We start from the raw sequence: 72,089 nt of genomic DNA on the forward strand, positions 1-72,089 counted from the left end.
TTTCTGTTATGATAAGTTCTGTCTCCACTCGCCACTGTTTTTGTTGGTTAAGTACATGGAATTTTTCAAGTTTTGAAAAAATCCTAAATAATTATGTTGATTACTTACAGAACGTCACTATAATGACGATAATTAGGTACCTCGTTAAAAAGATTTTAACACTCTTTACTTGGCGAGTAAGAACAAAATAAAAATATAAAGGTTAAGCCAGGTTGTTGGCACTATTTGAATGAATAGCAAACACTTGACAGTCATCACTACCAGACAATATGATGTACTTTTTATATTTTACTTGTTTTGAGACTCCGAGAAAAGGCTTTGCCCATTAAGAAAGTGCATGCCGTTACCTTTTAAAGTACTCTCCCAAAGAAATCATGTGCAACACTAGTATCTCATAAAAAAAAAACTCCAAAACAGCTCATGAAGTTGTATTGTTATGATGTTTCACAGTATTTGTATAAATCTTTTAATTGCAATGGACAAGCCCTAAGTAAGTATACAGCTTACAATGCAGTAATAAGAGTACCGTAAACTGCCAAAGAAAGTTATATTACAGTACGTTTGCAAACAAACAGACTAAATTTATACTGCAAAAGATAAAGCAATATATATAGCAACACAATATATTTTATTTGCACATCCATTGTAGGTTTCTTTATCTGTATCCAAAATAATATTTTTTTGACTTTTGGGAGGAAAATAAAAAAACAAAAATTTGTTAGTCTTACTTGAGGTTTATTGGAAACGATTAAAAAAATGAACTTATATTTCCTACACCCTAGGTTTACATCCCATTTACAAAAAGGGAAATAATAACTTTTTTTAAAAAGGGTATCTTAAACAGGTACAAAGTTATAAAGCTATAAGGTATAAAGTTTGGTTACACTTCCCACGGACGAACAAAATCTGCAACAATTTTAATACATCCCAACATTTCTTTTTTGTCGTTTGTATATTTGACAGTGATTTTATATTCTCCGTAAAAAAATTGCTTAGGAAAAGCATTATCGTTCATGGCATCAACGTTAAATCCGGATGACACGTAAACGCCCTGAAAATAATATTTTAATTAATACAATACATTTTCAGTTGTAGTTCATAAGATAATATCAGCAATAAATAATATGGGTTTACCGGTGTTATAGGACATTTTGCTTTAGGATACTTAAAAGCTTCCGCATAAGCTTTCCAACCTTTTCCCATCAAAGATCTGTTATTATCACAAGCATTTTTTGTAGAGTAGACGTGAGCATTATCTATCCATCCGCCATTTATTCCTTTGACCGCAAAGTTAATATGCATCTATGACAAATAAGTAATTCAATTGTTGAGTTTTCAACGATGGGAGTTGACATAAGTCAACATATGTATTACCTACTTTTATCTGTACATACCTAATATGTACTAAAAACATACCGGGATGATGAGGAGGTGTTTTTAAGGGGGAACACTGGATATTGTGTAATTCAAAATAAACCCGTGCAAAACTTTTGTTGTTAACAATTTTTAGTGAAATTCAATATCAAAACAATTGTACTTTAGAAAAAAGTTATTCCTAAAATGTGCACAAAAAGGAATACAATAATTATGTTTCGTTGTAATTGATTGATTAGTTTAAGATACATTGGTTGTTAAGGAAGCACGCTGCTGGTAGACACTGAACGACTCTTGAGATTTTAGTAGACTGTAGATATATTATTATATTTATTACAATTATTAATATTATTTTAAGTATTAGTATTTTAAATGTTTGGCTTTACAATGATACTTTACGATTTAAAATTATGTGTTTTTATTTTTATCTTGTAATAATTATCTCATAAATTGTAAAGTGGAGGGAAGCTTCGTGTGTTTTGTGTGACAGGAGGATGCCTATAAGATTGAAAGGGAAATTTTATAGGCCGGTAGTGAGGCCAGAAATGTTATATGTGCCGGAATGTTGGGCAGTTGATAATAAAACAGAACAGAGAATGAGTGTAGTGGAGATGAGAATGTAGCCAGCTATTGATCAGAAATCGTTAAGATAAGGTACTCTATTAAGCCAAAAGTTAAAAGTTTACTGTTTCTCAAAATCATTTTAACATCTTGTAAGAACAGTACCTTCTCAGCTTTGCATTGTAGCTAAAATAAAAACACTTATAGTAAATTTCACTTAAAGTTTAAACTAATCAACCGATATCTATGAAATAAAATACATTATTTTTATGGAAACGGGAGGAATAACTTTTGTCTGAAATAGTTTATTACATATTTCCCTAAGAACAACTGTTAATAACAAAGGGTATTCATGTGTTTAGGTAGAAAATTAATTTCATTGTCGGATTATTGCTCGCCCTAGAAAACATTTTATGTAGATATCGCTCAAATTCCCGGTGAGGTTTTTTAGTGCATAAACAAAAATCATAGATATTGCATATTATGGACTAATGTTCTAAACGATATAATTTTATTCACTGTTAAAGAATTGTCGAACGGAATCAAAAAAGTCTGGTTGCCTTTTACTTCCAACACAGTCGGTGATTTTCTGCTTAAGTATATATTAAACTTCAACAAATGATTGTCAGTGGGTTCACACGACGAATAGTACTTATGCTTGATTCGATACTCTCCCTGAAAAATAAATATTATATAAAATAGATTTATGTTCTGTTTTGGTTTTTTATGCATAATGAATAACTTAAAATATTACTGCAGGTAAATTCGGTAGAAACTTTGGTTTTAAATCCATAGTGGTCGTTTCGCCATTACTGACACTAATAGCAGCTACTAATAATAATTTTAAGTTCATGATTTGTTTAGTTGAAAGATATAAAACTAATAGCAGTTAAAAAAAATCTAACACTTCCTTAAAGTTCCAAAATAACTAATAATGCAAAAAATTTTTTTATTCGCCTTTGGTTAATATTACAAATATTAATGACATTTTGATTATATTGTACGCTAAGGTCATCAATGTTACTAACAATAATTACTGTAACTACACTATTGTTATTGCATACGATAAATTCGAATTGATGCTGAACCCATTACTAGTCATGTATGTCGACCAAGTACTATTATTACATTCTATGCCAATAGAAATAATAAAACGCACAACTATATTTAATAATTTATAGTTTAAAATAAAATAATAATAGCAGCCTGCCGAACAAGTACACTGTACCATACCATGATATAGTTATACAGATTTTAGTCGTTGCATAATAATCAGTTAGATTGTAATGCTTAATTTTAACTTTTTTTTAAATTAAATTTTAACTCTGCCTTCAGTCTGTTGTGTGTTCTGTTGGTGGTAACATTCCTTTCAAAAAAAACGCCGAAGATTATTTTTTTTTTTTAGTTCTAAGGGTTTATTTTTATTTGGTTATGTTTTTAGATTGTGGGTCAATTAAAAAACGTAGTGAGATTTTTTGCTTCGAGCTTACCTATTTATTTATTTGTTTACTCGTTTTATTTACTAGCTTACTTCAATTATTTATGTATTTACTCGATTTGCTTGCATTTGTATTAAATTTATTTACTCGTTTACTCTATTTGTTTATTAATTTAGTCGTTTACTCAATATGTTTACTCGTTTATTTGATTTATTTATTAAGATTGTTAATTTGTTTTATTTACTCGTTACCTCGTTTTGCTCTCCAGATTTATTTACTTGATTTGTTTACTCGTTTTTTCTATTTATTTACTCGTTAACTCCATTTGTTGTGCGATTTTTGTACTTGTTTGCTCGATATTTTTGGTTGGTTTCCTCAATTAATTTAACAAAGCCTAAAAATGTTATCATATATTTTTTTGCTATAATATCTGATTTATTTATTCAGTGCAATTATTGATTATGCTGATTTTCCTACTCAATTTGTTAACACATTTTTTTACTTGTTTTCTCGTTTTATTTACTCGTCAATTTAATTTTTTTACTGTTTAATTCGTTTTACTAACTTATTTTATTCGGTCGTTAACCCTTTTTATACTATCCTGATTATTTTACTCGTTTAACGGTTAACTTGATTTACTATCTTAATTTATTTGCTCGTTATGTTTATTCAATTATTCTATTTATTTACTCGTCTACTTCGTTTGTTGTTCTGATTTACTTACTCGATTACTCGATTTTTTTTTTTACTCGTCACTAGGTGTACATAACAAAACCAATAAACGTTATATTTAATTACTGATTTACTCATTTATTTGTTTTTGTTTATTCGTCATTCTATTAGGTTACTCGTTTACTCGATGTATCATGCCGTTACATTTCTAGTTTAACAAAATTAAAAATTATAAGTCAGGTTAGGTTCTAAGATTTATAAAATATCGTAAGACATTGATGTGTTTTGCAAACGAACTGCATATAATATTATAATGTACCTAATATTATAATAACGTTCGAAATGCAATGACCGTACGTAACGACCGGCGGCGGTGCTATTGATTTGGCCTCGCAGTGCAACTCTTGCAAATTGGATAATGCGCGAAGCCATTCCGCTGTGTGTGTAATATTATTGTTGTTATTAATATTTTCCAATGGGGCTGTTTACCGAACACAATAATGATATTGTTCCGTTAAGGAGTCGGTACATCGCTGCGCAGATATTATCCGCATTTGCACGGCGAACGGGCTAGGGGCGAAATTATAATATTATTCCCAAGTACTTTGGCGAAAACGTTTTAAACGAAGAAACGATGATGTCACGACAATGGGAAACGGTGAAACTTTTTTTTAGTAACCGAACCCACTGGAAGTCACGTAGCAACGAGAGAGAGAGAGAGAGAGAGAGAGAGAAGGGCTTTTTCGTTAAATATTTCACAAAGGAACGAACAGTGTACGTTTACCGTTGTCAAATTATGTTCCGTCGGTTGACGACAAAACCATTAACATGACACAATACTTTATAACGACAACAATAAATGCGCAGTTGAAAACGTTCAGCTTGTTTTTTTATTCACCGCCGCCAAGTAAAAAAAAACTGTCATTAAATTTGAACATATTGCTATCCAGCGAAATAATAAAATATTTACACGGGCGTTCGTTGTAAAAGCGGTGTAACTCCAACATTTTTAAAATTTACATATTTTCCCATAACGGAGTCACACGTTTAGTCATATTTTTTTCATTGTAAATGAGAAGAAACTCCAATAAGTGCAAAAATATAAAACACCGAATAAATACTTGTATTTTTCTTCCTACACATTAGTTTACAAATATCTCGTTGTTTCAAAATTATATTTCAAGGAAATAATTCACTTTTACGATGAACGACACAATTTTCACGATCAGGGCTTATACGGGAAGGTATAAATACAGTTAAAACCCTTAAGTTACATAATATAGAATCTCGAACAAACTCGAGCAACACTTGTTGTTATATTAGCTATGGAGTATTATTGTTGTGGTTAAGAATTTACTCCATCTAGAAATTAAAAAAAAAAAATATCCATGCTTATCTATTTTCTGTTTTCATATTTTGAAAGCCTTGGTCTATTGAACTCTATTTTAACAGCATTTAAAATTCCCCAAAAAGATATTTACAAAAGTCAAATCTTCCTCGAACAAGTTGATTTCAAGGACACATAGAAACCCTTATGAAAATATATTATAACATTTTCAGCAAATTATTTTTTAATTTAAAAATAGTAAATTAAATTTATTTATTGCCGTTTAAGGTTTAAAAGATAAAAATTTGAACATTGTCTAATATTTTGAACATAAACAAAGTATTTACAAAAGGAAAACTGCAATTGTTTTAAAAGAAAATTAGCGAGTTATCCTTAATGAACCATCTTGCAACAAGGGCAGACACACGGTGCCAAAAATCGGTAGCGACCAGTAGTTTATTGGTCTGTACGGAATAATAAATAGTAATCATAAACCATAAATTATAATATGATTATTTCGTATGGGTTACAGACATAGTTAAGAAAATTCACAAAATAATATCAAATGTTTTAAGCTGAGTAAAACTTGTAATTATAGTTAAACCTAACTGTACTGCATTTTGCTTGAACTACATACTGGTTTTTATTTTGAAATAAAATACAAATTGTATTAGAAACTTTTTAAGCTAACATTATTATTTTAATTTTGAAAAAAAAAAATACTATTCCATGAAATTCAGACAGTCCAGCGTATAGAGTGATCATTTTATCGTAAACCACTCAATATCTCATAGGGTTTAATAAGAAATTAAATTGTTTTTTTTTAATAGTGTTTTTAATGTGGTATCAAATGTTCAGACATTTTTTTTTGTTTTCCCCAAATTGGTTTTTTTGATAGCAACTTTTCAAACTTAAATTATAACGCATACATACCTTTTTAAATTGTCGATGACCAGTTTTGAACAACTATTTTTGAAGTTATTATAAAGTTAATAAAACAATAATTAGTTTGGGAGGGCGTTAGGAACATAAAAAATTGTGAAAAATCGAGATCACGTTGTATGATTTAATTTCTTATTATACCCTATGCGATATTGAGTGGTTCACGATAAAATGATCGCCCTGTATATATACCATATCAATTACAATCTGTTATTTACTTGATGCCGGGTGTGGATCGGTGGTGATAAATTATGTACTTGGCAATACTGTATATGTTCAGCCACTTCCCTCGGCCGTCTCCCCCAAAGGGTGGAGGTAGATGTCATGTGTGTTAGTGTTTTAAAAGGGTTTCTCGTTCACCTGCCCTTAATACATCATAGCCATACTAGCCATCCAACGCAATACAATTAGTCGACCGGCGTCAGGCCGTTAAGGACGGGACCGGCATGCCAACACGTCTTTGCGGTAAGTTTTCCATGAACATTCAATACACACACCCGATAGGATGGTCCTTATTTTTATTTTTTAAAGTTTGACTTCAGATTTGTTGAGAAAATCGTACATATTATAGGCGCATTCGAGATCTACATTAGGTCTGAATTTTACACCTAAATAACTAGGAAAAAAAAGAGGACAGGAGAAAATCAAATGAGAAAAATCATTGATTGTCAGGGACTTGCAAAGGACAAGAGGTGTGTGCAGGAAGAAGATAGTGGCCAGTTCTTAGAAAGGATAAGGAGGAGATTTCTTCCATGTGAAAATAAAATGAAAAGGCAGACCATTTGGCTTGCCACGGTCAAAGAATGGAGACAAAAGATGATATTGTAGATTAAGTTAAAGATCAACAGTTCTGTAAAAGTAAGTAAGCCAATTACAAATGAACAGCGACACTTGAAAATGCCTATCTTAGTACTCGGAACAAAAAAAAATAAAAACTGTGATAAACCCATTCCTGTAGAAGAGGTTTTTTATTTAGCTTTCTTAGGTGTAGTTTTAAGGTTTAAGGTGCGAGAACTTGACTATAGGTGGATCTAGAATGGAGCTATAACACAGCTAATAGGCATTTTGAAGGTTTTGTGGCGTGTACTCTTAATGTTGAAATTTGAAATACTTACTTAAAAATATTAAATAAACCGAGAGGGTCGTGTACAAAGAAAATAAAACAAGGACTACCCTACTGACTATTGTAAACAAGGAATTTTTTTTTAAGTATGCATAACCGTAAATCTAAATGATAATTATACTTACAACGACTTAAACGGTGCGTATACTTTTTATGCGTGTACCACTTAGGCTACAGGGTTTATAAAATATTTTTTTTTTTATACAGCATTACACCAGCTGTTGTTCAAGTACGGTTTATGACTCTCTTGGCGTCGTAACTACAATGTTGTACCATACTTACTATACTTCCTGGAGTAATAATTATGACAAAGTATCGCGTCGGACTGGCAATGGAAGCGAAAACAATTTTTCATCTCGTTTCTGTTGTTGACATTGCATGCTAATTTATTAATAGCTTTCCCCTACATACACGTTTGCGCCAATTTTTGTTTTTATTAATACTTCGTCTTTAATTTTTGTTTTGTTTTTAAATGCCTACACGCAGATCGATCATTATATAATATTATTATCGTCGCTCGAGCGTTTCTCGAAGACAGTAGGAAAAATATAATACAGTATGGTCCATCTAATGTATGACACTAATTTCCTCAGTGTTTTACATCGGATGCATCACCCCGTATATAATATCAGATACGTGACCGAGTATTGATTGCACGGTATTAGGTAATAGTTATACGATTTCGGTAAGATGTACTACTATGTTTTAATTGAGAAACGTTGTACTCGTCTATTTGGGTCAGCGATATAAAAACCAATACAAAATATATGTAAACCACCGTTTTTGGTAAAAATTAAGGTAGAACAAATACAGAAATCATACAATAATAGGTTAGGTTAGGCTAGGTTAGACAACAGCCAAGTGGTTGGGAACCGAATCAAAAATGACATCAGCTAACAACCGATATCAATACACCGGTTAGTTATACCACGTGCGGTTATTTTTTAAGTTTAAAAAACTACCACTTTTTTGAAAACAAATTGTTTTAAATATATATTATTTCTTGCCAGCTTTGTCAGCTCTTGTATATTAATTATGAGGTCAGTTCAAAATTCAGCAGAAGAAAAATATTTCATAATACATATTTTGGAATTTGTACCTCTAATGTAATAACATTTTCAACTCATATTTTGATATATTTTTTTTTAAAGTGCACAACAAATTGAAAATCTATAAGAATATCATGTTTTGTTAAACATAAGGGAAATTTACACAAACTCTGGATTTTACAAGACATGAATATTTCGATTATTGGCACTATATTTTAAAAAACAATACTTTCTCAGCTACGCAGCTAAAAAATGGCGCAGTATGTTGGATTCCTTGTACCCTTTTTTTTAGAAATGCAAAACATACCTTCGTCGGGCACGTATATAATAATAATATGATGCCTACACGGCCGGCATACCAATAAACCCCGGCCAAAGCGATAGGAACTGCGTTTATGGTAATATTTCACGGTTGTTTCGAAAATAGACCCTCGGGACGTCTCCGGAAGTTACCATTCGGATGGTCCAACAACAGCTGTAATAATACAGGATGTTCCATCCGATGTAAGACACTCGTTTTCTCGGAAAATATAAATATTAAAAAAAAAATATATGTTTTCCATACTTGTATTGCAGTTTTCAATACTTAAAAAATGTCCGATTTCATCGGTTGGGCGTAAAAAAGTATATGTTTAGTTGTTATCATTCAATAGGAAACTGTTGTGAAAACCAAACGAATATTTATGTTAAATTAAAATCCGCACAAAATCATAGCAAACAAACTGATGAAAATTCAAAGTTCAATCGCCATAATTTTTCAAAATTATTCTCATTTTATATTTTAAAGAATTAAAAACATATGTTCCCATTTGAAGAAAAAAACCATATGTTATAAAGGTAAACATTTTCTAAGTATAGTGAAATATGTAGTAAACAAGTGTAGAAAAAAAAAATGATTTTCAAAAATATTTTCCGAAAAAAGAGTATCTTACTGGGATGTATAGTTATACAGGGATGGATCACCCTGTATAACATAAACGCGTCCAAGAGGAATGTAAAACATCACATAAGGAGCGTGGTTGATTTTTTTTTTCCCAACGACCCAACACGTATACAAATCATTATTATTTTTTTTTTTTTTGCCTCAACAAGCTAATCCCCATGGTGTAATCCCTCCTGTTAAACATATATCTCCTATCTCCTAATAGAACGTTCTCAAGACACTAGATTCGGCCCCTCCTTCCCAGTTGTTGTAAGTTTATAGTAAATTTTGTACTCTTATAGCTGTCCCAAATAAATAAGTCGGTTGGTTTCAATCTTTTACACTAGGTCAAAGACTACCTTTTAAAAGTCATTTCACCAAACTTACTCCCAATTTTAGATAAATGCACCTATTGAGCATTAAATTGACTCCCAAAAAATAAAATTGAATTGGCAACATACACGGACAATGTGTAGACAATATTGTTTAATTAAATTGAGAAGTAAGACACTGGGGAAATATCTAGATTGCACACATACAATTATTAGCCAACAAATAAAAGCCACAAAGAATTTTAATTAATTTTAATACCTAAAAAATAACTTGTAGAAAACTGTATAAAATTCTTTTTAGCGATTTTTTTGTTTAGAGATAATAATAATGTTGTAATGTTCATTTCCAAACAAACGTGTGTTGGGTTCGGCTGTATCTGATCCGATTTGTGATTATTAGTGGATGCTAAAGATTATTAAAAAGCAATAAGAGCAATAACCGGATGTATTATCAGCAATTTAAACATATATATATATATTATAGTACTAAAACACTCTAATATTCCTTTATGGTGGTGTTGATGTCAAAAGAGTTGTGGTAAATATCAACAGAATGAAATTGTATTCTCCCGCCAAAGGCAGAACTTACTTTATAATAGAGCAGTGTCATATTGTTCGGGTAACGTTTAGATAATAATATTTGTACCTACATATGTATATGTAGGAGAAAAATCCTTTATAATACCGTCTTTATAAAATACCTGCCAGAATAGTAGTACACGATATTGCACTTAGACACACAGCTGACGAACGACTAACACGAGATTGTCGTTGAAAGAGGAGCTAAATAAGCTCCTTATAACAAAGCTTGCACACTTTGTACACTTTCAGTTAATGCCGTGATTTGTTATTCCGTTTTCATTTAAGCGCATTTACTTTTAAATTACACCAGCGACGTTGCCGTGGATATGATCTCTTTCATTTTTCTCCCTTTTTCATTTAATACAGCATGCGAACTCGGAGGCTAGTATCTACTAAATTATTACATTTTTAATCTAAGTTTTATCAAAAAGTTTAAACTGTTTTCGGTCACAAACTAAACCCGAAATATGTCTTTGTTTGGTCGTCCCAAAACAGCTAACAATCTTACATAAAAAATCACATAAGCAAAAATACACATTTTTTGTTGCCCACACATAGAAATTTAATAAGGATGAAGGAGATTGATTTTTTTTAATTTTCTGTCTAATAAACTTGCATTTCACGTACGGATTATAGATTACATTTTGGTTTCTAGTTTAATTGCACTTAACTCAATTTCGTTTATTCTTTTTCTATCAAAGAGACGGGTCGATAACGCGGGTAAATATTATACTGTAACTAAGTTGTCCGAGAGCCCGGGACGTCTGCGAAGGCATCAATAATTGTATTAGGCATTTCGTAGTGAATTTTTTTTCCCCGGTTTATTCGAAGCGATACTAATTTTCATTTATCTCTCTCTCTCTCTCTCTCTCTCTCTATGTGTGTGTATTTCACAATCAGCGCGAGTTAACATTCACAACAGTACTTCCGGGGCGGAAAGGGAAACGGTAGGTAAATTGAAATGCAAAACGAAGGTATTTTTTTTTCCTTTCTTTCACTCGCCGCCACCGGCACGGATGAAATAAAAGTACACCACGTCTCTAACCCGGACGGTACACGTTAATTGGAACAAACACTTTGCTGGCAGATCACGTACCTTCGTACAGTATAGACAGACAGTAGAGTTGATTTTGCCTCGCGTCCAATCGTCGTATTTGATCTTCTTTGCGCCGAGCCAATGAACAATTTAACCGTCGGCAGCTGCTGTTGATGTACAGGTATACAGATGTATTATTATATAGAGTACCATCGATTTCCTGTACGACGTGAAGCCAACGCCGAATAGGAAATAGACACGAGGTTTACTAGAGTCCCGCGAAAATGAGTGCCCCTAAAAAGGTACTAAAAAAAGCCGATAAATCGGGTTCAGGGTATAGTGGGAACGGAGAATATTGAGACGAGAGAGATCACACAGGTCTACAGAAATTATTGTAACTGGAAGTGATGACATCTCTTTCAAACAAACGCTTCTATGTGAATCTATAGACGGTAGGAATAAAAAAAAATCCACAAAAGCATTGTAAAACACATAATTTCCCTAACATTATACTTCGATTATCAGGATTAACCCAAATCGTATCCTCCCTAATACTCATTTATCAACCCTACTAATAATCAGCCTAAATTCACTTAAATATAGCTACCTAGACATTTACAACGGGGTTTTCTTAATAAAATAAAAGATTGAACGTGTTAGAGGGCTACATTTTATATCTGCTTTCAATCTAATTTGCAGCTCTTAAGTCCTAAAACTTACCTCGAAAAAGAGAAATGGAGAAAAAGCTTTCATTCAATCTAGAGGAAAGGATCAACGTATATTGATAAAACTATTTCTGAAAAATATTTCACACAAATTTGGACCTAACTCTACTGTTTTTAAAAAAGTTATTGATCGTTGTAATTTTAAGTTAAAAATTATTAAACAATTTTTGATGTTTTTCTTAATTGTTGATCCTAAACATTAAACTTAAATAACTTTAAAAATAATTATCCAAAATTGCTTATCGACCAGTCAAAATTCTCATCAATTTATGCTTAATAAAAATATCTCAAATTAAAAATAAATAAATAATCAATTTAAAATACTAAAACAGTTAAGTCTGGGTCTTCAAGGAACCAATAGCTTCGTTCAATGACTGTGAGACACTAGGAAAATTCCGCCACGTCCCCTTGCCCGAGAAAACTTCCAATGTTCATCGTAGTCCGGTAGAACCTATCGACATTGGCATTGTCTCCGGTTACATTACAATGGATATGCCTAAACGCGCTCAGCACTTTAAACATGGTAAACGAACCTCCCTGGAGACCTTGTCCGACCGTCTTCCAACAGTCTTCGGTTTGGTCGTTTCCAGACAAATAATTGCACTGACCAACAACGTGAACGGCCGACGAGAGATACCAATAAAATCTTACCCCGTAATGGCATCCCATCATCTTGGGGATCATTTGCAACTTAATCGCCGTTCCAAGTCCAGACCGCGGATCGAGTAAACGCCTTACGGGCATCCAATGATTATTTTTATCAAACATACATGTAAACCACACCATCCGCCAATGTTGTTCTTTAATAACACCGTCGACCAGGTCGGCTTGAGCTTGTGTCGGATTGGCCCATACATATTTTGTCCCGTTGTGCAAGCATGTACTCGACATTCTTATCTCTTTCTTCTGCTCACGACCTGCTAAGGGTCGGTTTGACAAATTTTTATTTGCTAAGACTGTCCTGGGGAAGTAGACGGTGGAGCGGTGATTTCCCGTTTTCTTCGTCGGCCACGACCCAACCAAACCAAATGTCAAAACCAACAAAATTAAAATCATTATGAATGCATTTTTTTCCATCCTAAACGTTTTGGACTTGAACAAGATTTCACTTGACCGAACAGAATATAATATTTTGAATCGTGCAACGTATAGTTTAGATAACAGTGTTGCACGAAAAACCAACGTCACGCACACATTGTTTGCTTAAGTACTGATGCTTAAGCATCTGCAACGTTACCAAACATTTGTGCGCAGCTCTATGTAAACGGTTTTATCACACCGTTCAAACATTTGTCCAGACGTTTTATGAAATCATAGCTAAAGTACATATAAAGTACTTTAATCAATTACAAGACATAGTTGTTTTTATACAAGCAGTATATCGCTTGGTTTGATCTGTGCTAATTTAGACTATGACTAAAATAAACTGTGCCCGTCTCTTACTATTTAGCATCGAAACTTTTGAGTGTGATTAAACGATTTTCACATTTTATAATTACTTAAACCTAACTAGTAGTTCTATGACTCGAGTGGTAAAAATTAGACTGAAGGCAGATCTAGTTGGACTTTAACATATTATACGAGTTTCTTAAAAACCTGTAGTTAAACTTTTTTTGTGTTAAGGAAAACTATAGTACATTTCTAAGTCACTATGTAACAATGAATAAACAGTTTTAAATAAATTTCTACCACATATAGAGTATACATTCGCATCAAAGTGATTTCATTGCATTAAGTTATAATAATTCATGAAAACCTGTGACTACACCGACTGTGCTGGCTTGTTTTTAAATTAGACTAAGTTTACTTCTTAGAACAATAATTTTCATATAGGTATGAATTGTATGTGATGAATGACAGAGGGAGGGGGAATAGTTTTACCTTTCATCCGTAGATTTTAAAAACTGGACGTTTTTCTAAGGGATGAGAAGCATCCATGACTCATGGTAGTCAGAAATCATATTTTTGCAGTGCCGGAATGCTGACCCTGTTACACAGATACGGATTTTGTGAGAGAAATGCACGAATACACATGGCCGAATATCTGCTTGACACGTGTGTGGCAGGAATGGAACGATTTCTTTTGACGTGTAAACACGGTGTAAAATCGAAACGCCTACAGAATTAGACAGTGTTGCGTGGCGAACGTTGAAATGAGAAAATAAATAAATCAACGAATTAATTTATACCTCACACGTGTTGCGTCTGACGCACAAAAGGGCTCAATGCGAAAAGGGTTGCAAAAAAGGGTGGCGGCAACGGCTTAGCTGGCAAACATTTGCGGTGCGCCCAACTCAAATGAATTGTACAACTTTCCGTAAACTAAAAACACTGGTTTATATAATGTTAGACCACTTCTAAAATATATATATATATATATATATATATATATATATATATATATACAATCTGTTGCAATTTGAACAATGAGTATATTATGTGAAGATTGAAATGTACAATTTATTTTGAAACTCTTAAAAGAAGACAACTGTTACCCAGTTACAGTTAGTTGATTAACTTAAGAGATCTCTGCTCCAATTTCGCCCGACGGGGAGGGCTTGCGGGGATGTGGTTTTTGGGCAGTTTGGAAAGGAATCGTAGGTAGCAATCGTAGGCTTGGTTGGTTATCTTGGTGATATTGAGGTCAGAGTGGATAGTTTTGTTGGAGACACGCGAGGGGCTTTAGCGATTACTCTTAGGGTTTTAGATTGGAATACTTGGATTTTTTGCTCTGCCCCAAATTTTCAGACCGTACGTTCAGATTGGTTTGTGTGAAAGTTGTTACAGGATGATTTTAAAGATTGAGTTTTTGATGAGAAAGGAGGTGAAATAGCTGTCGGTATATGAAGCTGAGTGAATGGCGTTTCATTTTAACACGGGCTTCCCATGTTACACATGTGCCAATCTGTTATTCCTAAGTCATTCACAGTATTGTTGGTTGGTATATTTATTCTGTTTAATAATATTCGAGGGCAGGTATTCTGAAGGAGAGAGAATAGGATTTGAGTGAAATTAGATTGATTAACCCCAGGATTTATAATATCATTTATTATATAAAGATTATAGCTTTTATTAGCTTTCGACATAGAAGCTACTGAGATTGATCAGCTTAAACACAGTCTTCTAGTATCGTTTGACGATTTTTTTCTTGAGAAGAACCATAATAGGGTTATCATAGAACCCCTAATTTTCTTTGTACATTACTCACTCATTGACCATTTTATATCTTGCTACCAACACATTTCCTAAATTTAAATATCTTCCCACTACAACTATTGTAACTATTTATAAAACTGGACTACTTCAACCGAAATGTCACTTTTTTCTCTTTTAAAACATTTACGCCGAGGAGCATAATATACACTTTATTGTTTTTTTTTTTTTACTTTTTCAATAAGAAAAAGTACCGTTGCTTTTTTTTTATTATCATTTCAGTATCATTCCAATGCAGTCTCTCCCGTACGGTTTGTCTGAGTACAACAATTTGTAAACATTTTCAACCGTTTTCATTTTTTGTCCGTGCGCAAAATCTACCATTCTTTTTTAAGTTTATACGCAAGCTTTCGCTTCTATTGGTATCCACCAGCGTTGCTACATTCCATTTATTGCTACACGGTAAATTGGTACTAATGTGCCCTGATCGGTTCAAACACTACAGAAACTGAATATACAATGTATTTATCGATTTACGTTAAAGTTTTAGTTTTGCAAACAACTTTGTAAGCTTTTAAGATTATAAAATAACATAGCAACTGCGAATTTTTGCAATTTTCCAACTTTTCTATGGAGATTAAACAACGTCTAATTTAATCCAGTAGAATCATTACATTACCAGTGTGTTTGAGCCATTTTTTTTTATGACAACGATATAGATTCAACACATGAATAAAATATACAACTTGAGTTTGTAAAGTGCTCGCTCGGCATAATCACATGGCTGGAAACACAGCGCATGTACACAATTGAGAATTATAATCATAAATTTTGTTTATTGTTTGTTTTGCAGAGTCTGACTGATGTGTAACATATTATGAAAGAGCACAGAAAATTGCAAGACATTCTAACATGTCTCGTTGCCGTGGTTATATTTATTTGTCAATTGCTGAATCGTTTGTTTTGTTGGATCAAAAATCGTTTGAAATGTAAGTTATAGATTTATTTTTTTACAATACAAACCACCTACCAACTCTGGTATTGATCAAAAGTTTTAATATTAATATTTGATCGAGTTGGCTAACTGAAACTAATTTATTCATCAAAGGAAATAAATTTCAAAAACTGGGTTTAGATTAAAATGTACTATTTCCAATAAAACCAAGTTAATTATATTGTGATATGATTTGCACAATAAAAATGTTACTTTTTGGGACTTTATTTCTATTAAAAAATATTTTTTTTTACTTTTCCATACATTACATTAGTAAAATGTATACATACTTAGCCAATGAATGCTTGAGCAATATACTGTAATGTATTTTATTCGCCTCTCGCTGAATTAAGCTTTAGCGAAGCCCTTAAGTAAAAAAGGTTTAAGGCTCGGCTGTCACGCATATTGATTTTATTACTACCAGAAACATTTTAATTCGATTACACTATACTCTACGCCGAGGGGTAAAAATCAATATACAATCGTTTGTGTTCTAATGCAAAAGGATTAACACAATATACTCGCCTTATATTGGCCAGAATATATGTCTTCTAAAGGGCCGTTTTAGCTATTGTTGATAAGGAACATCCAATATTTATGTTTGCTCTGAGCATATATATTATGGAATATGGTGTATACATTTTGTTTGTACAAATGATGATTGTAGCACTATAGTACTGTGCTTTCTACGAGTTCGAACACACTACAATAACCCACCATTGTTAACGGATACGACAAAGGCGAAGGTCAGCCCTTTGGGTGCAACCTGCCCTCGTTTCGCTCTCTTAGCATTAAATGTGTTTCTGTACACATAGCGTCGAACAAAAAGGTAGTTGTAAAAGTTTGAAAAGCCTGCGGGAACAACAGTGTTTCCATAAAAAAAAAAAAAAAGCTGTTAGGTATTACGCAGCAGTACGAATATTGAACAACTTATTTTTTTTTCTCGCTACACACGAGAACTACTAGCTTTATTATTGTCCGATCAGTAAAAACAAATATACGAAAAAATAACTGAAAGTGATAAAATCAATATATGGTGGGTACGAATAGGGTTGATGGTGTCTGTCTGTAATAATTTGTTGCGCCGTTTTCCATTCATTTCAATTAACTACTAAATGAAACTGTTTTTCTGATGACCTGATTGACTGTTGATTCATTCACTCACAGCAACCTAGACATTTTCTACTTCTCAGCCCTCACGGAAAAACATTTTTTTTTAATTATGAGAATCTATTTATATCCGAGTAATATGGCATTATATAAATATCAAATGTTATTTTATAATTTATTTCCTATTTTGTTTAGCAAACAGAGAAAATATCAGCTCTATTGTCACAGCGGATACAACTATATTACCCGGCACGATATCAAATGATGGTAATATTGCGTTGGACAATTTTATTAGGGTACAAGAACTGATTCAAAAACACTTTGACATTCCTCTGGTAAGTGAAAAAAAAACAATAAATAATGTAGTCTCATTTCTCACGGTATTTGGTTACAAATAATATGTTCTCTTTTTTTATCCCATTTTCTCTAAAATGATATATCTCAGGCAATACATATTTTGGAATGACCTTTTTGCTCCCTATATTTTAAATTTCATCATAATATTACCCTAAATATAAAATTGATATATATATTTATTATTTATTGATATCAATCATAAACGAATATGTTTATATTATTTTTAAGATAACGTTTTTTTTCACAATTATTTATCATATTGTAACAAATTAAGCTCCAAAATTTGCCAGCAAATTACAAAAATATTAAAATATATATATATATTATATATTTAAAGCTACCAAATAAGTTGCATAAGAGGCATATATTTTTAAATTTAGTTTATGAAACAATTTTGCCTGACTCTTATTTTGTAAAAAGTTAATTTAATTTAATTAGTTCATTAGTTTTAACTTTTTAGTTATTTCAAATTAAATTAAAACAAAAATGAAAATACCGCCATGGGGTTTGAAAACGGCGGTTTTTAAGGAGTTTTATATAGGCAATATTTGACACAAAAGTTGTTTCAATACATTTTGATCGAGTCAATTTATAGGTTTATTAGCTTAAGGGTATATTTTTTAATGTATACAATATTTTTTATGGACATTTTCGCATTAACCATTTTATCATCGATTTTTGTAACATTACACCGTCTACAGATTCGCATCGAAGCGTTTATTTAAAAGTGACCACTTTTAGTTATAATAATGATTTATGTAGATCTATGATCTCCCCCCTCCCCCCAATAAACTCCGTCACCACTACGCCTCGACCTCGCTATTCTGGTCGCCTTTATTTTAACATGTATATGATTTATCGCTGGGGGTCAGGTCCTACAAATTTGTCCAAAACGTAACGCTGGATGTCACACTCGGCGGCGGAGGAAGGAGGGGGGAGATTAGAGATAACAATAGAGATAATGTATTAGGGATAAGATATTAGAGACACTAGATTAGAGATAAAAATAGAGATATTGGATTAGAGATTAGAGAAAGAGTAGAGAAAAATAGAGATAATGGCTTAGAGATAAGAAAAGTACCAGCACAGAATAAACAGAGCCATTAAAAAAATGGTCAGACATATTGAGAAATGGGCAGTGATGCCAGAGCGCAGATATTTCCTTGTTTTTAGTTGTTCTATGACTTATGGCTACACTGGTTCATTCATTAAATGTCGTACGCCGACAACAATGTTGTCGGCATTTCCCTCGTTTATGCAGTGAACAATATAGCCAGAATGAACGAAAAATGAGAATTTTCCTACACCTATCAGCGCTGCCCATTTCTCGATCATATTCAAGATGTCGGACATGATTTTATCTCGTCCCATAAGAGCCCATGTAAAAATTGAACAGTTTCCTTTCTGTTTGTTCTGTGGTACCAGGGTCTTCTACTTGAACATAAAGACTTATGCATCCGGTTGTAGTGTGGACACTCGTTAGTTTTTTTAACATACATAATTGTTTTTCAGTTATCTGCAGAGCAAGAGCCGAAAGTGGACGATGACGTTTTAATTGGAGACATAAGTCCGGTGTCGGACTCGACCGATTTTCGTTGGCCAAAGCAAAATTTGGATACAGTCGAAGAGTACATGGTCGATGATTCGTTCGTGGCCCGCGGTCTTGGATTAATAGCGGCAACGGTCGGTCGACAATCTAAGTTCTACATATACTCAAAGTACAATGACAGCTTCGACGGCATTGTAGTCGAACTGAAAAGTCGCAAAGGCGAAACGGGTAAGATCACGGTCTTAGGCCGGAGATCGAAAGCAAGCGCGATGCAACCGAAATCGATCCCCGTCGATTACGTGCACGACGACGACCGAATAAAAGTGACGTACACGCCTTTGTCCGAAGGCGTACACACGGTAACGCTGTCGAAGGACCATCTTCCGATATGTCGGTCTCCGTACTACGTGTCGGCCGACAAGAGCCCGACCGATTGTCGGTCTAGGCTGCGGTTCGGCGGCAAAAAGTACAAAACCGTCACTAGACCGGCGAGGTGTAAGACGACCGAAACCAACATCGCTACGCCGGAAACGGAACAGCACGACATAACACGACATGGCACGACTCGACACGACACGGCACGACACAAGACGACCGGTGACGACACCGACGACAACAGATTATCCGCAAAGGACAAGACGTACGAGGGTCGGACGGACGTCAGATCCATAGTAACGAAATTCGAATCGAAAACTTATGCAAACCGAAGGAATACATGTGCCCCGAAACACGACGGTGTAAATGACGACCAACAAACCGGCAGTTGTAGTGTTAGACGTACTTTTGAAACTAACAAAGACATGTGGCCCAACAAAGAAATCACAGAGAATACAAACATTTCCGACAAGTCGCATTGCGTTGTACTAGCTGGCGGAGTCGATACTACTGATACGAAAATAATCGAATACTACGATGAACATGGCCAAGAGTTGACGGTTGACCAAACCGAAGGAAACGACGACACGTTGTGTGGTAGAACCAAAGAGACATATTCCGACGACGACGACGACAGGAAAACGGTTATTGCGTTGGACAATGCGAACGAAACAGATTGGCCTGATCAAATGTCGAAGATATTGAAATGTCTTTGCGAAAATTGTTGTAAAAAAGTTTTAAGTATGCTGCAAAATATAGTAGCCGGAGATGTGCGTGTGACGTACAACGACGAATCGGTGGACATAGAACACATCCAGTCGTCTAATTTTGAAACTCCCCCAGCAATAAGAATCAATATTAATATAGAAAACAAGATTCAGAGCGATGCTCACAATCTGTGTTTACACCACAATAGCGACTGTTCGCCGGCGCCAAATGAAAACGACAACACAAACCATACAAATTCCATCGACGTCGAAAACATCGGTTTTACAAGCGATAATAGTGCAATCGATGAAACAGACTCTGACACCAAACATATCGTAACAGATTCCGGTAGTGAAAAGCAGCAAGAACCCATTACGATAAATCAAATGGAATCTTTATCGGCTAAAGAATATTGTTCGGAAAATGAGATTCAAACTGTAAATGCAATTTGCAATTTATCTACCGCTGAAATCTCAGCAAGCGATATCGCTAACACGCATGAAGACTTGACTGATGATTTTATTATAAGCAATGAAAGTGAAAATGTCCAACAAGATTCTACTGCTGAAAAAACAAATATTCCAAGCATTACCGAAACCAGAGTGATGCCGGTTATGACTTTGGAAACTATTTATTCAAATAACGGAACACTAATCAACAATCAGAATAAATCAGATATTGATACAAAGGAAATTGCGAATCATTCTCTTTCGAACTCGACTGAAAATAAAGATAACACTAGACATGAAACCAATTCGGATTCTAAAATTAATAATTTTGAAAATGTAACGCCAGTGACTATTCCAAAAAAAAACGATAATGTTTATATAAAAGATAACAATTTAACCACCGATACAGACTTAAACAATGACTTAGTGAGTTTTATCGAAAAGGCGATAGAGCCTGCAATACACTGTTTTAAGGATACTATAATAAATACTATTTTAACGATATTTACAAGTATTAAAAACGACAAGTTTCATCAACTAGAGCAAATGGCTGATAGTTTAAAGCCCCAATGTTCCGGTGAAATTCCTTTTGATACGATTGAAGACACTGTTAATGAATTACAAACATCGAGTACAAAGCAAATTACAGACTTTCAACATTTTCTACATATAATCAAAAACGAAATACAAGCTAAAAATAATAACTGGGCGCATATTAAAATGCAATCAAAATTTAAAAGTATAATGGATTCGATTATGGAAAACCGAACAGAAATTATTCACGATCGACATCCTGTAGAAGATGTCAAAACAGTGGATATAAACTCGAAAATAATTACAGATGCTTTAGAAAAAAGTTTAATTTCTAATGGCATTGCAGATTGTGAACAAATAATTGAAACCACTGAAAATAACAAGAAACAAGAAACTGTGGTGCCGTGTGAAATCGAAACGGATATTAAAGAAGAAATAGCTTTCAACCTTCCAGGAAGCACAACGGAAAATCAAATAGAAGTAAAAATAGCAAGCCAAATACATTATGATGCATCAAAAGACACTGTCGTCCCTGTAGACCATAAAATTAATGATTCTGCGATAGATGACAAAAAATTGATGACACACGACATAAAACCTAACAACGACGAAGGGCGTATCTTTCTTGAAAATTTACCTCTGACTGAATCTTTCGAGGCAAACGAATTGTCTGTCAAATATAAAATAATCGATGACGGACGTATCGACGATGAAAACTATACTCGTGAACCGTCGACAGATGATAAAAAATCAACATTACAAGATACACAATTGGAAAATACCAAGTACATTATAAACAGAGAACAACATCAATCGTTATCAAACGATAGTAGTGTCAAAGACAAAAATGTATCTACTGAGGAAGGAATAGTTGACGAGGAAACGTCAACGACTACAATTACTAATTCAGAAAACGTAACGAAATTCGACTTAAACCCGAATCATGGGAATAGACGATTGTCGTTGCAAGAATATTTAGAAGAAAGTTCTCAACGTATTGATAACAACCAATCTGACTTCGACCAGACAAATGAAACTATTTTTAACGATTTAGTAATTACCAAATCCATCGGCGATTCGAAAATCGTTGAAAAGGGAAATGAACAATTTGAAATAAATGAAAATAACGTTGAAGAAGTATGCCGAGATAATTCAAAAGATGAAAATGAAAAACTACTGGGAGAAGATTATTCAGAGATATCTAATCTGGCTGAGACAGCTAATAACAGTGAAGTTCATGCCGAACCTCCAAGCGATACAAACGTGTCAAAAGACTCAGAGTCAAATAATGAAGAACCCGTGATTAGACAACAAAACAGTGAATTAGATATATTTGGCGAGCACACCGAATGTTCTTTTCCTAATGCAACTGATAACAAACGCGAGGAAAATATTCAGGAGTGTAAGAACACATCTTTGGGTCTTGTAGAAAATATATTAGATAAACAGTTTCCAATTGAAAATGTTAATAGCGCAAACATAGAAACTGAACTAGATGATAATTTCACAGAACCAGACCTTGAAATGGGAAATACAGAACACGAATCAAAGGATGGGAAAATTAATGAACTAAACGAAAACAACTCGGATGATAGAATATTTCAAACGAATGTCTCAAAACAATCTAATAAAGAAAGGTCTTTGAACCATGATACTACCCGAGTAACGTTAGACGATGAAATAAAAATTGATCAAGAAATTTCTGTCGAACTACAAGTTCGTAAATCTTCTGATATTGAAAAAAACGTACAAAGTAAAAAAATAATATGCGAGAAAATTGAATCGCTCGTAACTCGTGAAAATATCGACAATGTAAATATTCCTGAAATATTTTTAACGCGGGACGAAGAACCGAATACAAAATACAAAGATAACACACTAGTGACCGACGAAACACTTGAGATGTCTGCAAACAGTATTATAGAAAAGGTAGAAAATATATTATACGACGATATATCCCAAGATGTGACAGAGTTTGAGGCGAAAATAAATTCCGAACTAATAAATGACTTGGAAAGAAAAAAAAACCTCCCGGAAAGTTTTGAAACTGAAGAGACGCCAATTTCCGACGCATATTTATACCGTGAAGTCTCTATGGACGAAATAAAAATTGATCAAACTAACAATGACGGGAAAGATGTGTCAGGGTGTGAATTTATAGAAAACTACAAACAAATCGAACCTCTTCAAAACGAAAACACTAAAATTGAAGAAAAAACGACAGCTGGAAAAAAATTAAACAAACTAATCGACCCTATTATGAACGTGTTTTGCGTTGAAAATCCAAAAGAACCATCGGTGCAAGACTCTAAGGCGGCGCAAGTTTTACTTAAATTGGAAAAAAATCAAACTTGTGAAAACTTTGATCCATGCGATGGAGTCATAATTTCGGGCGAGATTAAAAATGCCTATTCTGATAAAAACGAGACATGTGCTGATGACATAAAGGACGAAACAAAAACTAATATCCAAGTTTTATCAAACCCAATATTAAATAAAAGTTTTTCGCTTAACGAAACATCAGTTGAGTCGTTACAAGAAAATGTGCAAAATACCGATTTAAATATTAATATAGAAGTTCATAGTCACAATGCGAGACGTTTATCATTGCAAGAATACTTAGAAGACACTTTACAATCTCTTAATAATAAAAGTCAAGCGTCTTCAGAAAACCTAACAGAACATAACCCAGTGGTAGAAACATTAACAAAATTATCTGACATAACAAGTGATCAAAAATCACATATTCAATTAGATGACGAATTTCAGGTACAAAATTCAGAAGGAAATATTGACACAAATCCACCTTCAAAACGGTTATCTGACGGTACAATGCAATTTGACGATGTTGAAAATAATACTAAATTGCATACCGATGAAAAAACTGTCGGACGAAGACGTTTGTCGTTGCAAGAATACTTAGAAGAAACTTTACAATCTCTTGATAACCAAATAATGTCCGACCAATTTGCGGACGAAACTAATAAAACAATCATAGATTTATCAAATCAGGATAATTTCACTGATTCAACATCGAACCAGTCAAACCAGCAGGAAAACGATTGCGTCGAAAAAGAAAAAAGCGATCTTAATGTAAATACATTTAAGTCGCATGAAGACCATAGAATCATAGAAAATTTAGATTTTAAAACATCAGAAGATACCACAAATGATAATGGACGTTTATCTTTGCTAGACTACTCAGAAGAGCAATCGAATCCTGTGGTTACCGTCAATGTGACTGATGTAGATATCAAACCTCGAGTGCAAAGTCAAACTACTTCAGAAAACCTGACAGAACATAGTCCAGTGGTAGAAATATCAACAAAATCATCTGATATAACAAGCGATCAAACATCACATATTCAATTAGATCACGGATCTCAGGTACAAAATTCACAACAAAGTATTGACACAAATTCCCCTTCAAAATGGTTATCTGATGGTGCAATACAATTTGACGATGGGGAAAATAATACTAAATTGCATACAGATGAAACGACCTACGGACGAAGACGTTTGTCGTTGCAAGAGTTTTTGGAAGAATCTTTAGAATCCATCAACAGCTCAATGGACCAAACCGATCAAACGAAACGCAACTCGAGCGTGGACTACGATCCAGACATTTTAGATAAAGATTTAAATAAGAGTACTAGTTTTGGATCCCAAGACTTTCGGCCTGGTGGCTCTGACCAACCTTTGGAGAAGGCTTGTGGAATACCTAACTTTGAGGAACATCAAACTTGTGATAACTTTGCTTCAGACGATGGAATAGTTTCAAGTGGTATTAAGAATGCCTATTCGTCTGATCAAAACGCGATATATGTTGATGACATAAAGGACGAAACAAAAACTAATGTCCGAGCTATATCAAACCAAATATTAAATAAATGTTCACTTAATGAAACATTAGTCGAGTCGACCCGAAAAAATGTACCAATTACCAAGTCAAATATGAGTATAAAAATTCGTAATAATAATGCGAGACGTTTATCATTGCAAGAATACTTAGAAGACACTTTACAATCTTTTGATAACCAATTAATGTCTGACCAAATTGCGGATGAAACTAATAAAGCAATCATAGATGTATCAAATCTGGATAATTTCACTGATTCAACATCGAACCAGTCAAGCCATCAGGAAAACGATTGCGTCGAAAAAGAAAAAAGCGACCTTAATGTAACATTTAAGTCGCATGTAGACGATAGAATTTTAGAAAATTTAGATTTCAAAACATCAGAAGATACCACAAATGATAATGAACATTTATCTTTGCAAGACTACTCAGAAGAGCAATCGAATCCTGTGGTTACCGTCAATGTGACCGATATAGATATCAAACCTCGAGTGCAAAGTCAAACTACTTCAGAAAACCTGACAGAACATAGTCCAGTGGTAGAAATATCAACAAAATCATCTGATATAACAAGCGATCAAACATCAGTTGTTCAGTTAGTTGACGGATCTCTGGTAAAAAATTCAGAAGAAAGTATTGACACAAATTCCCCTTCTAAATTGCATGCCGATGAAACAACTGACGGACGAAGACGTTTGTCGTTGCAAGAGTTTTTGGAAGAATCTTTAGAATCCATCAACAGCTCACTGGACCAAACCGATCAAACGAAACGCAACTCGAGCGTGGACTACGATCCAGACATTTTAGATAAAGATTTAAGTATAAGTACTAGTTTTGGATCCCAAGACTTTCAGCCTGGCGGCTCTGACCAACCTCTGGAAAAGGCATATGGAATACGAAAAGTGGAAATGTCTGTACAACGTGTGAAATCGTCGGACGAAGAATATTTCGAGCAAACCGAGAAAATATGTCTAGGTAACGACACAATCAAAGAACACGACGAGGCCGTTGTGGATGACCGGATTTACACGGTCAATGAATCCGACCTGAACGCCATAGTATGTGCGTCGTCTTTGCAAGAGGCTCTGACACTGTTGGATTCCAAAATTAAGTTAAAACGCAAAAAAAGGGTAGCAAAATGTTCAAAACGGTTTGATAGCGTATCCGTTGACGCTGAACAAAACGAACACTTCGCCATGGCTCGGGAATACTTTGAAAACATGGAACGACAACTGTCCAAGCAGCAATAACGGTTCTATATATTGTATTTTTTAGTTTTTAGTGTAAAATTCATTCATCAGAAAAAATATATATTAAGTTAGTCATCCAGAAAAAGTAAATCAAATTTCTAAGGGAGTTTACTGAATTCAACATTCGAATTAATAATTAACACTTTGTATGATATAATATTAACACCAGAGGGGAAAAAGGCCAAGACATCGCTATATCAGACATTCATTGTCTCGTAAATAATTACAATTTTCTGAAGACTTGGATTTAAATAGGAAAACAGAGGTCTCTAGTTAAAACTAAGAGTTCATATTGTGAGAGTTTTTGTTTTTAATCCTTCTAAATGGATTGACGAGGCGGCCCGATTTAAATTTGATAATTTTCTTTGTTAAGACCTAGATACATATTATATGCATGTGTATTCTTTAATAAAAAATGTTTAAAACTATGCTTAGGTACCGTGAACGAAATAAAATAATTTTCCTACCTATCTAATTATTATAAACATTTTAAACAACAATTATTTATTACTATTTACCCTATCCCATCTAGTATTTAAGTATTTATTAGTATACAACTAAATATTATAATATTATAACACATTGTTGTTATTGTTATGAATAAATCATTTTTCAAATCATTTTTAGCTTAAAGAATGTTTTTTAAATGAAAAATTCAAATTTTCCTTGTTATCGAATTAAAAATGAAAATTCAGGGTGAATTACTCAAGAGTCAAGCTATGTACCTGACATCCTACGGATTTTTTATTTGAATAAAGTACTATCTAAGGGGTGGGGGGGGGAGGTAAGTAGAAAACATTTGTGGCGACAATCTTACTGTGTAAATATTTATTTTTAATAATATTCGCACGTATCAACGTTTTAACTGTACGTCGTACGATTCAAAGGTTTCTTTCAAAATGTCAAATTCAAATGAATTTCTGTTGGAACTAACGGGATTGGCCGTCATGATGATGTTTTTTAGCGACGGCCAACACATCAACGACAGCGCCGACGACGGTCGATCGATCAAGTTGCCGGACAGGTCTAGGTCGGTCAAACTGACGAACGGTACATGCGACACGTGATAGATAAATTCTATTCAACACGATAATATGATATATTATTAATATCATTTTTAATAGTTACTGTTTTAAGGGTAAATAATAAAACAAATTACGGTTTGCATATTCGGTTTCCTCCCCGTACACGGTGGGTTGCGTTTCTTCCTGGCCATCTCCTCCACGGCCATCCGTATCATTGTCATGGCCGTCAGGAGATTTACAATGGACTTGCCTTGACTTTCAACAATGATAAGAACGCGTTAGGTTTCGTTATATGTACCTAACCTACCATTTGATTGGTTAACAGTTATGAGCCAGTAGTAGTAGAGTATTCTATAAAATGTTTAACCTTTTTAAAATTATTTTTTTGTGCACTTTTATAGTTAATAGTTAGTTCAAATTTTAAATATTTATAAACAATATAACGCCCCACATTGTTAGTGTTAAAACCCTAAAAAAATATAAGATTCTTAAGTGGCAACGTACATACTGCCTAAATTTTTTAAATTAAGTGTAATTTTCTGGAAAGGTTTTGGTGAACACACCAGTTTTGAATGAATACTTTTAAAATTATTCAAAGTGAAGGACGGGTAAAAGGGTGGAATTATTTTTATCTGAACGCAATACTAAACCTCATTCCCCCTCCCCCCTTAACATATTTAAACTCTAATGACTTTAAAAATAATCATTCAAAACTGTTTGTCTACCAGTCAAAATTCGTAGTAAATCATTCTTAATTTGAAAAGTTAATCAAATTTACTATATTGACCTAATTATTATTATTTTTTTTTGTAGGTACGCACGAAAAAAGTTATTAGTGATTTAAGAAATATTTTTTCTTTAATTTAATTATGCACTTATTAGTTATTATTACCCGTGCTAGTTAAACTTGAGTAATATGTACAAAATATGTTTGAAACATTTTTTTTTAAAACTGTGTAGAATTTTTAGTGTTTTTTTTTTGTTTCCTAATTTTCCTAATTGTTCTAATCAAACGATAGTTCAATCATTATTCGTAGGTATGATTATTTACTAAAATTTGATTCAAAAAAATATTAACTTAATAATGCCCAACTGTTGGCTGTTATTGATTTTCATCAATTCAAAGTAAGTCATAATAATTACTTGTTCCGTCACCAAATACGGTACGAACGTCAGACGGTTATTGCTCATCAACAGGTGTTGTAAATTGTGCAGGGTGGAAAGCAAGTACACCGCTCTGGAATCGGTCAGATAGTTGTCGCTCAGGTCCAATCTGGTCAGTGACAGGAAGCACGGGTCGTCGGCAATGCCCTCAGGAATCGTTTGCAGCCCGTTGGCTCTAAACGTCAACGATTGCAACAATTGGCATGTGGAAAGTCGCAGAAGGTCATCCGGACCAAGTGCATTTTCGGATAAGTCCAAGTGAGTCAAAGTGTCGGCCAATTCGCTGCCAATGCTGTCATCAACACAACACACACACAACACTGTTTGACTAAAGAAAATTAGCTTTGTGTAGGCAATATTTAAGAAAAAAGTGATTTAAATGTCGACCCTTTCAATCAGGTAACCGGTTAATTTGTATAAGCCAGACAAAATTTCGACTACTTAGGATGGCCCAATTTCAATTCCGTAAAGAGATTAGAAGAGTACTTTGGCCACTTTACTATGTTATGAAGAAAGCCGATTTTAATTTAAACATTTCAGTTTCTCGACATTAAACAAAAAAAAATGTGCAGTTTTTCCAATATTAAAACCCTATTTTTTTACATGAAAAAAATAAAAAATCTGTTTCCTACATAACCTAGTAAAGTTTCCAACGTAATCGAATGTCTTTACAGAATTGAAATCGGACAATCCTAAGTAGTCGAAATTTTGTCTGGCTTTTTGATCTAAATCGTCAAAAAACAGACCGTATGCAATCCCCTTGTTCTTATAATTTTTCTATATAAAATACAAATAAGAATTCATAATGTTTATCAGTATACAGTCAATACAAGAGTAATACTAAGAAAACTAAATACTTTTTTTATTTGTAAATTATTCATTCTTATTACTTCAGTAAAAATACTTAAAAGCTAGTCTGATTTATATTATACAAACATTATTGACCCTTTCAGATCTTTATTTAAATTTGTTTGTTTAAAACATTTTTTATTTCATCATACATACGGTTAGTGCCTAATTAAAACATAAACGTATTTTGTATTTTATGTGTATTTTATAAGATATTAGTTTGTCCCTAGAGAAGAAAATTCGGTGTTTATGAAGTCAAATAATAATATGCTAAAATGTAATAAAGATCAACTACGGGCCAGGACCGACTGTCAAAATGGGCTATTTTATCTGCGAAAAGTCAAGTTGCCGGAGACATTGATTTTGAGGATGTTATTTGCAATTTTGCAGCAATCAAATGGAGAAAAAATATAATTGTGACACCGAAAAACTTTTTACGTTTTTGCACAACGCTCTTCCGTTTAATACTATTTCGACTATTTTAAAGGGGGGGGGGGGTGGGGAGGGCACATATTATATTGAAATTTGTCCCAGACGCCAGAAGAACTTGCTACGGTTCTGCGAGGAGGTGCACAGCTCACATACGGTTCTATCGATTCCAGTTGGTTGTCACGCAAGCTCAAAGACTTCAGCGACTTGAACGTCCGCATTGTCGACAGGCGCAATCGATTGCCGTCGGCGGCGATTCCTTCGATTTTGTCAAACTCTCCAAAACACTCTCCTTCGACGTGCACATAACCGTATCCCGTTACGTCCAGATAAATCGAACGGTTTGCATTGTGGTTGACAAATATATTATCCGCCGTAAACTCCTCGAAGCCGTTTGTCTTGTAAAAGGCACCGTTTGGCAAACGGCGTTTGTACGACTGAAAAGGGTGGAAAGTGCTGTAAAAAAAAAAAAAAAAAATGGCACAAGGGCAAAAACGATGAATCGTGGATGATGGCTTTAGACGTGTTGATCGATATTCCCTTTCGCCGATCTAAGATTAAGAGACCGGATGACAAGAGATCGGCGCGATAAAAGATCACTATTAAGACGGATTAAATAGATCAAATCGTCAAATCCCAATAAAATCCCACATTAGATAGGTATCTGTGATTAAATCACACCTCTCATCACAAATCCTTTATCGGCTGTTTCTTGTCAAACATGTCCAGGCGAATTTGGGATTGTGCCCCCCCCCCAGGCTTAAACATAATATTATTAAAATTTAAACTGCCAAACTTTCCTATCAGTTATCCGGGAGTCGCCCACCTATACCAACAATTTGACAATGTGTATGTCTAATTATTATATTCCACCCATTATTCATCGTAAACAGCCGGATTTTAATAAAAATAAATAAATCACCGACTTTCGACCAAGTCTTACTGCGTCTTGTAGGTGAATCGACTATTGTGCCCTTGACAATAACCCAGTGGCCGACTGAACAATTTCTTTTGTAAGCCTCGAGTTCTGTACCTAATAAAGGTCGAATAGAGTAGAATGCAACAATATAACACACACCGGTATTGCAGATAATGAATAAAAGAAGTGACTTGTCTTTGGGAATTATTATAACTCCCCAGGAGTAAATAAGTAACTCGAACAAGAGTAGCGAATAAAACAACAGTTTATTTGTTTAAACCCAACAAATATTAAACCAAAAATAAAGGTTTAATTGGATGAATGTACATAATATGTCCAAAAAAAAACTTCCTAACTGGGTCGAGTTTTTACCAACTCCCTTTTACCCTTATTTGATTCAGCAATAGACATTATTTTGCATATTTAAAGTGCCTAAACTAATAACATACTGCTAGCACTACTCTCGAGTTAACCCAATATTTCCTTTTTAAATAAAATACTGTTGCAAGTTGTAAAAATGGATAAATTATAATTAAACATTTCTTGTACGAATCTTACTTTTAACGACAATACGTTTTCTTCTCGGAAACATTTTTAATTCAATTTCTTATCTTATATACTATATTTACTATTTTCAATAGTCACGGTTGTTTTATTCATGAATATCTATAGAAACACAATTAATAGTAATAACAAAATGATTTATATAGAACCATGTTGTCAGAATAAAAATCTACCAACAACAATAAATAATAATACTCACAATAGTGTTCGTAATTTTTGTGTGAATCAAATGAAAAACCTATTCAAGCATTTTTTTATATTTATTAAGACTTTTTTAAGAACTATAGTTATAATTTATGACTAAAATATTTTTTAAAAAAACGAGTATAAACATTAATATCTATGATTAAACATATAATTATTATTATTTTGAGCTCGAAGCATCTGCGAAACGTTTAGACACAGCTTCCCAATTCACAACGTCGAAAATTGCATTCACATAATCGGCACGTACATTTTTATACTGTAAATAGTAGGCGTGTTCCCAGACATCAATACCAAAAACAGGATAAAGTCCTAAAATGTAAAATATATAATTATATCGATAAATTAAAAAATATAAATTTACGCATCATTGTAATATGCATACCTGTAGTGGGAAGTAACGGATCTTGATTTGGGCAAGATGTAACGACCAATTGTTTAGTGGTAGAGTTGTATCCAAGCCAACCCCATCCTGAACCTTGAACAGCAACCGAAGCGGTGGACAATTGTTTTTTAAACTCGTCGAACGAACCAAAACTTTGGACTATTGCTTTTTCAAAATCACCTAAGACAAACACATTTGACAACGCATTAATTAACTAGTCGATTAAGGACAGTAGGTTTTTTATAATAGGTAGGCTTATTTTTAAAACTAGCCGAGGGCGCAAATTACGAACCAAAACTGGTACAATTGAACTTAAATAAGGCTGCCATTTAAAAATAAAGTCAATAAGTGGGAATTTTATTTTTTTTCTGAAAAAAAAAAGGTAAGGGCTTTATATTAAACAGCCGGAACATTAGTCCGATAACCAGAAATATGTTAACTTTACTTTTTGGACTGTTCGCTAAAAATTATATATATGTTAAATTAATTAGAAAATCCTGATTACCTGATGGCTTAGTGGAGCAAGGTGAAAGAGTTTCCCAAAATATGGAATGATTTATATGTCCCCCGCCATTGAATTTAAGCGCAGGGCTGAGGTTTATGATTGTAGCAATGTCTCCTAAGTAGAAAGAAATACATTTTTTACAATTATGTCTTATTTTATTTTTTATTTATTAAAGTGCAACCTTTCGATGTTGCAGCTTCCAATTTTTCCACTGTGTTGTTGTAGTTTACCACATAAGTATTATGATGTTTTTGATGGTGAATTTCCATGATTTCCCTCGATATAGTTGGCTCCAAATCTTTATATTCAAATTTAAGCGGCGGAAGTGTCGCTTTATTTCTAACTTGAGATGTGAATAGGCGACAAACGGGTGAACTGAAAAAATGGTTATTTTTAAAAACAGGTAATAAAGTGAGTTAAATTAAATAATAATATTTAAACAAATGATTTTTAATTTGTGATGAAAATAATTAGAACTCAAAAACACTCGAAAAATTAGTCAAACATTTTGAATAGTATATTAATATATACTTAGTTGAATTATTTGAACATTTAAATTTTTTCGTTATATAAATAAGTAAATCCAAATATTACAAACTATTCGATTATAGATTATAAATCACAACCCCTTATTTCAACTACTTAATTTGTGTATATTTTTCAACTAATTTATTATAGTATTTTTTTTTTACACAGATTTTGAATTTGTTTTTTGTCAAAAAAATAACAGTTGCTACACACATGTTAATAATATATTTATCTATGATAATAAATCCTAGATAAGGTCAAGTAAATTATTTCTAAGGCGCTATACAAACAATACATCAAACAAGATGAGGTACTAACATTTATTTAGAGAGTAGAGATATAGTTGAAAACAAAATTAATTTCAATATTAAACCAATTTCGATAGATAAACAAATAAATAGACCACGCTTTTATGGCAAGGTTTTCTTCGTATAATTTATTAAACAACATGTTTTTGGGGTCCATTGGTTAATTAAACGGTTTGCTATTTAACAAATTGTTATAAGAGTATTTGCCTAGGTTATCTTTGCACGCTTAATCAATGCAAATATTATAATATAGTATTTGCTATACTTGGATTTAGCTTTTGTCGGTTTCGAATAATTTCAACAGTGTACAAGTATTACAAAACTAGTAATATTACCTTTTTAACAACGACTGCACAATAGTTGCCATTTTATTGATGATCAAGGAGCACTGAAAAAAAACCAAAAGGAAAAAAGAAATGTTTAACGTTGATCTGTGAAATGGGTAAATCGCAAAACGAATGCAGTGGAAATACCCTAACCGATTTGACTTGAATTAATTATTGAATTATTGACGATTAAGACTTGAGTACAAAAATATCTCTTGTACATAGAAATTAGAAGCAAAACCAAAGTGAACCGTAAACACTAAACAAGTCCACAACTTGCCGACTATCGGACTATAGATAGCATAACAATTAATGATAACAGCTGATAAGTGATAAACCTTTAGGTCAATGTCAAATGATAATATTATTTGAAAAGCACATTTCCAAAACCGTACGCGCCAGTTCGAATAAAAGAGATATTTGGGGAAACTATAAGGACACATATCCTTTAAAAAAAAACCGTAAAAATGTGTTTATGGAAAAGCGTGTAGGTCAAAGCAATATGGTCATTGAAAAAAAATGTTGGTATCGTTAAAAAAAAAAGAACTAACTAGGTTCTCTCGACGGTTTTTTTTTTAGAAAACTTAAATTTGACCTTAAAGAACAAGCACTTGAAAAAGTAAAAAAATGTCAAAATTAAAATATAAATTGTGAAAGTTAGATTAATAATATAAAAAAAACCGACGAGAGAACCCAAATAAAGTTTTCATTGTTTTTAAAATGTAAAAAAAAAATGTCTACGATTATTACTTACAATTAGTCAATAAAATAGAAAATATTCGTAGCCATATGATTAGATGAAAAAAATGTTTTAAATCGCTGTCAAGGTTGCTGTGATAGTCTGTAAAATAATTTAACCAAAAAAGAGTCCTAATAATTACAACTTTAGGAAGGGGGGGAGGGAAATGAAAATCACTAACTTCTCAGTCTTGGAAATGTTACTTTTGTAACATAATGAAATCACTTTACTCGTTATGTCAAAAAATAAATTACATAAATTAAACTAAAATATTAATATTATTAATTAAATTAAAATAACTAAATAATTTACATAAATTAGTAATTACTTTTCGTTAATCAAAAATAAAATGACTGTAACAAAATTACTTTTTCTTATGAAAACTAAAATTTTAATTGATTTTTTTTTATGAAGTTGGGACTGAAATTTTATCGTTATTTACCAAGTGGTTAGTAGTATTAGTCAAAGTTGAATGGTTTTTAATTCAGTACTGAATATTGAACTAAAACAACAGTTATTTTTCTCACTAAATTTCAAAGTTAAACATTTTTTTGTTTTACATTTTGAAACGCGTTAGTAGTTTTAAACTACTTATGCAAAATTACTTTTTCAATACTATGCACAGAATGTAATGAAATTACGCAAGCAAAATAATTTTAAATCTAATTAAAATTGTAATTCAAGTCCAAGTGATGAGGAGTTTTAATTTATTTTTAAACCGAAAATTTATGATGGAATAATTTCATTTAAGCTTCGACGGTGAGCTGAGACACTATTATTATTATTTTTGTGTCCAAACTGACGATAAGTTTTTAACCGTTGGACCGACTGTTTCATGTGCAGTCGTGTATTTAGCGAGACACAATCTTTTCATTAGCAAATCCTGAAGCCAAACTAGTCATTCATTAATAGAAGTGATATAATTTAGATGACATTTTGGTCTCACTTTATTTTTGGTAAAATTATGATAAAAAAAAATTCTAAGTACTTAGAACACTTAAATGTTTACAACAATAAAATACGTTTAATTAAATAACTATTATTATTCAAATAGATGAATAGAACGGAGTTTTAAAACGTAAAATATATACAATTTACAAACAAGCAAACAAAATGCTTTTAAATATTAAATTTATCATTTAGACACGCGAATAAATATAAAAATAAATTTTAATGTATCCTGGTCAAATCTTCAACGAGTTTAATGACGTCGCTTAGGATGAGGTTGGCGTCTTTTGTAACTTTCCTAAACTGACAATCGTATGAACCCTACGGACATAAATAAAAACAATATGGTTTTTGAGCACAATTTATCGGTAAAAAAACAAACAAATACAATGTTTACCTTTAGTCCTTCGATGACAGCACTCATTTCAGATTTTGGTAAATCTAAGAAACTCTCAATTAAATCGCCATCGACAAATCCTTCGGCTAGTTCAGTTCTTATCTCCGTATGATAACTGCGCCAATTCCTATGTGTGATTTTGCCTACTCCTTTGATTACATTAGCTAAACTATCTTGTAAGTCTGTTAGGAACTCAAACATTTTCGGGCTCAACTGTGTAACTAAACCTAAATCAAATGTGATATTTTACTAATTTAACATTGAGACAGCAAAATACGCGCAAGATTTTTCGTCTTCTCTGAACAAACGACGACAATTGTTTTTTTTCACTTACCTAATGCACCACTACACGTGCCATAAAGAATTCCCCCTTGCGTCGAAACATACGTGTCCGTGAAATGTTGCATGACTAACGAACCGTGCCGGAAAACATTCACTAAATCGCCCAAATGGAATTGTCCGATTTCTTGAAGTTGATGTCTGTCCTCGTCACTAGTTAACGTGCTACGAATAAAACAACAATTGTGTTTATTATTTCTTTTGTAAAAAACATAAGGAAACACTTTTTTTTTTTTTTTTAAACAAAATTTTACTATGCACCTGTCTTTTTGAATAATAAATAAGTTTTTTTCGTTTTCAGCTCCAATGAAAATATCGTCGTCGATGATCTCTATGGCCGTAGACCATTTGGGACAATAATCTCTGGCAATCTACGAGTAATAATAAAAATAAATTGTTAACAATTATTACTCGGAACCTCTTTTAATATAACTACTAAGAATACCTCTTCGAAACTGCCTTCCATGGCTTTGTACTGCAACAATGTCAGCGATCGCATCAAATCTCCACAAATGATAAAGTCGCCTTTGGTTTTTACAAATAATGCGACAATGTTGTTGAAATGGCTACATTCAAGTCTCAACTCTTTATCGGCAGTCCACTCAAAAAGGCGCACCTAAATATAATTAATGAATACATTTAAACAATTTTTAAAATGCACCTATTGGGAAGGACAAGCCTGTATTAAAGTATATAAAATAAATATTGATGATATATGAGGCACGTTCAAATTAAGATTAAAATTAGTGAGTTCATTTTACATAGAATATCCCAAATGCAAATGGTAAACAGATAATTTTGTAAAAAAAATGTCAAACACATTGTTATATTTAATTCACAAAACACACATTGAACTTACCGTACAATTAACTGCGGCTAAGAGTTTACCGTTAAACTCGGCCATGGCGTAGCAGGCTCCTTTAACTTCTTTTTCAGTTATTTGGGTCAATTTCGACGACGAATCGTCCCACTGGAATATAAGAATACGTCCTAATTTCGGATCCTGGTCTTCTGGATTCACCACGGCCGTTCCCAGGATGTAATACGTCGTCGGATCATCTCCCAGCTTGGCGGATATAATACTCAATGCGTATTCATTGGTGTTCAACTGATGAGCATGTAATACTGAAAGTATAAATCAATAATTTAGACTCAATCGTAGTCAGGTCAAAACGTATGTCAGTGTTACTTACCTTCGAATGTGTTTTGATCGAGTATCAACATATTATGTATTTCCACTTCAAGGCCGTATTCACTGTTTCCTATATTGAGTGATCCCTGATTGCTATTTGCCGTCGACGAATTACTGGGAATACGATTACTGACGGCACCCGAAACATTTTGAGCGTTAGTACTGGCACTGGGTCTAGCGGGAACCAAATTGATTCCTTCGTGGACGTCGATTCTCATTGTTATCACACCAAATGACTAAAGCAGTTATTATTTTATTATACATATTTTTAGATGTTATTACTCTCATTTAGGGCTGCCACTTAACAAATAAAGTTAATAAGTGAGGAGTGAACAAATTTTTTTCTTGAAAATATAGTAATTATGATGTTTTTTCACTACTTTTTTTTTTTACAATGTTATAAAATGTCTGAACATTTATAATTTTTGGTATTTTCTAGAGTGATAACACCCTTAAAGCTTACATTTTTAAGTTACGAATAATAAACTGAAAATAAAAACTTGTCAAGCTGGAAAATTAATTTAAAAAAAAAACTAAAGCTATATTATATCTATAATTATGGAAATTTTTATACTGTTAATTTTTTTATTTTTATGGGTTGGCTGTATGAAGGAAATCGGTTTAGTAGTTAAATAATTTGTGTGTGTTTAAATACCACTACATTTTGCCAACACATCAATACTAGAAAAAAAGTTAGCCGATATAAATTTTTTTGGTAGAGGCCTATTGTGTTAATGTATAATATTTTACAACATAGAAAAAAGTGAGAATGACAACTAAAACACTAAAATAGTGATAAAATGTGAGAAAAGTGATCGAGTTGCAGCCCTGTTTAATAGTCTTAATCAACAGTAAAATATACTTTGCTGTTCTCTTGATGTGCGATTCGCCGAGGCGCTTCTCCCAGTGGTATAGTGCGTATATGTAATTTTTGCATTTCATCTATTGTTCCGATTATAATTGATGAATCTGTAGCCATGGCCAAACTTAATAGTAAAATAAATATATTAGTGGTTTAAATTAAAGAATATAATAATTGCCAACTCAAAAGAAGTGTAACTCACCTGTCTGGATAACTTTTAGTATTTAGCGAACACATGTGGTTGACTTTCCGTAGATTAACATTCGAGAAAATTAACTTATTATTTGATGAATATATTACCGTTGGATGGTCTGAACACGCAAAAACACTCGTAGTTGAAAGCGATTGGAATTTTTTTATCAGTGTAGGTTGAGTACCAAGATTTACCTACAAGCGAACGTTTGAATATTTATGATTTCAATTTAATCTAAGATTCGATTACGATCACTAATCTATTACTACAACATACTTTTCTCTTATCGCTTAGAATTCCTGTTTCTGGATTCAAGTGAAAATAGCATAAACTTCCATCACCCAATGCACATAGTAAATAGTGTATATTTTCATAAGTCACCATCAATATTGAACGAGGAATTATTTCTGTAAATAACAATAATTATTAAATTAATATTAATGTATTTTTCGATAGTAAAGAATTAAAGGTACTCGTTACCTTCTCCAAGAGGTTCTCTAACAAGTTCTGTAAAGTCAGGCAGTTGGAGTATTTTAACTGATATGTCCATCCACAAACCGACGGCCACCAAACTATTGGTTTTGCCAAATTCATCTTTGAATGAACAAACATCGAGACAAGATACTTCATGTTCTAGTGTAATAAATCTAAAATGTGAAACAATAATTTAGCATACTATTCATTTTCATTTCATAGGCTATATATACAATAATTACCCATTTTGAACAACTTTATCTGTATCTATTTCTATGTAGTATAAGCTATTGCCAGTGGCGCAAATCGCTTGTTGGTTATTACATGACACTACGTTTATACTTTTGGCAGCGGGCACGGTCCATTCGCTCACTAACTTTTTGGATTGCAAACATATCAATCGAACACTGTTCGACGTTATCTGGACCATTTTATTATCGGCCGTGTTGCCACAATAGAACGTTTGCAAATCGGACTGGAACCCTTCCAAATCTACCTCTTCGACCTCGTCTCCGTTGTATGCCAATACTCTACTATGACCGACAAACGATAAAACCAGAGTGTCATCAAGATGACTATTTAAAGCCACACTCAGAGGCCACATTCCTTTGATTCCAACTAAATCAATTGTGGCAACTTCCTGAATACCGATTCCATTGCGTATTATTCGAAGCGATCCTTCTTTATACGCTCCTGAAATTAAATTAAATTTAATTGTAAGTGTATTTTTTCCCTTAATTAATATGCATACCCGAACATGTGACAACTTGCCCCTGACCCTGTCGTTCCAAATCGATTACACACATATCGAGAATTGGTCCTAAATTCATGAAGGTATCCAGTACGGTAATGTATGAACCATATTGATCGGGTTTGTTATTAAGTCTGATGAGCTGAGAGTCACCGACCCGCGATGCTACATAAATCACCTTGTTGTCGAGATAAGTAAGGGACTCTGGTATACTTATCTCTCCTAAAAAAATTACAAACGTACCGTATATTTTTAGTTTTGTTTATTATCATATTGAATTACACGTTCAATGTGTGCATAGAAGTCGTATTGGTACAACTAAATTATTTTCACTTTTACAGTTAGATTTTTCATTCATTATTCTGAACTCACTTTTTTTTTTAACTTTAAGATGGATAAATTACATACTTTACTTTGTTGTTGGAAATATTTGATTTAAAAAAAAACACCTACCAGATAAAATGTATACTTAAATCTAAACATAAAGCGTGTTATTAACTTCAAAATTGTTTTTTTGCATAATATTTCAAAAGAGTAATAAAAATTATAAAGTTATTTAAAATAATTCAATCAAATAATAAATGTATTTGGAAATAAATTTTTTTATTTAACAACACTCATTTTTACTTAAAATTAACTAGGAGAAGTTTCATTAAATTCAATGAGATCATTCTAATGTCTTCCCCTTGGTAATAACAATTTACCTAATAAATCGACTTTTGGATCTCTAATTTTGAACGTTCCATCCGAATTCCTTTCGTAGTTCAACAATAACATGAATAAATGGCCAGCCATATCTCCAAGTAGATATCGAGTTCCTTCTGGATCCACTCTTGTATAGCATATAATTGTACTTTGCTACAACACAGGTACGAAAACGACAATTAAATTAACTTTTCTTTCAAATTTAATATCTCCGTTTACCTACCTTTATAACTGGTGGAGAAATAGCAATGAAAAATGAACCGTTATGATAAAGTACCGACTCTCTACCAATAACGATGGCACCACAAAGAGGTTCTGGAACGGGTATAATTATCGAAGCCTCTGTTTCTACATTTTCTTGTTTCCAAGGAGTCTAAAATAAGATTATAATTACATAAATTAGTTAACAAACTATGTAAATAGTTATTTTGTAGTAAGAGAATTTAATAAAAATATTATTATCGTTTTATTTAGATAAGCACTGATTTAATTCTAAAAAAACCGATACAGAACGGAGTGCCCATGAGGCAAGAGCACCAGACTATGACAACACAATTAATGGCCAGGCATTTTGTGAGTGGACAGATAATATATTACATTGAATGCAAGACAACTCTGTCATTGTCATAAACCAGATCATACCACTCGGTGAAGACTCGTGAAGACACTCAGATAAAGCTCTGACATCCAGTATAAAAAATGTCGACATTATAAAGTGGTTGGAGGATAAGGAAGAGGCACTGAACTCAATTGAGTTCAGTCAGGAGAAATCATAGACAAGCCTACTATCATCCATCAACTTATGGAAATAGTCAAACATATAATTTATTTTAATATTATGTTTTTTTTTATGCATTTTTATAATTTGTTTAAATTAATATGAAATTTATACCGTTTTATTAATGTTTTTAATTATGTGTTTGAACTTATAATATAAAATTTCCTTCTATTCTGAGTCTAATGACATGTAAGCGTACAGGTAGTGCATATAAATTAAAATATTAATACGAGTAAGCGAGCAACATAAACGATCAATCACAGAACGCCTGGATCTTAGCTGAAGTCTGACTCTTTTGGCACATCTGTATGCATGCGCAAAAGTGGGTAAACTTAAGTGGATACACTCTAGTGCTCGCCCTGCCTCATGTGGTCTCGTCGAGAACCAAAACGCAATGTTTTTTCTGTTGATTAATACCTTACCTTAACAAATTCCTTGTCTTTTATAGACAATTCTTTAGCTTTAATATGACGCCCCATGGTATCTTGATGAATAACTAGAATAGTCGGATTTGCGCATCCGTACAAAAAATCAATGTCTTGTACTTCTACTTCGTCCATTCTAAAAACCAAATAAAATTATTTACTGTATTTTAAATATATCATTACAATTATACTGCTATACCTTAAACAATAAGCCTTCAATTCCCCTTCCTTATCCAGAGGTATAATCTTAAATAAGCCATCATATATTTTAAGACCAATCACTCTGGCACTAGGATCAATAACGGCCATAATTCCAACTTCTGATATCTTGCCAACATTGTCAGATATGTTGCCATGTGCTTTAGTAATAATTTCAATGTTACCGTTAACTTGATTACATTCTAATATCATAGTATTGAACCGAGCCGTCACTACAAACAATAAGTCTTTCTTCATTTGCTAAAAACAAGCAAGAACAATAATGTTAAATTTTTAACAAAATGCAATAAATAAAAAAAACATTAATAATTTCATACTTTTTGTCTGAATAGTTTCATGATTTCAATTTTTCCATACAGCGCTATCTCTTTGATTGGCTGCAAGCCTTCTTCGGTGACTAAATATATTTCAATCCGATTGAATCTTGCGACAATCAAATTACGATCCGTCGGTGACGTGAAATTTCCTATGAAAAATGTATATTATTTAATTTTAATTTATTTAAATACACAAATCTAAGTCCAAAAATTAAACCTTATCGAGTTGACTTAATTAAAAACATTCAGTGGCCTATCAGCAGTTATAACCCAAAGTGAAACAAAAAACCTATTTTTTTTTAAATGAAACCCAGCAAATTTTGAATCATTCTAAGAAAGAATTTGTGCAAATACATGTACTCCAGCATCAATTAAATACAAGTTAAATATTATAACGAGCAAATTAAAAAAATTTAAAACGGTTATTTCGATCATTTCAAGGTAAATACGAGTTGGATATATTTTTGATACGTAATCATTATTTATTTTTGAACATTTAGTTCCCAAGGCTATATTTTTCAAGTGTATTGTTGTCACTGTCATTGCCGTCTTAACTAGAGCAAACTACCGCAGCGTTGGGTTGAAGAACTTTTTATAATCATTTATGATAATAATTGTAATCGTACCAGAAATACTTGTGCACACAGCAGTGGCTTTGTGAGCCGTTACTGTATAAAATAGAGAAGCCATCGTATTCAGTGTATCCGATGCGAATCCTTTTTTAAACTATCATTTAAATCTGCACCGTGAGATCGTTACACGACGGTGTCGGGCGTTATTAGTAACGGTTAATAAACTAACAAAATAAAAAAATGTATAAAATTAAAAACAATATTATATTAAAAGGAACAAAAAAAAAACAACAATTTTCGCACACCGTCCGTCCACACGTTATAATCAAATCGTCGGAAATCGTGCGGGATTTTGACTGTGCCGAGCGCGCTCGTACCCAAACACCGGTATCGTCGGTAGGTAGAAGACTTTGCAGTGTAGCCACTACAGCGCCGCGCCTTGGCAAAGGTCGGCTACACTGTTGCCACGGCGCTGCTATCATCGAAAGTAGTGAGGAAAAAAAAATGTTACAATTTGATAAAATTTCGTTAGAAACATTTCATTTTGCACTCCGCCGCCGATTTGCATGTCTGTCAGTCTCGTGAACCGTAATGTGTCCGATTAGCTGAACACAACCGTTCAAAATCCACCGGCCGAGATGAGTTCAAAAGACAACAAGACGTTCGAAAAGTTAAAACAATTTTTTCGTATCAACAAAGGAGCGTCAAATGCAGGTCAGTGTGTACTTATCTTACTTGTTGGCTGTGCGACCAATTGAACTGTTAACCATATAATTAACAGCATGTGTCTCGTTTAAACGTAACTTGTAATAAATCGGTACATCTTTGTTATGTTACCAGGAGCTCTTCGTGTTAAAGAGGATTACACGCTTACTGTGGAACAAGAACGCGAAATATCGTCAGAAACGACGCTGAGCAACAGAATCAGAGCCATCAGAGAATTAACAGAAGTAGCACGTTCACATCGTCTCGAAGAAGTATACACATTTTATATTATCTTTGATATTTCTACCAGCCACCACTTTTTAATTTACAAAATTATACTGTTTTCGAACAATTTTAGTTGAACTTCTCAACTTTTTTATTCTTCAAAATTTGTTTTTTTACCCCAAAGACAATGACTTTTTAAATCTTCTGTGGTCATGCTTGTTTTTGAAATAGACAAAAAACTGCTTTAACGTTCCGTGTTTTTTTTTTTAATTTAAAAAATCCCAATAATATTTTTAAAATGGGACTTAGGAAAAAAATGTTTTTCTAAAAGTGCTGTTTTATCCTAAAATGTTTGTGGTAATACAAATTTTTGAGTCTCAATTTAGATATCCACATACTCTAGTTCAAATGTTGCGCAAAACAGCCCTAGCGCCTGCGCTGAGGTGTTTAAATAGCCACAATTTTTGAACCAGCTGAGTCAGTGAATTTAAGATTATTAATCTGTGAAAAAAACACTGTAATTCTGTGAAAAAGTAATCTCTTAAAATAATTACACTTTTTTAAAACAAACCCTAGGGCTTCCAAAACAACTCGCCGTATTGAGTTAAGTTTTTAGTTTTGCTGCTAAATTTATCTAGTATATAATGTTTTGTCAAATGTAAAATTAAATTTTCAATTCCACAGAATGCTGTTGAGACGTTATGGACTCTGGTACAAGATTTGTTCAGTAACGATGTCGCAAAAGAACACCGTAATATCGCTTTCTCATTTATCAAAAACATAATTATTGGTCAATACGAAACACTTGGTATTATGCGAAAACATATTTTCAATTTCATTAAAAGTCACGAGATAGCAGAAGATCTGTCATGCAGGTAAAAATTCTTCCTGTTGACGTTACAATTTTTTAACTATAATAATAACTGTACACATACAAACAATTTTATGTGATTTTAAGTTGTTCACATTTTCATGTATACAAATTCGTAAAAACAATAGGACAAACTTTTAAAAAAGTTGTACTTAAATCTATTAATTCTCAGCCTTGCATTGAATATGATATTAGAAATTCAACTTTCAACTATTTTTGTGAACGATAAAAAAAATAGAAAAACTAAATTTTAATACCTTTTTTAGGTTGGAGTTGTTAGAAAAACTCACAGAACACGGCCGTGACATTGTTTATTTAGAAGAAGAAATTTGCCCTTGGCTTACGTGCTGGGGTGCCTCTGAGTTAGTTCCCGCCGGTTTCACGATTGAATGGTTACAAATGTCCATTAATCTTATTAAATACAACGGATCATACCTAGACGATGAAGTAATCCACACTGTTGTCCAGTACGTTAATGTTATCTCTGTAAAATCTTTGTCTTAATAATTTATTATTAAATATTTTATTCTTCATCAACAGAAGCACTTTTTACGTATGTTGTCATATCCAAGACAGAGAAGTTGTCATTGAAAGTCTTCAACTTTTGGACACAATCATATGCTACAGTCATTTGCCACCGCCTTCTCTGCCGATATTCATAGCCACTCTGTGCCATACTGCAAATTCAGAAGCGTACTGCGCACAATGTTGGAAAGTAATAAATAAACAATGGAAAGACTGATAACTTTTCGACAGTTTATTTTAACTTAAATTATATTATTTAGACCATGAGAAAACTTTTGGGAACCCACATGGGCTACTCGGCTTTGCACTTGATTTGTCAGTTGCTCCACAAAGAACAATCGAATCGCAACGTTGGCCTTGTACGAGGCGGCGTATTCTATATAAACATGGCGTTGTGGAGTAACAAACAGATTACATCTTTTAAAATATCACTGCTTTCGGTTTTGCCTTCAATTTATTTGGTAAGTTTATCTTTAAAGACAAACTCCTTTATCCAGTTCAGGTGGATCTACTTATCTATTTTAGAGGACCACATTGTAATTTCCTCGAAAGTAACTTGATTATTTTTTTTTACTACTATTACGTACACCATACTGTGTGATATTTCTTCATCTTCACTCCCAACTACATGGGGTCAGCCACCCTAGTACAAGTTTTTTTTTTTATCGTAAATTTTTGTCTATTATAAATCTGATAAGTCTGGACACTTCAAATACCTTGCCATAGACCATAGGTAGAGTCGCCCCCGTCTTGGTCTATTACATAAATTATTAACATGGAAATACTTGTAGGCACTGTCTTGCGATCATCCAATAGTAGTGTTGGAAGTCGTATTAGGCATGGAATCGTTGGTAACGAAAAACGGTGCCACTTTGCAAAACATGGTCTGGGAAAAAGTTTTGAAAATATTGAAAAGCACTGCCGAGTTTGTTAGTAAGTAGTAAAGTTTTTTTTATATATTAGCAAGGTTGTCTAAAAAATCTCCAATTCAATGAAAACCCGCCTAATTTTTTTTTTTTTAATTCCCAGTCAGCCCAACCCCACATAAATTATGAAAATATAATCTACCATTAAACAAGAATTATTATTCAGTATTCAATAATTTAATATTTTATACTTATAATTTAACTTTCATTTATTTTAATAAAGTATAAACAATTGCTTCTAATTTTAATTACACTTAATAACTCTTTTAGTACATTATATCAGGAACGAAATTTTAAAGGTCAATTTTCAACATATTTTGTTTAGACTTTAATTGAAAACTTAAATTAAACTTTTAAAAAAAAACATCCCATTTTAAAATTAAAAAGTGACATGCTTGTTTTTTCTCTTCGTTTAAGCTTGCCCATGGGATGATTTTTCTTCCACCCAAATTAATGGAACTTGGTTGGGCTTTATTAAAAAATAACTAGTTTATTCCAATACTATATTAGGAGGTATTACTTTATCATGTATCCAGTGGCGGCGCCAGAACTTTTTGTCCGGGTGGGCCAAACTGGGGCCACTGATTTATAGGAAGGGCCAGTGGCGTAACAAAAATTGCCTTACCTATCGGGTGGTAAAGACTTACAATACTACAGGTTAATAAAAAATAAAGGTCACTATCGAGGGTAATACCAGCCAATTTTTAAAACTTCAATAACCCTCCCTTTTCGGTATGTTACTGAGTAAAGTCATAATATTACCAATTAAGCAACACTTCTTAAGAAAAATATAACAATTAACATATATTTTCAAAATTACAATACTACAATGAACAATAAACAAAAATACTTTGAAATCATACAGGGTGGGCCAGCCGGAGGCCGAGAAGATTTTAGGGTAGGCCGCGGCCTACCCTGGCCCTACCCCTGGCGCCGCCACTGCATGTACCGATTTAAAATTTAATCCAATATTATTTTTCAGACCGAAATAATGCCAATTCCATACCGGTGATTGTTGATCACATTAATGAAACGCTCACAAAAATCGAGTCTCTAGTGTTTGCCAATTCTTACAACGGCACTTTAGACGGCATTTATGATGTCGTTGAGACGTTTTCTCTACACAGACCAGTAAAATAAGAAACATATTTATTTTTTATTTTTACATTTAACGTGTATAATATATGTATTTTTACAGGAGTCTTCGGTTTTCAATTTGATGGCGTACAGAAAAGAGTTTTTGGTTCCCACCCAATATCGATGGATTGAAAATTTGTCATCGTTTTTAAATCATTTCTATACCAAGGAGAACAGAACTCCCATACGAATTCATGCAGTAACAAAAACACTCGAAGAAGTTTATCGACATAACAGGTATTGACAATATTGTATAGAACTCATATTTTATTGTAACCAATTTTTATACAATTATAAAATAAAATAAAACAACTTACAGCGCAATATATGGAAAAGAACTTATGAATGTAATTCTAGCGACTTTTGCCGAAGTCGCTAATGATGCTGATCCATGCGTTAGACAAGCGGTTTGTCAAATAATTATTGGAATTTGTGCTGAATGTGACAGTCAATATCATATCCAACTATTTGAAATATTAGAAAAAGTATGTTCTACATTTTTTTTATAATTCTCTTGTTATCATTTTCTAATATGTATTTAGATTCAACTAAGTTCATTTATACAACGACTGTTATTAAGTTAAAACTATATTGTGTAGCTTGTCGCTACTTACAAATGTTTGAGATTATTTTTATTTTTTATTTCCATAATAATATTTATTTCAATTATTCTTATTTTTTGAAACATAATAGATACTATTAAGACCATATCGGTTGAATATTGCAATTCCTTTACAAGAACATGACACAGACGACATCAAATTAACTGTTGAAGGTCTTTCAAAGTTGTTTTCAAACTTTCTATACCAACATTCTACTACATCTGCCGAACGAATTCTCGCAATGCTCATCAGACACTTAAGACATCATTACGACCAACCAATAGTATTAGATAATTGTCATTCAATACGTTTAATGGTAAAATTTTAAATATTTTGTTACCTCTGAGTAGTATTTTTCTTATCAATTATTATTTTCGGTTCACTCAATTAAACATTTTTTTTTTTTAGATTTTCAAATTGTTAGCTAAACTACAAGTAGACTCTAGGTATAGACTAGGATTTAAAGGATTAAACGGGTATTCTTCATTTATATATGTGGAACGCAGTGGTTTTGGGATATTATCGCACAGTCCAAATTCATCAATGGAAGACCATCAGTCAAAGGATGACAGTTTGGTGCAGTTTAGTCAAATATCGTTAGCCGCAGCGTGCAAGGCCGTGATAACAGCTTTAAAAGAAGAGCTCGGTAAAGCATGAACCAAAATTTGGAAATGGATTATAGCATCTTTAAAGAGTCTAATGGCGTTTGGTGTGAAGCAATTTAACTCTGTAGATATATTGCATCCTGATTTTTAGGATGTGAGTATGTGTCTGTGAGTATGCTGGTATGTGTTGATTGACCACAACGTGTATGGCGTAGGATGTTTTATTAAATTTTTGTTCAAGAAGAAAAGAGAACCGTGGCTATTCTAATTTTATATTGCACGCTTTTCTCAATCAAAGTATAAAACCTTCTTTTTTTTTTCCAGATTGGACAGTGTTGTGCTATATTTTATCAGAAGTACCTGCAATTCTGAAGAACAAAGCGTTAATGTTGTCTGGAAATGCGGAATTCGATCCTGCGTGTGAATTAGTTTCAACCTTATGTTTGTTGGTTTGTTATTATTTCTAGCTTCAGTACTTTTTAGTTATATATAATTGGGTGGCTCTTATTTTAATGCAACTACAATGGCTACACCTTCTAAAAAAGTTTGAAAAGGATAAAAAAATAGACCAACAAAAATGTCTGGTGTTTTTTTTATGTTAACACGTAGCACCAGTCCAACTGCGAAAGAAATCAAATTAAAAGTGTATTGAAGTTAATTTTGGCGCACAAATTGGGCATAATTCAGGGGGGGGGAGGGAAGGAGCTAAAAATATTTTTTTTTTGGAATTGTTTTATGGCTGGTTTTATGATCAGTTAAAAAAAATTTTGACACTAGTATTAAGAAAATCTGTCGTTTACTGATTGAGTGACTTTGTAATAAAATTACATTGCAGCAAATACCGTGGAATAATTCATTTTTTATTTACATCCATTTCGTACCAAAAAACTAAATAACCTAAAACTCTACTAAACCCAAAATAAGAGCCACCCGTATCTACAGTTTCACAGTTAAATATTCTGTTTTGTATTAGGTGAACGATAAAAGTGTTGTTAGAACATTAAAAAATACCCCTTCAAAATGGCTAAAAACCGATTTTCAAATCGCCGTCTATCCAGCACTAGCAGCGTTCGTTTCATATCACAATAGTATCGAGCCATCTCTCCAGCAAAAGCTTGTTAAATGCTTACAATCAGGTAAAAGTCTTAGTGTCTCTGTGAAGACAAATTATTTTTGAATGATTCTGGTAATAATAGTTGATAATTAACAAACAGTTTTCATTCAGGTCACTCAACCGTGAAAAACCTTGTCATTTTTAAACGGCATATTTTAGAATCGTTTTATTCACAAACTCAAAAATGATGTGACCTATCTTTTTAGTTGATAATCTTCCACTAAGTTGTGTAGTGTTTAATTTTTTAGTTTTTGGGGAGTTAAATTAATATTAACCTGGCACATTCACACATTTTGGCATACTGTTCAGTATTGTTTGTTATTGGGTTAAAAATAAATAATAATTTCAATTTTAAACATAAAATTATGACTCTAATCTTGATGAGACGTCTAATTTTCAGATCTTAATCCGTTAAAAATAAAAATAAAATTTCTATATCTCCTAGGGCAGAGGGCTTAAGATATTTTTTCGGTTTGTCAATGTTTATCAACAGTACTTTACACACCTTTGGAATTAATTTTTTTGGATTCTTTTCTCAAATTTGAAGTTTTTAAAATGTTCACCCAATCAAGTATAATTTCCGGTCTATAGACTTACTGTACAAAGTAGTCTATTCAGCGATTTAGGAGGAGATATCTGTCAAAAAAATGAATACCATTGTAAAAATAATTCCTTTCTCATCTGCACATCATAGCTTAAATCATAGAAAATACCTTAATTTAATATTCTTATTCAAACTTTTAAATAATAATATCGATTTTCAACCTATACTAGAAAAACTTGACTTTAATACAGTTACATTTTTCATATCTATAACAAATACTAATTATTCATTCTTATCTCATGCGATAGTTCTTATGTCGGTCGGTAATTCTGTTAATATTAGATATGCATGTTTTTTTGTAATCAAAATTACATCAAATCTATCCGTAATTATATTTTTTTAATATGTTATATGTATATAAGTGGAATTTTTTTTCTTAGGTTTGGTCAACCGTTGTATAGGACCTGTTGTAATGGCATTAACTACGTGCATTCTAGAAATGAGAGACATCATGGTGAAGTTATTACCTGAAGTTTTATTAAATATGTCTAAACTGTCAGCCACGGCACAAATTGCTGTGCCCGTTTTAGAGTTCCTTTCCAGTGAGTAATTTTTAAAAATTAAAAATAAACCATTATGTAAATATTGCATGAAAACATATTTCGTATTCTTCCAGTGCTGAGTCGTCTTCCAAAAGTGTTTTCTAACTTTGTAGCCGATCAATATATGTCTGTGTTTGCCATTGCATTGCCATACACTAATCCTTTTAAATACAACCACTATACGGTATCGTTAGCTCATCGAGTGATCGCTATTTGGTTCCTGAAATGCCGTACATCATTTCGGAGAAATTTCGTAGAGTTTATTAAAAAAGTAATTGTTTCTAATAAAAAATATAATAAATGTACATGGCAAAGACCTAAAACATAAAACACAGAGTCACCTTCGTTTTGTATTAATAAAGGCTTGTCCATTTCAGGGTTTAACGCAAAACATTTTGGTTCCTTTTGAAGGACATACTATTTCTAAGGGCGAAATCTATAATGAAGATTCGTCTAGTAGAAAACGAAGTTCCAGTCTAACAGAACAAGTAAATAAAAAAACATTCAAGTACAATATATATTTATAATACAATCGTTTTATCTATTTCAAGGGCAGTCGAAGGCGTGATCGATCAATAATAGGTGTTAGCCGTAGTCCAATGAATGATTTGAAACCGCCAATTGACGATAAGCTCTTAATTTTTCATAAAGAACTAACAGAAACATGTATGGACTTTTTAGCTAGATACGCGTTTGCTACTTGTTCTGCTCTGCCTAAAAGGTAATAATTGTACTAATGGTCGATCTCACCAGTTGATCTTAAAAATAATATTTATCAATAATAAAAATTAAAGGATAAACTGGTGAGAACAGCTGTATCTAGTATAAATATGACAATGTTCATAACTCACAACGTTGAATATTTTCTAGACATCCGACCGCTGAATTTATTCTGGAAGGTGGTCAAACTGCTACTTGGTTATTAGGTACAAAATTAATAACGATCACGACCAGCGGATGCACTCAAAAACCCGTACGGAGTGGTCTGTGCGGCAAATGTTCTCTATCTTGTCGTCAAACCAGCGATCCTAAACCTGATGAAAAATCAAAATTGTCGGTCTCTCGAAGCCAGAGTAGTGAAGCTGGTAGTGACCAACCCGAAGTCAACACTCCCGTTAAAGGGATAGCCTCGCCATCGAGTTTATCAATAACGACTAGTTCGCCGGGAGAAGATACAAAAAAGTTTCCGCACGTTGAGCCGCCTGAGGCGTTTGATATGCCAAGAAAAGACAGCGTTTCCAGCATAGACAGATTGGACAAAAAACAGTGTTGTTCTTGCTGGTGTCAGTCTTGGGCGGAAATATGCGTACGGTGTCCAACGGGTAAGCGCAAATATTTTCAATAATATATATCCTAATTACACAATATATTATATGTCTGCAACTATACTGAATCAATACTATTGATAAATTAACTGCAAAATTGCTGCCGCTTTACTCAAATTAATCTATTTTTTTCATAATATTAAGTGTATTATGAATGTTATTAATTGATAAAGAAATTTGCTGCTATACGTTCCAAGTACTGTTTAATATTATACATCATTGTTCATTTAAACTTTTTTATTTATTAGGTGTCATGTCTTGGATGATCAGGGTGCAAAATGATCGTAATTTCCAGGACTTTCACTCCGACACGTCAATGTTTGATGTGTCAACATTGTTTCATCCTACTTTTGGTGAAAAAGTTTTAAATGGAGAAATGGAAAGAATGTGCCAGTATTTAGACGAAGAAGTAGGTTTTTTTTTTTTAAATAAAAATAACTTGTTATTAAAGTTTAAAATTACTTAACAACTTTTTTCACTTTTTTTTTAGAAAGAAGTGTTAGAGAATTATATGATAAACGATGAAGCCATCAAAATGGAATTCAATGGCAAAGCGTCACAAACCTGCCGAATGCCATCCGATCCGGTTTGCATTCCTGGTTCTCCCCTGAAACCTGCTCCTTCCCGACAAAATTCTCAAGAGAGTTGTGAAGTCGAAGACGAATACTATGATGGTAATCATTACACTAAGCAAAAAAAAAATATGTATTAATATACTACCCTTATTTATTAGTCGAGGACTTCGAGACCGGAGAAGGAGGAAAGTCTAGAAATCCAGTTCGTAGGTCCAATTCTAGCCCTGAAATGAGCTCAGGTTGGAAAAATCCGTTCATGAAAGAAATGCCCACTTACGATAATGACGATAACAACAAAGACTCCGGAAATATTGTTAAACACTTTGAAATATTCAACGCTGCCGTTGATGCTAAAAAAGTCAAACAAAACTATTCCAAAGACTTACGATATAGCTCTAAGTGAGTAGTAGATTATACATACATATATTTATATATATATATATAATATTATATTATAAATTCATTATTTTTTTTTTATTAATTTCGTCTAGAGCCAATTGCGAAGCAATTCCCGAAGAAATTTGTGGCACTGGTTTGACTCCACCGTCAAACACTGCATATCAACCCAAACCCTTAACTCTTGATTTAACCATAGACTCGTTTGAAAAAAAAATTGAAGTGACATCTGATGCTAAAAAGAATTATGACAAAGAACGACCAAAACTATTGCTTAAATCCACGAAATTAAATTCATTTAACGAAAGTGATTCATCGACTAAATCTTCTGCTGAAAGTGTTGACATCAAACAAACTACAGAGTTTCCGGTAGCCAATTATTACCATGAAGAAAAAAGTAGATCGTTAACGTCGACTCCGTCTTATCTCACTACCAAACCGCCATTGTCACCACCAATAAGCTATGGCTCACAGACATTGGAAAAAATAGTAATTTATTTTTTAAATCCATTTTTAAAGCCCACACATTTTCCTCTAGATTGGAATTTAAGAGAATTAAATTTTAAGTAATTTAAAAGTAACATTTTTATGATTTCCATTCAGAGATAAAAAGAGGTTTTTTCCAAGCCAAAATTTACATAATCTGTTATTACTGCAAAATTATTAAAAATATGATATTTTGATAGCTTACTGATTTTGATGAACTTCATTTGGAGATCAAAAAGGTTTAATTTTGTTGCAAAAAGCATAATTTATAATATTTTTTATAATTTTTTCCCAACATTTTCTAGTTTAAAATTAGTAAGCTTTCAGGTGTTATACTATTATTCATTTTGATAAACATTTGTTTTAGATATAACAAATGATGACAATTTTGGCTTAGAAACTGTTTTTCAATAAACAGTTTCATTAATTTTCCCCAATACTCTAATGTTGCTCATACCTAAATTTTAGGAAAACGATACAGATCCGCCTTTATCATCGTTCAGAGGTCGTGTACACACATTAGCCGTAATGAACACTATTAAGAAACCAACTGGTATGCAGGCAAATACTAATGCTTTGCTAATGAACAACCGATCAAACCAACCCAAAGAGCCTGTGCGGTCTGGAATCAATCCAAGGTAATATTGTTAATTTATTCTACAATAATAACACACACATATATATAATATATATTTATTTTTTTCAGTTTTGTGTTCCTTCAACTATACCACTCCACCCACTTCATTAGCGCTGATAGCGATGCTAAGCCAATTCTATTACCATTATCAGAAACTATAATTCAAAGAGCCGTACAGCACTTGGATTGGATATCGCCATACGAACTGCACAAGGTTAGATTCACATAATTAATAATACTTAACCAAACCTAGTTTGTAAGCGCTAATTCAAATTTAAATTATTGGAAATATTAGTCACACAAAAGTGCTGGAACGTTTAGAGTTTGAAAGGAGCAAAGAGGGGAACGAGGGTATCGGACAATACTCTCGAGATTTCTTAAAACCTATTTAAGTAGAAATTGTATTTATTTAGATTGGAGTAATTTATGTGGGTATGGACCAAGCCAACTCTGAAATGGATATACTACAGAACCAACATGGTTCCCCGAGATATACAGAATTTCTAAAAGGTCTAGGAACACTCATTAAGTTGGAAGATGTGGATTCACAAAGTGTGTTTTTGGGTGGGCTAGAACGTAATGGAACAGATGGAAAATTTACATATATTTGGCAAGACGACATCATGCAAGTATGTGTAAACAGTATTTTGTTCAAACAAAATATTTAAGAATATGCATTATATTTTTATTGTAATTTCTCGAGTATAAAAACTCTACTAAAAGTAATTAAATTTTTTTTTTTTAAAGGTTATATTTCATGTAGCCACTCTTATGCCAACTGTCGAATCGGATGCAAAGTGTAATAATAAAAAGAAAAACATTGGCAACGACTTTGTAACGATTGTCTACAATGAAAGTGGTCAAGATTACGATATTCAAACTGTAAAAGTAAGTACTAGCTGGATTTGATTGTATTTGAATAATTTGTGTACAGTTTTCAAACGTTTTTGTATAGGCTCAGTTCAGTTATGGGTGTGTTATCGTTGAACCTTTGGAACATGGTGTTGACCAAATTACCGTGAAAGTCAGGGAGGACTTGGAAAAACATGTAGGCCATCAAGAACCAAAGATTGTATCTGATCAAAATGCTGCCATGCTAGCCAGACAACTCGCCATACATACAGACGTGAGTGTTAAATAGTAATCAGTTTCCAAAGTTAACCCCAAGAATCGGGCTTCTAACTAAAAAAAATACAATAACATTAAATTATTATTGTTTGATAATATCCATAAAGGTTTTGTGTAGGAAATTTTCTTTACAATTTATGTATACTAAACATCTACATCTAAACATCAGATAGATAGTTTATAATTCCAGAATAACCTAACCTAACCTATCCAGCCTAAAAACATTCATTTTTTTTTTTTCCTATGTGAATGAACTTGTCATCAATACATTTTTCGTTATTGTCTTGTCTAGCTGGCTTCGCAAATCTTGAGCAGCTCGAAGAAGAAAAACAACGAGCCGTACGCCAGTAACTGGTTAGAGCGACTCAGGAAAATCAAAGGGATACAGAACAAAGTAATTAAAATGAAAAACGGTCAAGCGATAAATAACGATTCATCGGCGGCAGCTACAACAGCCATGAAGCAGACAACAGCCAACGCGGGTCGTCCTAAAGTACAAATGTCCGATTTCACTGACTACACATAAAACTTCAGGCTACTCAACGGGGATGATCTCATTTTTAACTGCGTGTTGAAAATGTAAATGTGATTACATTGCATGCAACTATGTATATTTCGTAATTTGTGAATTAATGTGATTTTTTTTCTTTTTCCAATGTTAATATATAACATTATTGTGTAAATTGATTATCATTGGCTATCCATCTTTTGATAATATTGCGTGTTAAATACACTAGACGACACTAGTCAAACAAAAATTATTATTGAACTCGACACATAACATTCAAATGATTTTCCAAGTAGTTTTCTAACTCCGGGTATTCCGCTAATGCTAAGCTAAGGTATGAAGATACTATATTTTTGAATTAAAATGAAAAACATTTTTATTTTCATAAAACAGTTTTAATTTTAAAAAAAAAAAAACATTATGTGTTATATTTGTAGACTCAAAAGTTGTTATAATTTTTTATTTTTTTATTTAAAGCAAAATCATATTTTAAAGTTTAAGTTTAGTTATATATTAAAAGAAAAGTTAAAGAAGGTAAAAAAATAGACAGTTTGATAACTATTGTGTACGAAGGTCGAATATAATTAATGTGTGATGATATAATAATGTTACTAAAACTTTTTTCTATTAAGGCATTTTGCGAATTATTATTATTTAGTTTTTTATTTCTTTGACAATATATCTGACTAGCTGTTTCTGAATGGGAACCCCCTTTTTTTAGATATTCTGTTAGCAGTTAGACTATTATTTTTTTTTAATAATGGTAGTCAAATCTCAGCGTTGTGCCTTTTTTAATTAACAATATTGTACGTTGCAATTTGAGAGTTTAGTTAGTTAACTCACGAATATGAAAAAAAAACATTTTATTTTAGTATTAAACCCTATGAGATATTGAGTGGTTCACGATAGTCGATAAGTGGATCACCCTGTAGTCTATATTGTTATGAGTACTTATATTGACACTAAATAAGAAAAATACTGAGGAATTCAATTTTAAAAATATTAGCTTTGACTATGGCCTATGTAGTAGTAACCAAAATTATCTAATGAAAATATTACATATGTTTCATATATGTAATACCAATTTAAATAACGCATGTCATTCTATAAGAAAACCTCCATTTAAAAATATACTTAATTTGTTGCCGTCGTTCGTCGTTTTTATTTTTGTCTCAAAAAAATCTTAAACGCGATTTTTAAGGACATTTACAAATATGTATAGATTGTTTATTTTACTATCATAACCACGGTGTGCATTGATTATTTTTTTATTATTTGCATCAGATTTTAGGCTAGTTTTTTTTTTTTAAATAGCCTTTAAATTTTGGCAATAATCTGATAATTTTTTCAATTCAAACGTTAAATCTCGGTAAATAATTAAGTATTTAAGAAACTAAGAACTAGGTCATTGTAACCTAAAATGCTCCTAACTGTACTATTTCACAGATGAATATTTCAAGTGCTATCCAAAATCAATACAATATGTTGTTTTTGTAAACCATATTGTGTATTACATTGAAAATGCTTAAAAACATGCTATGTTAGGCTTCTAATTTAAATAATCGAGATTAACAGCTTTTGAAAATATATGAAAAAACACCTTGAAGACATTTTTTTGTGTAGGTAGTAGGCACGTGTAAAAATTATAAATTGAGAATTACAATTTGCATTGGCTAAAATTTAATGTAAAATTGATATTCTAAAGTCTAAACAGTACATTAAAAAAAATGACTAAATAAGATGAAAGCCACGTCTTTTTGGTGTACACTCCACTGAACAAAAACCACTGTAAAAAAATCAATTATATTTTGTAACAAGCCCCTTTAATTTAAGAATAAATAAACATGATTTTATTTATTTAAACATTTTGTTTTAATAATCATTAATTTGTATAAATAGGTAAAATATTATCAAATTAGCTTAGGGCGACCAAAATAATATTTTCTTCGATTCCTCACCCCCTCCTTAGTATGCATTTTATGATACTTTTGTAATTATTAATAGATTAAATTTGTTTAAATGTATGCATAAGTAACTTTTCCAAAAAATACCAATTACATATATGTGTTATGCGTGATAATTTTCTTTTATACTTATTAGGTAATTTTAATCAGATGTTTTAAATATATTCGGTTAGTCACGTAAATTCAACAAAATCAGTTTATTAACTTTTAACTGTCTTTTTTTTTTTTTTGGTTAATTCAATCAAATACTTGTTGCTTTTACAGATATTTCCTTTTTCGAATTACCGTCAAAATTATAGTTAAAATTTCGTCGGAAGTCGGCCTTTGGTTTTTGCTATAGATATTAATATTGAAAAACGTTGAATTTTTCCTATTCTCAAACAGTTTTTGTATACTCGCTTAGAGAACATAATACAATCTGTTAACAATTTTTATTCAAACGTAAAGGAAAATAGGTAAATTGTAATTTCAATAAATTTCAGCTGGTAACAGTCGGTCACCGCGTAAGCCATATACGATCTGGGTCATCTAGAAAATGTCCATTTCCAAGTTGGCGAGTACCTACACGTCAAGGTGTATTTGTTTTCAATCAAACGCTCTAGTTTGAAATCTAACGAAAATGTTTCCTCGCTAAATGTGACTCGCAGCTGCTTTGAACATTCAATAACACGTTGCTTAAACGTCTTGGCTGCGGGTAAACTTTATTGTTGAGTTTATGCCACAAAAACCGGCAAGAACGACTGTGCAAACAGTGTGTAACCTAAATCGCACGAGCCGCCCAAACACAGCTCTTTGTGCTGTTAATTATTGTCCATTGCCGAAGACGGAAACGCTCAAAGTACACGTTCGATACCGCAGAACTATGCGGCCCGTATTGTATTTTTCGATAGCCTTACACTGCATTGTGTGCTGTCATTTAGCGACGGCTAATGTGGCGACCATGAGTGCCGCAGCCCGGCGTGTATCAGCAATACCTTCGGTTGGAAACGGCTCCCGCGAGAACTGCTAACCGACCGCCTGTGCTGAACAGTAACGTTAGGATGGCTCCTCCGGGCGGGGCAAATCTCGGAAGGCTCGCGGTGAACAGCAAACTTGGAAATGAAGTAAACCCCGCCGGGCAACATATTAAGATGGCTCCGGTGCTGAAAACTAACGGCGAACCGGCAACTTGCAGCCGGACAAACGGACACGCGAATCCCGAATACGCGCACGTGGAAGAGACGGGCAAAGAGACGGAGATATTTCGCGACGGCTTGCTGGGCGTTTTAAAAGAGTATTTATTATCCAGCTTACAAATGGTCGACGACAACAGAGTCGGGTCTTTGATATGCCTCATCGACTTTATTCAGATCGGCGAGCATTTACTAAACAACTCGGTCGGCGTGCTGTACAACAGTGCCCTGGACATAAGAGACATTCTGAGACTGTATTTTTTCGTTACCGATCCGCCCAGAGAGGTGCAAGACGTGGACAAACTGACGGCTAGCCAGCAAATCGCTAACATAAAAAACGACATTGTCACCGAGTTTAAGGACATCCTGGACAACGCACGCATATCGAATACACTGCACGTGGACAAGTTGAAGGAAATCAAGGTAACAACACAAAACACACTTTCACAAATGGCCTACGACGCTGCTAACAGATTAGCGTCGAAAAATAACGGACTAGTACTACCCGGCACCCCTCTTCACTTAATATGCAGAAGCCTGTTGAAAGCTTCCCGTATGCTGCAGGCAGACGACGAGTTCTAACAAGAAAATATATAGCCGTTATATAAAAACGATAATTAATACTGGCAGAAAGAAAATATGATTTATGATAAATATGATTCTATAGTCTTTAAGAAATATTAAAAATTATTGTTCATCGAAATTAATGTCTATGGGAAAAAAAATTATTGATGGGAATATTTTATCTTACATTGTGTAAATTCATCTTTACATTATGTCGTATTTAATCAAGTAATTATACGAATTATAAATGTTCACTATTAGTTAAGTTTACTAAACAAAATAATGGAAAATAAAAGGAAACTGTTGATTACTGATAAACATTTTAGCTTTGATTTTTTTTAATCATATTTATCCAGCACAGTAAGAAGTAAGAAGAAAGTGAAGTGCACTTTCAGTTATAGTAATTGTTGAAGACCTGTGGTTAATGAAAACACTTTTGGTTTTTTTCCTATTAGCTTATAGCCTAGCTGAGAAGGTATATCTTTTAAAAGTAAATTATTCAGCGGTTTTTTTTTTTTATGATACATAGGCCATAGGTGTTTAGCCAGATGTTTGCGATTTCAGAAGAACTTGTTATTGTAATAAGGTCACAGATGTGATTTTAGTATTTGTTTTTCGACTTTAGTACTCATACATAAGAAAAACAAGAAATAAAGACCTCCTTCTAGGTGTTGTAATGAATAATAGCAATAATAATTAACAATCAATTTATACATAAATATGTTTAAAATAGGAAAAATAAATGAAGTAATATTTAACTGTAACAGTCTTGGTCGACAATCTCTGTTCTTTTCTTAAAAGTTAAAAGACTCTTTATTCCAAAACTTATCTAATAAGTTACGGTTTTGGAAAAGTAATATGTATTCAACATAAAATACCAATTCAAAAAATGTGTTTAGTTTGCAACCAAACTTAAAAAAGTTTATAATGTGGTACTTTTTGTCAACATTATGGTATGAATCATAAAAACATATTCCGTTCCCTTCGAAATAAGACCAAAATCTGGCGGCAGACTTGATCGACATATTTCACGAGAAAAATCCCTGTGACCAAAGTTTTCAACGTACTGAAATCATTTTGGTCTTATTTCAAAGGGGAGAAGTTAAGCTACACGGCAATGTAGCCGACATAGCGAAAAAATATTTCCTACGGCCGTGAGGGGGCTTGTATCATTACTTTAAAATATGTTTAAATATGTTTTTCATGTAACGGTATTGTGGTTTATACTTAATAGTACTTTAAGGTGTTTTTTAGTATGTATGTATTGTTTAAGTATTAACATCTACTCAGTTGTTATGAACAAACAACGAAACAAAAACACATGGTAAAACCAATACCTTTTATGCTCCTAGTCAAAGTTGAAAACGGAGTATGTTTTTATGATTCATACCATAATGTTGACAAAAAGTACCACATTATAAACTTTTTTAAGTTTGGTTGCAAACTAAACACATTTTTTGAATTGGTATTTTATGTTGAATACATATTACTTTTCCAAAACCGTAACTTATTAGATAAGTTTTGGAATAAAGGGTCTTTTAACTTTTAAGAAAAGAACAGAGATTGTCGACCAAGACTGTTACAGTTAAATATTACTTCATTTATTTTTCCTATTTTAAACATATTTATGTATAAATTGATTGTTAATTATTATTGCTATTATTCATTACAACACCTAGAAGGAGGTGTTTATTTTAATAAAGACGGATTTTAATATAAAACGGAATATGTTTTTATGATTCATACCATAATGTTGACAAAAAGTACCACATTACAAACTTTTTTAAATAATCTGCAATTTATATTACAAGAAGATAATTTGACATGTATTGTGATAGATGAATATATATATAATATAATATAAAGTAATTTTGAAATATTTATTATAGTAGTTATTTATATGATAATAAAACTGTAATCACAAATAATAATAAGCAAAGACAAAAGTAAATACGTAGATAGAGATTATATTATTTTTATTTATAAATAAAATATTTCGAATTGAAATTAATTAGACAAAAATGTATATGAAAATGTTGTTTTTCAGTAACATTACAAATTAATTATCTCAATCTATTATGACAGTTGTTCCTTCACGTCTGTCTGTAAACAAATATATGCATAGGTATAAACAATTGAAGGGCACAAGGGAAAAACGGTAGTTGTCACATTATGAAAATTTTAGAGTATAGCAAAAACAAAGTTCGTGAATTCCTCTACCTCTTACATAAGAACAACAAAAAATCACATTAAATGCTACTCTAATAATAAATGTATTTATTTAAACAATCTACTGACATAAATAAAAAAAAATATTGGCATGAATTGAAAAAAAACTATGTGAAAAAAAAAATTGTTATAATGTGACAACTACCGTTTTTTCCCCTGTGCCCTTCCATTTTAATTACTAATCGAATGTTTTATGTTATCTCAATTGTTAGTTGGTATCTTATTAGTATTTCACGGGGACTAAACATTTTCCTCGAAGAGGCCTTTTTCAGAAAACCTTAATTTATTTTCCAGTAATTATAGAAAATCCTTTTCCCTTGTGTGTATTAAAGTTTAAACTACGATATTATCATTGCGAGCAATGACTGTTAGAAAACTTACACCTCCTACAGAAAAAGTAAGTTTCCCAATAGAAAAATCTCATTTAATATATTGTACACTCTACATTTTTATGATAGGGTATTATCTTTTTTGATTATGATGTCTTATATAAGCATCATTCTCCATCTGAATGTTTGGATCATCGGGGATGAAAGCTAGCTGAAAATGAACATCAACGGTTAAATACTTAAGTATATTGTTGTAGTTAGACCTACTTTAATTGTATAATTGAAAACGTTAATTTTGTTAAGGTTGGTACAAAAACAAACAGGATTCGAGACATTTTGAATATTTAATTTTTGTGAACTAAAATTCAATTAAATATTTCAATTTAATCTTCTTAGTTTGAAGGATTTGACTTTCAAGAACTTATCATCAAACATACTTCGCGTCATCAATTTGCCAACTCCTGCTCCACCTTTTCTACCTCACTTTACACTGATCCTTTCGGTATTTTGTTAGACATTCACATTAACAAACACCCTCTTCAGTCCATTATGTATCTATAGTTCAAGCTGTTATCCTGAAACTGTTAACCTAGAAATTCGTTATAGATGCCAGTAAATCTCTGTCACAAATCCACTGCTTATATGTTTCCTTTGACCATATAGATAAAATTAAACTAGTTATTTTCAAATACACTTAGTCTGTGTAGTTCTACCTCTTTCACATTTTCTTTATGGAAACATTTTTATTTATATTTTTGTACAATATTATAAAGTTACCAAATATTTACTTACTTCCTTAACGTAAGGCAAAAGACCCTTACGACTGAACTCCTTTTCAGCAGCTTCCTAAGAAAATAGATGATAAAATTAACTATATCTAACTCAAAATTAAGTTTAATAATAGGGTGTTAAATGGTTACAAAGGTAGAGAGGTAGACAGAAGAAAAATGGAAGGGACATGGTTGTTATAGATAAAGACACGAAGATACGTGCGATACATTTAACACTGTAGGTAATAAGCAAATGTTCCTAAAATGTTTTAATTATCTACCTCCACATTATATACATATATTAGATACCTAATTAATTACCGGTTGGTAACTATAACCCAGTCAAAATCTTAGACGGTATAAGACTTTTTGAAATTATTCTTTATTATAATTTAATAGTTAGTAAATCAACCAATCAACATTTTAGATTAATCATTAAAAAGCTAGTGAAAAAATTTAAGCACGCTGCTTAAGTAAGCTGTGTTGGCCTTTAATATTTGTATAATAATACTACCTGTTCTGCCATGCGTTTAAGTTGAGCTGGGTCAAACTGGAAAAAATAAAATGATTTATTTCACTTATTATTAACTTCTTTTTTTTTTTAGCAAAATACAAACTTATAAGAATATATTGTTACCATCCATAGATCTACAAAACTATTATACTATTGTTATAAACAAGCTCTTTTTTCCGCTTATACAATAAATATATATTAATAACAAGAGATATTCAAATTTTTTTTTCCCATGACTAAAATTAAATAAATAATTATATTTTGTTCTATAAACTAGAGTCGAGTACAATAATATTAAATAACTACGGTTGTCGATCATAACAAGATAGTTTTAGTTTCAACAAAATTGCCATTCTAACTGTTTTGGATTCAGGAACTGTTTCTTTGTATCTAAAACTATCTGTTAAAAAAATCATAAGAACTATAAATTAATAAGACCAATTTAAATAACAAGTAGATTTTGAAGACATCAATTTAATAATTTAAAAACGTATTTATTTTAAACCTAATTTATAAAAAATGTATTACGATTGAAATGGCTGTTTAGGATTCAGGAAAATACGGCTAATGGAAGTTTGTTTAGTTTTCTTTCTCATCACTAAAATAATTATGAGTGCGATGGTCGATCATACTACTTTTATTGCATTACCGTTTCCGTTTTTTTAATCAAATTCTCAAATAGACTTGCGGTCACGTAGTTAAAATATAAAAATAATATTGTTATAGTAGTTATATTTTTGAAATTCATTTTCAACAACAGTTAACAAAAAAAGAAAAATGGAAACTCTAATCTCGGAGCCAACAGTAAAACGAACAACGGCGACTTAGAATTGAAAACTGTGAATAAAATGGTACGTTCGTTTGAAATGATAATATAATATGAACGATTACATTGTTTTCGTCTTAAAAAAACAATGATTTTTTAACTTTGAAGCACTGTGTAGTGTAGTTATTTGTTTGTTATTAAACAATTGAGTACACACAGTTTTTTTTTTAAAAACCACTTTGAATTCGCCTTTTAATACATTTTATTTTTTTTTATTTTTTTTAACAACAAAACACAAAGGAAACACACATTTGAAATCTAAATTATTATCTGACGTAAGTTAAGTCTTATTCTACTAATCTGTTCAAACAGCATTAGAAACTAAGTATCGCTGTTGTATTTTATAAAATACTTATTACAAAGAATTGTTTTTTAACTTTGAAGCAATGTATAGTGTAGTTATTTTTTTGTTACTAAACACTTGAGTATACAGACGTTTTTTTTTTTAAAAACAGGACTTTGAGTACAAAACACAAAAGTAAACACACATTTGGAGTCTAAATTATCTGACGTATTGTTGAGGCTTACATTAAAAAAAAAAATAAATCTGTCCACTAGATACGCCAGAAAATCACTTAAACAACGAAAGTCATTTTTTATGAAACTTTGGCCATAGCTCGGAGAAAAATAACTTTATAACTAGAAAAACATAATATTATTTCACCTTTACATTAGTCGGCTTATTAAAAATGGCTACTAGATCAATTTTTGTCATATATCGCCTATCCTTTGCCCCTTGCCCCTGCAAAGGATTGGCTTTGCTCCTTAATAAATTTGCATTCCGAGCGTGGTTTTAAAACCTAAGTTATGATAGTTAGACTTATGGTAGATCTTATATGGTATATATTATTATTATTATTATATATTATTATCTATTATATGTATGTAGATCTTATGGTAGTCATTTGAAACTTGACAACTGCCTCTTTCATTCAAGCCCTACCAAAGCTAAGATTTAACTTAAAATGGGTTCCATTTTAAGTTAAATCTTAGAATTTACTATTATCCATTATTTTAATTTCGATATGACCGTTAATTTAAAATTTCCGACATGTATAAAACATGTTTTCGAACGTGGTCTAATTGATATACATTTTCATAATAAATAAATCAGAAAGTTATAATGAATCAGAAATTGACATTTTTTTAAAAATAAATGTATGGTCTCAAAATATGGTAGGTATATACACAATGTGAATTTATGCTACTTGTGTATTAAAAAAAAAAAAATGTTCTCCAATTTTTTTGGACTATTTTGGTCTTGGTCGTTATAGTATTTTTGATTTTTTTCTGACACTTTTTAAACTTTTTGTACACATTTTTGGCTTTATTGAAAATAATTTTAAGACTGCTAGTATCTTTGCAAAGCACAAAATCTGATATTTTCTTCCAACTTACAATTATTTGAAAAACGAATAATAAAAAAGTATATTCCACTTCCCTTTTTAAATTTATTTAAGTTATAGCAGTGCCAAAGACTTACAAATATATATTGAACTTCACTTTTATAACCTACATAAGTTTTATTAAATTCTCAAAAACTTACCAGCCGGTAGTGGTAGTGGTTGGTTTACTACACACACTGCTGGTGGTCGTACTGCAACGTAATCTGGTTGTTCTAAAATACCGAAAAAAATAACTCAAATACCAGTTTTTCCAATTTAATTTTTAGTTTTCATATATCTATATTGGTATAATAATTTTAAGTTGTTGATTTAAAGCGTTTAAATTTGTTAGTCGCAAATTATATTTTGTAAACAAACTTCTTTATTGTTTAAGCAACTTATTTATTTATGCTTTTCATCAAAGTGAATAACATACGAGTACCTAATACTTTTCACATTAGTGGTGTAAAATGTATAGGTTACTCTGACAAAGTTATATTCAAAACCTACAGTTAATTTAGTATTATAAGCAGTAACTATTAACAATGACTATTCAATGTCCGAAATAATTCAATTTACTGATATTGCAGTGTTATTTGAACACAGTGTTTAACAATGTTGATTAGCCACGTTAACCTAACCTAACCTAGCCCCGTTTAAATTAGTATTAGCCACTAATTGAAAGTGAATAACATATGAATAATATTTTTCACAGTACTGTTGTAAAATGTATAGGTTACACTGAAACAGTTAAATTCAAAACCTACAAATAATTTAGCATCATAAAGTACTAGAAATTATTAACAAAAACTATTGAATGTCCGAAATAATTCAATTTATTGATATTGCCTTGTTGTCTTAACATATTGTTTGACAATGCAAGTCTATTTTATCATAATGCACTAAGGTTCCATATACATTTCCAAAACATTTTAAGCCCGGCAGTTTCTTGATTTTAGTTTGATATCGATACACCAAACACTTCTTCTTGGTCAATATTGAAAAAACAACTAGTTTTCGGTAAACAGCAAATCATATCGGTACCAACTAAACTGCAATATCCAAGATCCGTGTGACATTCTGAAAATAAATTTGCTCACTAATTTGTGTATATTTGAATGTATATTGAACAATTTTCATCTTCATTTGCTTAATCATAATTGTGTTTGAACCTTTAGATTTTTCTAACAACAATGTATTCCATATAACACATTTTGTTACCTATCAAATATATAATCTGTCCATTACATATACCTTTCTCTTTATAAAAATTATATTCACTGTACAAGTAAAATTTGTTTTTACAAATATAAACATATAATTCATTTTTGAGTATTTACTATCTATAGTCTATAGAAAATATTCTTGTTGTGTCATTTCATGCTTAATCACGTAAAGTATGTGCGAGTGGATTTCCTAAACTCATACAATGTATGCGTGTGTTAATATGATTATTTAAAGTTTGTTGTAAGCTGGCATTATACACTAATCTTTTAACAGTCTCTCCTATCCATTACATGAACCTTTAAATATTTCTATTTGCCTGTTAGCTGAAACTTTGACCTCAAGTTTGTATACATTTTGTACTGTTAATTTAATTATATTACAATCCATTAAAGATCACGGTAATTGGGATTATTCATTTATTTCAAAAGTCAGTTAGTGTATCTGCTATTGTCTAAACATTTTAAGCCTATAATTTTCAATAGTAATATAATATAGATATTATATACAAAAAGTTTATGTTTTTCTTGTAACGCTATTGTGGTTTATATTAATATAGAAGTTGACATCATTTACAATAGCCTACGGATGTTAAGTTATTTTTGAGTATGTATATTTTGTTAAAGTATTATTATCATCTGTTCAGTTCAAGAACAAATAACGAAACAAAAAAAAACACGGTTAAACGCAAATACTACCTACAAAAGCTTTGCGCGTGAGCTAACAAGAAACGAATATGTTTTAAAACATTTTATTAGAATTGACCTAATTTAAATGAAATACCATAATATTGTGTTGATTTTTGGCTGTGAAATTCCTTCTCATATTTATTTTACATTGGTTTAAAATGTTACTTCGAAATTTGAAATTGGTAGTTGTTAGGGATACAAAATAAATAACTAATACGAAGTACATCATCAAATTAATTAAATTTTATTAATAAGCATATTTTTTTACTTTACCAATATCAAAAAATATTAAAATATATGGGTTTTTTTATCCTCCATAATATGATATTATCATAATCGATCAAGGTTAGCTTGAGGGCTAGAAAAAAAATCACTTTAAATATGCATTTTAAGCAATAGCCACTTAGTTAAAAGAAAAAATGTCAAAACTATGTGTTTTTTATCTTCCCTTTTGGTTAATTGATATTATATAACCTTTGGTTAAAAACTAAACTTTATTAGCTTTTGTTCGGATTTTAACTTTGACGGGGAGCAGCGATACTATTGGTCTTACAATAATGTGAGCTTTTTTTGTGTCTGTTTTTGTACTGTAACCTTTTTAATACTAGACCAAATCTTTCGAATAGGAACTCTATGAATGTCAAATTTTATCTACCCAATACTTGGGGGGGAGGGGGGGTGGTAGCCAGGAATTTCAGTATATAGTTATAGAAACCCTTCGCAAAGATCTTAATTCAATTTTATTTTGACGCCCTTCCCTCGTCCCAGAATGTATTGATTTTAAATAGTTATTCCGTTTTACAACACACATTTAAAAATGTATTTAGTATTTTTTTTTTGTTAAAAAAAAAGAATACGTTTGTCTAATACATCAATAAAAAATACTAACACATGAAATGGATTCAAGAGTATAAGATACAACTACAAACTACAATAACAATAAACTGCGATTTATATTACAAGAAGATAATTTGACATTTACTGTGATAGATAAAAATATATAATATAATATAAAGTAATTTTGAAATATTTATAATAGCAGTTATTTATATGATAATAAAACTGTAAACACAAATATATTCTTAAAAATAAGCTAAGAAAAAATTAGATAGAGATTATATTATTTTTATTTAAAAATAAAATATTTTTAATTTAAATTAATAAGACAAAAATGTATATTAAAATGTTGTTTTTCAGTAACATTACAAATTACTGAACTCAATCCATTAAAATAAGTTACCAGCTTCAAATTGGTCTGTAAACAAATATATACATAGGTATTAACAATTTTTATTTTAACTACTAATTTAATATTATTTATAAATGGTATTGATGGACGATCAAATTTTTTATGTTATCTTAATTGTTAGATGGTAACTTATTACTAACAAGATACCATCTATTATATTACTAATTAGTTATTAGTATTTCATGGGGACGAAACATTTGCCTCAAAGAGGCCTTTTTCTGAAAACCTCAATTTATTTCCCAGTAATTATAGAAAATGATTTTCCCCTTGTGTGTAGATAAGTTGAAACTACAATATTATCATTGCAAGGAATGACTATTAGAAAGTTGCACCTCCTACAGCAAAAGTAAGTTTCTCAATAGAAGAAACTCATTTAATATTGTACACTCCACATGTTTATGATAGGTCTTATGAGTATTACTTTTTTGATAAGGATCTCTTGTATAATCAGCATTCATCTTCTGAATTTTTGGATCATCGGGGATCAATGCTAGCTGAAAATGAACATCAACGGTTAAATACTTAAGTGTGTGACGGTAGTAAGCCCTACTTTAATTTTACAAATTGTATAATTGAAAACGTTAATTTTGTTAGGTCGATACAAAAACTAACAGGTTTCGAGACATTTTGAATAATTTATTTTTGTGAACTAAAATTCAATTAAATATTTAATTTTTTTTTCTTAGTTTGTAGTATTTGACTGTTAAGAACTAATTATCACACATACTTCGCGTCATATATGTCTATGCTATCTCATGCTAAATTTTTTCTACGTCACTTTTCACTGATCCTTTCTGTTTTTTGTCAAACATGTACTTTAACAAACACCTTTTTAGTCCATTATTATGTATCTATAGTTTAAGCGGTTATCTTGAAAGTGTTAACTTAGAAATTCGCTTTAGATGCCAGTAAAGCTTTGTCACTAATCCACTGCTTATATGTTTCCTTTTACACATAGCCAAAATTAATGTATTTATCTTAAAATACACTTAGTCTGTATAGTTCTACATCTATTGTTTACTCACTAATGGAGGAAAATTTTAATTTAGGGTTTAACTAAAAATTAGGTTATAATATCTATAATAATACATAGATAAAATAATACAATGAATATTAAGATGTTTACTACAAATTCGTTTTATCGTGACAAATAATAAATAAAAATAATTTATAGATTTTTAATGCTAATATTATGTAAAAAAACGAAAATTTTGCATTTATTTGTTTTTTATGACTATTGAAAAAAATGTAGTAGACTGCTTATTGGAGTAGGCTGCATTGTCCTTTAATATTTGTATAATAATACTACCTTTTCATTCATGCGGTCAACTTTTATCGCGCTTTCAACTTTAGGTTGGCTAGCCTGGAAAAATAAAATGATTAATTTCACTTATTATTAATTTGTTTTTTAGTAAAATGTTTTACAAATAAACAGACAGATATTCATTTTTATATACACATATAGATAGATATAAACAAGAATCGAGTCCAGTAATAGTAAATAACTACGGTTGCCAATCATAACAAGATAGTTTTAATTTTAGCGAAATTGTGATTCCAACTGTTTTGGATTCAGGAACGGTTATTGAACGTTTGTTTAGTTTTTTCTTATCACTATTATAATTATAACTGCGATGTACGATCATACCACTTTTTATTTCGTTACCTGATGATTTTTATACAATGAATACGCAACAGCTGCACCAAGTATACCTCCGGTCACGTAGTTGAAAAATAAAAATAATATTGTTATTGTAATAATTATATTTTTGAAATTCATTTTTAACAACAGTTAACAAAAAAAGAAAAATAGAAACGCTAATCTCGGAGCCAACAGTAAACCGAACAATGACGACTTAGAATTAAAAGCTGTGAAATAAAACAATTAGTTGGTATGGTTGTTTGAAATGATAATATAATATGGTTTATTACATTATTAACCTATATAAGCGGAAAAAGAGCTTATGCTATAAATAATAATACAATATATAGTTCTTTGGATGGTAACAATATATTTGTATGAGTTTGTATTTCATACATGTTTTGGCATTTTTCTCGACATCCAAAACATTGCCGAAATGAGGTCACAATTGTAATGCTATTTTTAACATAATAATAACATTTTTCTAAAATCTGTACAATATATGATATCCATGTAACAACATGCTTATATACCGCATAGCAACCTGAATAAGTGTTCCAAACATGTTTCCCAAATTTTTTTATTTTTTTTATTGGAAAATAAAAAAGGTAAGCTACAGACTTTTAAGAAAATTGAATATGTTACAGCATTTTTTAGAAATACCTCCATTCTGATTTCTATACCTTAAGTCTCAAAAGTACGATCAAATGAAGAAAAAGTGTCTAACCCTTATAGATGGGAGAGGTTTTATGATGTTTTTTAAATCAAGTTATGTATACCTATATCGAATTTTTATCCTTATAATAACTTATAATAACCATTTCGAAATTATAACGACATTATTTCAAAAAGATTTAGCACACTTTAATAATTATAAACTGGGTACATAAGAACGTTGAATTGATATTTTAGATAATACTTAGGGATACATTTTTTTTACAACGATACGATTGTTTGACCCAAATCGGAGATAAAAACAATATTTATATATAAAAAAAAATATACATTTTGTAACGATGATAAAAACATCTTTAACACGCTTATATTAGCTTCACTTGTATGTATGTTTGTATGTTTGTATGTTTGTATGTAACTAAAAGAGATAGGCAACCGAACGTACATGCGTGTATTCATTGTTGTTTACCTGAAGTTTTCAAGTAATAGAGACACGTATGTACTAGAATTAAAAAAACACGATTTTAAAGCACATCGAACTAAAAAGTGAAAAATTAATATAGTTTAAAAAAACTAAAAAACACGCTTAAATAGCAAAATAAACTAAAAAGTAGAAAACAATTTTCAATATAGAAATCAATTTATAAAAAATAAACAGTATTATTGTGAAAAAAGCGTGGGGTGCTACATATATCAGTTTTTGAAAAGCGCCCCACACTTTTTTGCAAAATAATACTATTTATTTTTTATTAATTGATTTCTATATTGAAAATTATTTTCTACTTTTTAGTTTATTTTACTATTTAAGCGTGTTTTTTAGTTTTTTTTAATTATATTTATTTTTTTATTATAATGAATATGAGCCCTTTCATTGCTGCTATGTACCAAAAGTAAATAACCAATCATTATTGACAATAATGATTTACTATATATTGATTATATATTTCATGGTCTTCTAGCAAAATATCTGTCAAATATTTCTATGAAAAATGATAGTTTATCGATTAAAAAAAATTTTTTAATTTTTTTAAGGGGAATAAAAAAGCGTTAAATTGTAAACATATAAAGACTAAAACTCGAAGTCACTTTCTGAAATTTATTTTTAGTAGACTCTACTAAATCAATTTTTGTCAAATAATGTCTATACTTTGCACCTTAATAATTAGAACTTTTACTGGCTATAATTTCTAGAAAAAAAGTCGGGTCGAGTTGAAATTTATAAGGAATATTTATTTGGTATGCCCGTACAAGTAAGTTGTTTTAAATTTAAAATATACCCGTTTCCCACCGTCCAGGGGGTAGGAATTTTTTGTTTTTTGGTTTATTAGCTGTAATTTTAAAACCTTTAAGCTGAAAATTGTTCAGTAGTTAAAACTCATATGTATTCATAATGTATTAAACGAAGAA

The 72,089-nt window shown here is 31.8% G+C and overlaps 5 protein-coding genes across 6 annotated transcripts; 2 read left to right on the forward strand and 3 right to left on the reverse strand.

Moving 5' to 3' along the window:
• Positions 1–6,695: 6,695 nt before the first annotated feature.
• Positions 6,696–26,966, forward strand: LOC126848026 (interaptin-like). Of its 2 annotated transcripts, XM_050588527.1 has the most exons (5): positions 6,696–6,780; positions 16,091–16,226; positions 17,537–17,676; positions 19,211–24,400; positions 25,490–26,966. In XM_050588527.1, exons 2-5 carry the CDS (start codon positions 16,115–16,117, stop codon positions 26,420–26,422), a joined length of 6,375 nt encoding a protein of 2,124 aa, XP_050444484.1. In that variant the 5' UTR covers positions 6,696–6,780; positions 16,091–16,114; the 3' UTR covers positions 26,423–26,966. The 2 variants fall into 2 exon arrangements, with proteins under 2 accessions (XP_050444484.1, XP_050444483.1); XM_050588526.1 differs by having other exon boundaries at positions 19,211–26,966.
• A 309-nt stretch (positions 26,967–27,275) lies between these two features.
• On the reverse strand, positions 27,276–31,219 carry LOC126848022 (uncharacterized). Its single transcript, XM_050588523.1, has 5 exons — positions 31,181–31,219; positions 30,046–30,326; positions 28,591–28,903; positions 27,582–27,702; positions 27,276–27,499 (listed from the first exon to the last, which is right to left on the reverse strand). Exons 1-5 carry the CDS (start codon positions 31,217–31,219, stop codon positions 27,276–27,278), a joined length of 978 nt encoding a protein of 325 aa, XP_050444480.1.
• A 394-nt stretch (positions 31,220–31,613) lies between these two features.
• On the reverse strand, positions 31,614–33,921 carry LOC126848017 (superoxide dismutase [Mn], mitochondrial). The gene is made up of 6 exons (XM_050588520.1): positions 33,782–33,921; positions 33,638–33,690; positions 32,648–32,841; positions 32,467–32,580; positions 31,962–32,141; positions 31,614–31,888 (listed from the first exon to the last, which is right to left on the reverse strand). The coding sequence occupies exons 2-6, from the start codon at positions 33,667–33,669 to the stop codon at positions 31,737–31,739; spliced, it is 672 nt and encodes a 223-aa protein (XP_050444477.1). The 5' UTR covers positions 33,670–33,690; positions 33,782–33,921; the 3' UTR covers positions 31,614–31,736.
• A 1,450-nt stretch (positions 33,922–35,371) lies between these two features.
• Positions 35,372–42,898, reverse strand: LOC126848020 (DNA damage-binding protein 1). Its single transcript, XM_050588522.1, has 19 exons — positions 42,594–42,898; positions 41,968–42,116; positions 41,631–41,890; positions 41,429–41,567; positions 40,452–40,601; positions 40,228–40,381; positions 39,524–39,745; positions 39,015–39,465; positions 38,779–38,945; positions 38,575–38,705; positions 38,308–38,492; positions 38,106–38,229; positions 37,245–37,479; positions 36,911–37,176; positions 36,497–36,667; positions 36,313–36,422; positions 36,047–36,216; positions 35,713–35,939; positions 35,372–35,636 (listed from the first exon to the last, which is right to left on the reverse strand). The coding sequence occupies exons 1-19, from the start codon at positions 42,655–42,657 to the stop codon at positions 35,538–35,540; spliced, it is 3,474 nt and encodes a 1,157-aa protein (XP_050444479.1). The 5' UTR covers positions 42,658–42,898; the 3' UTR covers positions 35,372–35,537.
• A 169-nt stretch (positions 42,899–43,067) lies between these two features.
• Positions 43,068–55,700, forward strand: LOC126848018 (tuberin). Its single transcript, XM_050588521.1, has 29 exons — positions 43,068–43,253; positions 43,380–43,516; positions 44,154–44,344; positions 44,607–44,807; positions 44,881–45,055; positions 45,126–45,326; positions 45,657–45,798; positions 46,774–46,922; positions 46,990–47,165; positions 47,248–47,413; positions 47,622–47,846; positions 47,939–48,176; positions 48,460–48,584; positions 49,109–49,271; positions 50,234–50,395; positions 50,470–50,666; positions 50,773–50,883; positions 50,947–51,116; positions 51,266–51,717; positions 51,969–52,129; positions 52,211–52,394; positions 52,454–52,694; positions 52,787–53,180; positions 53,646–53,815; positions 53,884–54,028; positions 54,228–54,443; positions 54,562–54,702; positions 54,770–54,940; positions 55,235–55,700. Exons 1-29 carry the CDS (start codon positions 43,178–43,180, stop codon positions 55,466–55,468), a joined length of 5,514 nt encoding a protein of 1,837 aa, XP_050444478.1. The 5' UTR covers positions 43,068–43,177; the 3' UTR covers positions 55,469–55,700.
• The last annotated feature ends 16,389 nt before the right edge of the window (positions 55,701–72,089 follow it).

Source organism: Adelges cooleyi, unplaced genomic scaffold, assembly GCF_023614345.1.
Source record: "Adelges cooleyi isolate 19-005CV unplaced genomic scaffold, UGA_ACOO_1.1 ACOO_flye_CR_arks_rails_tigmint_CR_PRNA_15, whole genome shotgun sequence".
In the NCBI taxonomy this organism is placed as follows: Eukaryota; Metazoa; Arthropoda; class Insecta; order Hemiptera; family Adelgidae; genus Adelges; species Adelges cooleyi.

Coding starts and splice junctions, on each gene's coding strand:
- LOC126848022 (XM_050588523.1), bottom strand. CDS start 31,219: ATGTCTATTGCTGAATCAAATAAGGGTAAAAGGGAGTTG. Junction 30,327..31,180: donor ATAAGGGTAAAAGGGAGTTG/GTAAAAACTCGA, acceptor CACCCTTTTCAG/TCGTACAAACGCCGTTTGCC. Junction 27,500..27,581: donor GGAAACCGAATATGCAAACC/GTAATTTGTTTT, acceptor CGTGTTGAATAG/AATTTATCTATCACGTGTCG.
- LOC126848017 (XM_050588520.1), bottom strand. CDS start 33,669: ATGGCAACTATTGTGCAGTCGTTGTTAAAAAG. Junction 32,581..32,647: donor GGAAGCTGCAACATCGAAAG/GTTGCACTTTAA, acceptor CTTTCTACTTAG/GAGACATTGCTACAATCATA. Junction 31,889..31,961: donor TCCGTTACTTCCCACTACAG/GTATGCATATTA, acceptor TTTACATTTTAG/GACTTTATCCTGTTTTTGGT.
- LOC126848020 (XM_050588522.1), bottom strand. CDS start 42,657: ATGGCTTCTCTATTTTATACAGTAACGGCTCACAAAGCCACTGCTGTG. Junction 42,117..42,593: donor TGTGTGCACAAGTATTTCTG/GTACGATTACAA, acceptor CATTTTTCATAG/GAAATTTCACGTCACCGACG. Junction 35,940..36,046: donor CACGTGTAGTGGTGCATTAG/GTAAGTGAAAAA, acceptor CATTTGATTTAG/GTTTAGTTACACAGTTGAGC.
- LOC126848018 (XM_050588521.1), top strand. CDS start 43,178: ATGAGTTCAAAAGACAACAAGACGTTCGAAAAGTTAAAACAATTTTTT. Junction 50,396..50,469: donor CGTTTTAGAGTTCCTTTCCA/GTGAGTAATTTT, acceptor GTATTCTTCCAG/TGCTGAGTCGTCTTCCAAAA. Junction 51,117..51,265: donor TGTTCTGCTCTGCCTAAAAG/GTAATAATTGTA, acceptor AATATTTTCTAG/ACATCCGACCGCTGAATTTA.
- LOC126848026 (XM_050588526.1), top strand. CDS start 16,115: ATGAAAGAGCACAGAAAATTGCAAGACATTCTAACATGTCTCGTTGCC. Junction 16,227..17,536: donor GATCAAAAATCGTTTGAAAT/GTAAGTTATAGA, acceptor TATTTTGTTTAG/CAAACAGAGAAAATATCAGC. Junction 17,677..19,210: donor AACACTTTGACATTCCTCTG/GTAAGTGAAAAA, acceptor ATTGTTTTTCAG/TTATCTGCAGAGCAAGAGCC.